General features: G+C 31.2%; 1 protein-coding gene across 5 annotated transcripts; it reads left to right on the top strand.

Moving 5' to 3' along the window:
• Positions 1–15,339: 15,339 nt before the first annotated feature.
• LOC148615734 (sex peptide receptor-like) lies at positions 15,340–69,031 on the top strand. 5 transcript variants are annotated; one of them, XM_088582269.1, is made up of 4 exons: positions 15,340–15,635; positions 36,286–36,395; positions 57,535–57,584; positions 66,459–69,031. In XM_088582269.1, the coding sequence occupies exon 4, from the start codon at positions 66,731–66,733 to the stop codon at positions 67,892–67,894; it is 1,164 nt and encodes a 387-aa protein (XP_088438395.1). In that variant the 5' UTR covers positions 15,340–15,635; positions 36,286–36,395; positions 57,535–57,584; positions 66,459–66,730; the 3' UTR covers positions 67,895–69,031. The 5 variants fall into 5 exon arrangements, with proteins under 5 accessions (XP_088438395.1, XP_088438394.1, XP_088438397.1 ...); XM_088582268.1 differs by lacking the exon at positions 57,535–57,584; XM_088582270.1 differs by lacking the exons at positions 15,340–15,635; positions 57,535–57,584 and adding an exon at positions 15,718–15,808.
• The last annotated feature ends 3,058 nt before the right edge of the window (positions 69,032–72,089 follow it).

Below are 72,089 nucleotides of genomic sequence, written 5' to 3'. Positions count from 1 at the left end.
TTTTGTCTAATTCAAACCAAAAATCGAAGTTATAGACATTTTCTGACTAAGTCAACCAATAAAGTGTTGATATAGCCAAAAAATGTCTACATAAAAATTTTATTTTGTTTTTTTTTGAAAAAAAAAAAATACTGATGCAAAAATTTGTACTTTTGTGGTAGACAAAATGTATTTCTCATAGACAGATAAAGCATTGATTGAGACAATTTGTGTTTGTATCAGCCAATGACGACCGTGGATGGTCATATCAGTCATTATTTTGTCTATTGTAGTATTAATAGTTAGAAACAACTATTAATTGATTGAATGATTCTAATGATGGAGCCCACAAAAGACTCAATGGGGCAAGTTGTAAGTCGACTCCATGTTAGAGTTATTGCCCTTGAAAGATGGAAAATGATGGTCTTGGTAGTTTTATCCAATATGTTGAAAATAAAAGTAGATAGAAAAAAAACTTCCTATTGATGAAATGATCCTTATGATAAGGCCTACAAAAGTCTCTGTCGGATTGAAGTTATTGGATGAATCAATGTTAAAGTTATTGCCTTTGAAGTGCGAAAATTGAACCAGTTGAGCGTTTCAGGCTCATGGGAGCATCAAATTTCCATCAATCAAGTATCTTTTCGTTTACAATTTAAATATACTTAGATAAATACACAATTTTTTAAGAAAACACAAAGTTATTAGTAATTTTGTGATTTTAAGTGTTCATATTACATTAAATATCAAGAATATTGTGTTGAAATTTCATTGATATTTTTTTACACAGAGTCGTGGTCACCGTTTTCAAATTAGATTATCTTAAATTTCAGAAATATGACAATTGTTTTTTTGTTATATTTTAAAGAGTAAACTTTGGTCTTTTTCTTTAAATAAACCATTTTTCTGTCGATGTCTGCGTTCTTATATAAATCTTACTTAACAAAAATCAAATTTTCAGTCTTGCACCCCCATCCCTCCAAATTTCTTTTTTCTAGTATTTTAGAATTTTATATTGCGGAATAGGCCACACTCTTACTCTTGTTTAATCGCACAAAAAGCAAGTACTATGCTAGCTTTCACAAAAACTGTGTTCACTAAATAAATCAACTTATATGTGTTATGGGTTCAGAAGTCTACAACTGGAAAAGTACCACTGAAAAGCAATGAGCTTCCGCGAAAAGTCTAGGTCAACGGTTTCATAGCAACCGAATGAGTGCCAAGAAAATTCATATTATTTTTTTTAATAGAGCCAAATTATGGGCCTATTTACCAAATTTGGTAAAAATCTGACATCTAAGATTTCCCAGCTTTTATTGATTACATTGATGCTTACAGAGAATTCAAATTTCATTTAAATGAATTTTATGTGTTTTTGTACTATGTTATTTTTACGAAGATTGGTCAATCATTTTAGTATAACAATTATTATCACATAAACTTTACCGAATCGCATAACGAGAAGCCAACGAGAATTCAATGCACTTACATTACTAATCTGACTTAGCTCACTTTATTTTTACTTCTTTCCCTAAATGTTTAATAACGGGCAATTGAACATTTTGAAATTATTCATATCGCTTCATTGTGAATAGAAAATAAGCAACATTTCAGTGCTTGTCAAAATTTGCGATCTTAAAAGTACATGTGCTTTTATAAAATGCAATCGATTGTAATTGTAATTAGTTTAAACAATGATGCACGCACTATAAAAACAAAATAAAATAGACAGGCATATGAATAATGCACTTTGCATGGCTCTTAATTACCAGTATATTAGCAAGATGATCTGGCATTTCTATTGAAATTTTAGTTATTCCCGACACTTGGCACAATGGTCGAAAAATGATAGTATGTTATTACTTTTCACATGGCTACGTAATATTTTATAACACATACAATGATTAAGTAAATAACATAATGTTTCATTTCAAACATCATAATTTGTAGCTTCAATGTTGATTAAGGTAAAAACTTGGAAGATTTGGTGCGTTGCAATTTTTGAAACATCATTCCAAAACACAATGACAATATATGCTTTAGAGCGAAAATTGGTAAAATCCAGAGTTAGTGCCTAAAAACAAACTAGAGATTGGAACAACAAAAGTAAACTAAAAAGTTTGTATGTATACAACAAAACTTAATAGTAACAAACCGTTACTTTACTTATTGAATGGATTACAAATTTCATCAGCTGCAGTAGAGTATGATTATCATAATTATTTGTAACATGTTGTATTTTTACTTCTTTTGTCTAATGCCCGTCTTGTCCACAGAAAATTGGATTTAAAGAAAACTTGGCACATAAATAGGACATCATATGCAGATGTGCCCAAACATTTTGAAATTTCAAACATGGCCACCGTTCAAGCTTAAAAAAAATCGTCAAATAAACCACAAATTATCTTAGAAGTTTCATTCTTGGCTTAAAGACAGGTCACCACGAGGGATTCTGATTAACCACACTGAAATTTAAAACATGACTGCCATTTATTTTTTTCGTAATTTAATTATGTGAATGGGATATTCAGCAATCATTAAGAATAAGTAGTAATGTTACCGGTGATGGGAAACTCTTTGACAAGACAACACTACAAAAACAATAGTGAACTTACGAGGAACAAAATTACAAAACACACACACATACAAACCAAATTGAAAATAGTTCACGCATAAAAACGAACAGGTCGCCACAATGACCTGATTGGCCAATAAATAGCACGGCTGGTGTCTTATAAAAAGCAAGAATTATCATCAGAGCATATGAGTTCACCCTAAGTTTTAACTAGAAACACTTTATTGACATTAAATTAAGGATATATAGCAAGTCTGGTCCAAGAAGTATGCTGTTAATCGCAAATACGAGGAAGAATAGAATGTAGGATAAACGTTCTGTGTCAATGATTTGGAGCTTACCAAATCAACTGCCTATTTCAAGATCATACATGTTTAAAATTTTGATTCATATGTCATGATGACGGCCATAAAAAAATTGAAATTATTGCCCGCTCTAAAAAAAAAATAAAACAGAAAATAAAAGTAGAACATTTTTTTCAACATACTTACATCTTTTTAAGAAGCATGATAATCTTATGGTACATACATTACTTTAGGAAAGTAGGAAGTAGAATCTTTGACAGGTTATAAATCTCCTTCAGCAACGAGATTTTTAGCATGGGAAATTAATCGAAAGTTAATGTTTCAATTTTACAAACATTTTATGATTTTTAAAAATCCATACCTGAAGGAGAAAATGAGAAAATGTAAAATGGTGGGCAACCTCTTGCATTATTGCCTGATGTTTAAAAGCCGCGCGCAAGTTTATCCAGGGGCAATCAAAGAGAAACATTTTAAAAAAAAATTGTATTTGTTATCTATTTTATATTTACTTTTTCCAAATTCTTATTCGACGCAAAATTGTTTTGAAAAGACCGATTCACAATGTCACTGCCTGGACACAAAATATAAACGCATCTTCTCTGATAGTGCATAAGTATTTATTCGGAACAGGCCCTTATATCCAGTATAGCTACTCAGTATCGCGTCAGTAGTTCAATTTCAAGTTTAATTTCAAACTAATCTTCATTTCTATTATTTAGTCGCATTTGATATTCAATGATTACCATCATGTTACATAGTGTTCCTAAAATACGCGTGGTACGTGGTACGAGTTACAAAGTTACGTAGTAGTACCGATATCTTCAGGTAAACTTAATATTGAATATCACTTGTTCTGTGTTATTTGTGTAACTTAGATATGCAATTTTAATCGCTTTTAATGTTTAAAGTTGGTATTTTTATAATGTACTGTTATAACATATTTGCCTAAAGTAAGTTGCTCGACATTTAACTGATGCGATGGTGAATTATATTTGAAATCACGGCACTTTGCCTCGTGGGCAATCTTATGATGTAGTTGTTCGATGATTTCTAAACTTTCAACATATAACCTTAACCATAGTTATTACTTGACACTTTAATATCTAGGTTTATTATCATGTTAGATTTGACATTTAATTCAGTCGTATTACAGCTTTGACAGCATTTGCCAAATACTGACCTACCTGATTAAATAAATATACGGACAGAGTAGGGTATATGTATAGCGTTAGATTTATGAAAAAACATGGTTCAAGGTAATATTCCTCTATATACTGCATGCATATTTGAAATTTTAATGCATCATTAATAAAAGGAATCAATTTAAATATCCAGGAAAAGATGCAAGACATCAACATGATTAGTTATTGAAGCTGAAGTAAACATTGATATATGTGATATATATCATACAAGTCTTACAGTAATGAATAAAAGGAAAAGAGGGGTAGCGAACTCAGAACAAGGTATAAAGCTGAAAATCGGAAACAAAATAACATTTACATTGACACGTTAATCCAAATATACACCCATGAAAATTAGTGTGAATAGTAAAACTATTTTATTTGAAATGAAAATTCTGAACACGTTAAATTGTATTAAAACTGCAGAAGTTTTTTTCCCATTATTTTAAATTATCAAGTACATAGATGGAATCCTTTCCATAATCACATCTGCCTTGAGATTAAAGCAAATTTGCTGGAACATGCTGATTTTAATGTTTATTGCTCAAGCAATATTAACCTTACAAGTTAGAGCCTTAATACGACCGTCAATTATCTGTTAAGTCGTAATTTGAAATCCTGTTCTTAAGCAAATAAAAAATTTCATTTTATTTTGAAAAAAAGGACATACCACTTGTAATTGGTTAACTCGTTAAATTGTGTACATAGAATTGTCGCGAACATGAAGATTATCCTGGCAAAACTTGTGCATTTCTGATAATTATCTGTTGACTATTAGTAAAATATTAAAATGTATTCATTCCATCAAACACAAATAAGGCACATGTTTCTATTTGAGTACCATTCTGTGTAAATCAGGCAAAGGATGGCACATCATTTTTCTTATTTGGTCTTTTTGCTTTCAACATATTTTAATACATCTAGAAAACAATGAAAAGCTATTCAAATTTATCCTGAAGCATTGGTGACTTAGATATTTTTTGACTGCTTATATAAGAAAAAAGTTCGGGAAACTTTTCCCGCCATTCTCCATAAATTTCAATTTAAAAAGACGAACTAAACAAACATTTTGACAGTAACTTCTTGAGATTATGAGGTATAAATACCTAGATAATGCAAAAAGATCTCTGTGTATTTTTACTTTATGTGCCACACCTTATACACATTTTGCCTGATTGTTAGACGGAGAACTACTTAAAAATTGAGCTTGGAAAATGACATGTATGTAAACCAATCTATGCATTGTATTTAAAGTGCATGACTATTGATAAAAATATGTAGAAACTATTTAAATATGATACACAGGAAAGTAATTGAAGCCGTTGTTATGTACATTTCACCTTTTTATTTCATTTGATACGATTACAAATCAATCGCTATGAAAAGCAAACAAAATCTAAACCATTCTTTAATGCATTGTGCTGTTTCTGCTATAAACAATGGAACAAGATATTTGTAAAATCTTGCTCCAGAAGTAAACTATGTAGAGTTTGTGTAGCACCTACATCGGCTATTTACTATATGCAGAAAGGTGTGATTCTGTTGTTAACCCTCATTTTGCAACTTCGAAATCTCATAATTATATGAAAAAGAATTCATTCAATCTAACAAAGCTTACAGTTAAAACAAATTGAACGTATTTTTGTATGTATTTGGTATGTAGTGAACATTATCTTGATATTGAAATATGTATTTATTATGTAGAGAGTACTATCTTGATATTGAAGTACATGCATGTATTTAGTAAGCAGAGAATATTATCTTGATATTGAAGTACGTGTATTTAGTAAGCAGAGAATATTATCTTTTATCCTGCAATGAGGTTATTTGTTAAACGAATAAAGGTATACGTTTATTTTTGCTGTATCCGTACATTAGCAGGTTATCGACTTTCTGACCCCTCCCACGTGAACTACTTTTTTTGTGGTATGCGTAAATTAATCATGGCTGCCACCATAGATACGATATAAACAAATTGCGATTGCGTATCCGGTTAATCTTTTTTTCCTGTTTGTTTCGTTTTCACCTGAATGAAATAAAAGATTTTATGTAAACCAAATAATGATTTTGTTTGTATTTTTTTCACTGTCATATATAAGGCAAATTCCAAATCACGTTCAGATTTGATTCATTATCAGTTTGCAGACGACTTCCAATATACCAAACAGAAACAAGTCAGCTTCCACCTTCCTCGAGAAATTCAAAACTTTAATGTTCTTAAAATCGACTTTACAACATTCAAAATATTTGTATTTATTGTTCAGTTTACTTATTTGTCTCTTGGAATTAAATAAATTTCGATACATTGCTTATTTTCTTCAAACAGCTTTGACGGATTATATGGTGCGGATTGAATTTCAATGTTTACTGAGTCCTGCGCCATGCGTATTAATTTTTTTCTTCGGGTTTAACGATCAGTGCTCTTCAGGGGATGTGCATTTTAAAATTTTATTTTAAAAATGTACACACGCACAAAACTATTAATATAACAGGATAAAAACAATATAGGTACATTGTCGAAAATTATTGAAGATATGTGTATTCGGCTTGGAACGGGGGAAATAGCTCGGCGGAGCCTCGCATTTCCTACCCGTTCCGTCGCCTCATCACATATCTTCAATAATTTTCGACAATGTACCTATATTGTATATGATATTGAAGTATGTATTTAGTATATAGAAAATATAATCTTAATATTGAAGTATGTATTTAGTATGTAGAGAATATAATCTTAATATTGAAGTATGTTTTTAATATATAGAAAATATAATCTTAATATTGAAGTATGTATTTAGTATGTAGAAAATATAATCTTAATATTGAAGTATGTATTTAGTATGTAGAGAATATAATCTTAATATTGAAGTATGTATTTAGTATATAGAAAATATAATCTTAATATTGAAGTATGTATTTAGTATATAGAAAATATAATCTTAATATTGAAGTATGTATTTAGTATGTAGAGAATATTATTTCTATCTGAATGTTTTTGTTTGATTGTTGTTGTTTTTGTTCACGTTAAATGAACTATGGTAAAACTATGGCAAAGGATGATGGTTTGGAATTGTAGGGACTTTTTAAGACAATAAAAAATAAAATACACTAGGAAAATATAATAGCGGCAAACATTTAAAAAAATACTATTATAGTTCTATATACTTTATGTTTACATAAGTAGACGTGAAACATATTCAATATTCATTCGCAATTTCAAACCCTAATGTCTGCCCTGAATGAAAGTGGACAATGCTAATCTGGAACCCTCCGTGATAAAGCTAAGTCTATTTAGAGAGACTTCACTTAAAATAGAGTTATCTACGTCAATATTACACTAGTTTTACCAGATAAAATGGTGATCATATGTTGTATTATTAGTTATTGTTGAACTGAGATAGTTCCATACATATAAATCTACAGTGAAATCTTAATAATACAATTGGTAAGCACTGATGAACACGACTTAATTGATATAACATTTTTCATTTTCATATTAGAAAGAATTATAATCTACGATTCATTTATAAACAATAAGAAGATGACAAAGTATATGGAAATAGCGAAAAAAACTTATTCAAATAAGTGAAGAAAAATAAAAATACTAAACAAACAGTATAAAAAGTATGCAAAACAATAGAAGCTAGATGAAACATCTTTCAGCAAACTAAATTTTGAATAGAGAATAATATGATAATTTATTGAAAAAAAAAAGGATTATCAAAAATAGAGGTTATTGAACTTGTACAGTGCATAAAAAGGTAACAATCAATAAACTCAATGAAATTTTGTGAAATATACATATTTAAGTGAATTTGATTACTTTTGATTTCATTTGAAATATAGCGAACTTTATCAAACTGAAGCAATATTTACCAAACTATTGTCGGATTGATAAAAATTAGGCTTGATGTTAGTAACAATTGATAAAATGCAATGCAATTTGGTGAAAAATAGATATTTAAGTGAATTTTCTTACTTTTTAAACCATTTGAAATGTAGCAAATTTACCCAGATTTCGCAAATGTTAGCAAAGTTTAGCAAAATATCGTCAAATTGATAGAAAGAGTAATCAAGGGAACCAAGGTTATAGCGGTAATCAAAAGAATGTAATCCAGTGACAAAGACCAGACATGGAAAACAGACATACACAACAAAGAACACAAAGTAACTAAAACCATACATACAAATTGACAAAAGCAAATGAGCAACTCGGACTCCACTTAAAAAGGGAGCATAGACCATGTGCACCGGTAGGGTAATCGTCGTCTGCTTTTCTATAAACAAACGTGGCCTCTCTTTCAGTGCATTTAATGTTATTTTTTCTATTTTATTTGTATTTAATTCGCTTTTACCTTTTGAATGTGGCTATTGCTCACGTATTTATTGTTCTTTTTTTCGAGAAACACCTGCCAAGTTGGTCATATAATGTCAGGGGTAGACGAAGGAGAAAAGGAAAACTATGACACGATGAACAAATCGGTCCTCGTTGTGCAGATTGGTACACCATAACGATTTACGAGTTCATGATGACAATTATAAAACTATTTTAATGATGATTTTAATCTTGTAGCAACAGAACCCTGTTCCAAGAGCCCAATCGTAAGAAATCTAGCACGAAAACAGATATAAACATATGTTATAATTGTTCAGTGTATATTAAGCACATTCTTCTTTTAATAAGCAAAACGAAAACATGACAAACACCAGTAGGTTACTGTTTTCGACAACTTATACTCGGCGTCACATAAATAACATACTGTTAAAATTTGAATAAAAATATTTTCTTCGACTTTATTGACACCAACCGTCGTTTAAATTGTCTTAAATGACTTGCTCATTCGTTTAGCCAAACAGCTTCTCAAAAACAAGTCGCTTATTAGCTTAAATCATGCGTAACAAATCCTTACGGGAAAATCCCATACTAATATCCGCCATGTTGGTTTTTACGGGACGATTTGTTTACAAACGAAGTGCGTAAGTTCCCGTCGAACTCCGGTGACAATCGTCTGCTTGATCAACTTCTCGGTATTATACGTTGTTCGCGTAAAATAAATCCGAGATATCCGAAATAACGCCGAATTGCATTCTGGGTTCTTCGGTTTTTGGACAAACCATTTAAACGTAAACAACATCTCCTAGCAACCCGATCACTGTAAACATGGCCGACTTTTTACAATGTAAATATTGCCACCTAGAATTAAAATCTGACCGGAATTTAACGATTCAATGTTTAGGGAGAAGCCGTTTGGCTAAACGAATGAGCAAGTCATTTAAGACAATTTAAACGACGGTAGGTGTCAATAAAGTCGTAGAAAATATTTTTATTCAAATTTTAACAGTATGTTATTTATGTGACGCCGACTATAAATCTTAAACGTTATTCCAATTGAAGGACGGAATACGTATTGACATGTCTTCAGCATTTAGCAAATACTTAGTATGGTTTAATAGAATAAAAACAACAAAGTTTCCATTCGGAATATAAGAAATAAAATGGCACAGACACCAGCATAATAATGTTTTTTCCAAAGTACCATTTATATGTATTAATTTAGTTTTCTGTTTTGCGTACTGCATTTTGATATTTCAACTCAGAAACATGCCGAAGTTTCATGGATTTCTTTAACAAAATACCTCTTTAACGCTAAAGTCTTTAATTGGAAATATTACATTATTGAAATAATTAAGTTGACGGTTGATAAGCCATATACAGATGAAACATTCATATATCCCTGTATATCATTGGACAGGATTAAAAAAAATACGATGGATGTAACCAAAAGACACTACAGACTTTCCATCCGGTCCATGCTTTCTTTTTTTTCCGTTTAAAAAACCCCGATTCCTCTTCACAATATGACTTTTTTTCGTGTGGTACTCCAATATACCACACTCAACTGCACATACTATGTGTATACTCACCAATTCTATTGCTCTCATTAATTGCAAATATTAATGATACCAGTATGTTCCTAAAAGGGTCTTCTTAAATACTCACCCAACAAGTTGGCAATATCGTTAAATAAACTAATTGGTAAGGAATATAGTTATGATATTGTTTACAAGAAAGCATTTTTTGGTATTTATATTGGCTCGGTCATAGGGTCTTGACATAGAAAACACCATACTATATTTAAAAGCAGATTACGGCTTGCGACAGGTTGTGTCCTTATTGGATAACGTATGATGTACCATGGTTCTGAACCTTACATGGGAAGGATTGATATAACATACCATGAAAATACAACTTTGGTAGGTTTAAATTGATCTGGAGCTGGTATGTCAGTTAACTGCTAGAAATCCTTTGTTTGCGGATTTACGCATCAGTTCCTTTATTTGTGTTTTAACAAGAGACTTTTTACTTTTAAACTGATTTCTTATGTGTGTAAATGTGTAATATTTTCCCACAGTGGTAAAATTTTAAAAGGAGAGAGTTGTGATCACGCAAAAGTACTTAAACCCCACCGCATTTTATGCGCCCGTCCCAGGTCAAGACTTTCTAGCTTCTGTATGAATTGTTTCGTTTTCAGTTTCAGTTTACTTTATTTTGCTGGATTATATAGGGCAACTATTTCGCTGTACCTGTATGTTTGGTTGTTTTAGGGCCAGCTGCAGACTGCCTTGTGGTTGCTGTATCTTTGACATGTTCACTATTTCCATTCTCGTAATATCATACAAAGTGATTATATCCAAAATTGATCAGAAAAAGAAATTCCATATTGAATATATTAGATATGATATCAGTAATTATGCAATAAACATTTCTCATTTATTTTAGTTTTTCATTCTCTGGTCGCCATGCAGACATGGCAAAATATGTTGTTTATCTAAATACATCTAAATCTTAATCCTTCCCTAGAGGTTTGCAATCATAATATACATTTTTATAGTAGATCCACCAATTACCGTTAGGTATATATTTTCTTGACAACAACTCGATGACATCGCAATCATTTTAAGTGTTCATCAGCCGTCGAATTTCACAAAAAGCCGTAAGAGTAAAGATGATCGTAAGTAATGACGTCATGACAGAAAATAGCATTATGACGTCATATTTACGATCAATTTCACACTTACGACTTTTTTTTAATTCGACGCTAGGTCATGCAAATGAAATAATAGTGCACGAAAAAATAGAAGATGTTTAATTATGCCCGTCCGAATATATTGGCGAGTGAAATCAAAACGTACTCATATGCAAGTCACTGCATCGAGAGAAAACTATGTCTGAACTCTAGCTTTTATTACCGACCAAATACAATAAGATTTAATAACCAAAATCTACAAGATCTTACAACCACATATGCAAATTTATACCTTCATTTAAACGAAACTAGAATTCTCTGGGTAGTCAATAGTACTCTATTTTCTAATGATTTATGTTTCATCTGAAAACAAATGTGAATTAATCTGTCTTTGATTAGTTCCTTTTAGTTTCATGATTAATGTATGAATTATTTCTAAAAAGGGGATGCACGTGCGCGTCAGACTGAAACATCAGTATTTGACATTATTTCTACAGGGCTAATATCTATCGTTAGATCTCAGTTATATCGATATTATGAATTGTATTCTTTTTGAAGTACTAGTATTACATTCAATAATACCAATATTGTCTGACTTGAAAAAAGGAAATATCGAAATTTAATAATATTCTAACAATGTTTGAAATCAAATACACAAGCAAATGACAAACGATAAATATCACTACAAAGCTTTGTATATATCTTAATAATAATAACTGGCGATAAATTAACAGAGACCTCATATTGTTTTATTTTAGTTTATAACGGCGCTTTTATTTCCTAGTATAGTTCGAGATTCGTAGCTATGTATTTTTCAAATGAGAATGAGCAAGTTAGCGCGTTTAGATAATATTGAATCTCGCTCCTTCGCTGAAGTTCTTTCAATTAAACCTTTTTGATATTTCAACATCATGTACTGTATTACATCACGATAACTTGAAAACCTGTCTCAAAGAGATAATTCACAAAGCATTTAATTTCAGGAATAGTAATTCTAACAAATGTGTTATTTTAGACTATAAATAACTCTATATAGTTACCAATACAGACAAATTAGACAAAAGCTGCAATAGCGAGTAACAGGTGATCAGGTGTTTCTACTTGACAAAGTAATTTTTACTTTAGAGGGACACTTTTTCTAAAACAAAATGATCGGCATTTCAATGGGCGCTAATTGTGCCTTTTTTCAAGCGGACCTTTTCATATATTCGTTTGAATCGAAGTTTCAGATAAATCTTGTGAAAGACAAGACGCCAAAAAAACTGGATCCTTTATTTTCACATATCGATATATTATTCCACTTATTTATCCTCCAAAACTAGAAAATAAAGAGGCTACTGACACTACTTTTCTCCACATTATTTTTAGACCTTTACCTCGAATTTGATGACAATAGTCATAATAGTATAAACAATATATGACAAATGAGGCACAAAGCTTAAAAACATAAAGGCATGAAACAAGATGCGCATGCATAACAAAAAACGACCCTTTTCTGCTTTCTTTAAACTAGTAAGTATAAGCCGTCGATTTCGTTATGACTGGGACGCAGATCGTACAGATGCAATATTCCATCATAATTTTAATGGATAATGGCGTCAAAAATAGTTAAAAATCACTTATTACAACACGAAGACTGAATTTCGCTGATTTATTATAATACGAACGCATGTACAGATCACTCTTTACAAATTTTACCAATTTTGGATGCAAATATTTATGGTTGTAAGTTTTCTAGTGGAAATTAAGGTGTTTCAGTACAGGATCAAGTTTTAAAAGATTTGACAAAAGAAGTTTTAAACACTCTTATTATCTTTCACTAACAAATACAATATATTTGGATTAATCTAAGGCTGCAACTAAATAACAGCCGTAGATTAATCCTGAGAGTAGGAATGACCCGGCTAGCGATTTTTGTTATATAGCCTAGCTGGCCGAATGGTCTGTGGCGCTGAATTGCATGCAGGCGGTGTTGCCACAGATGTGACAGCGGTACGAGTTCGAGTCCCGCAGAGGGAATAACAAAAAATTGCTTTTCAAATTTGACAGTTCTCACATCGTTGGGAATTTATCAGACCCATATTAAAATATCTAAAGCCCAATGGATTGCACAACGATACCCGCTTCACTCTTTGTATATCGCTCCTGATCGTGTTTTGTTCCACGATTAGAATTTACACTTTGTTGAAATCATGGAGGCTATAGTTTGGTAATCTGAAGCGTTGACTCACAGGTAGTAAAGGCGTTTTTGTTTTGTCTCTTCTGTGTCCGTTCAAGTGCTTGTGAAAATGCTGTTTAGATTCACCAACATATTGAAGGCCACAGATGGAACAGTGAAGCAAACACGTCTCATTAGCGCTGGCAGTGCACGTTACACATTATTTTGAAGCTTTTCCCCGTGACCGTGCTGGTGAATAATGACGAGTGGTGCATTTATTTTTAACATTTACACCTTTGTGGCACCAGTCACCATAGGAGCGACTCTCGCATGGAGTTGGGCTTCAATATTTCAGCCCTCACAAGCAGACTATGCAATCTGTCTGGCGGTCTGAAAGCAATCATAGGTGGTTCGGGAAAGACTTTGGAGTTTTTCTCGACAGAGGCCCAGTGCTCACGAATGATATTGTGACTATTTTTAAGGCAAAGGCGGTATGTTAGAACACAAGAGTAATCAACGGAACCAAGGATGTAGCGGTAATCAAAAGAATGTAATCAAGGGACAAAGACCAGACATTGAAAACAGACATACACAACAAAGAACATAAAGTAACTAAAATCATATATACAAAGTAATAAAAGGAAATGAGCAACTCGGACTCTACTAAAAACTGGGAGCATGGACCAGGTGCACCGGTAGGGTAAGCGTCCTCCGCTTTTCTAGAAACTTCATAAAAAGTCAAGTCCGGGGTAGACGAAAGAGGAAAGGAAAACTATGACACGTTGAACAAATCAGTTTTCATGGCGCAGATCAACATAACCCTGATCCAGAAGCCTATTTATTAGAATTCTAGCGGGATACAAAAAGTCTTCGTAGTTTCGGCAAGCTCTGGCATATCGTATGAGCTGTGATATGAACATACTCTTTGTCAGGTGACAGGTCTTAGGCATAAGGCATTGATGTGTGTTTGTTGGTTCGGAGAATAGGTCTGTGACAGCTCACCCTGGGAAAATTTTAAAAAGAACTACCTGAAACATTTATAGAAGAACCTCTGTCCTCGTATTTATAGGTTTATTGACGACGTGAACTTAAGTGAACACATGACGAAGCAAAAATAAACAATTTTTTCGCACGCGCCAACAATCAACATCATTTAATTAAGTTCATTAACGAAACATCTGATGCTAACATCTCATTCCTCGATACTTCTAACATCTTTTCAGACGGTGAGATGTCCACAGATCTATACTCCAAACGAACTGACACACATCATTACCTTAAATGTAAGACTTAAAATAGTACACTTCTTAGTGTATGGCGGTGGAATATATGTCAAATTGAACCTCTCAAGTTATTATTTAAACAGATTATAAAATAATAATGACTTTCAAAAACATCCAAAGCGCATGTCTCCACAAATGATCAATTTTTTAAGCTTATAAATATCAAATTTATTGAATATATTATAAATGATATATACAAATATTATCAATTTTGTTTGGTAACTGTAGTTATATACCATGACACCTACGGATTTTATTTAGATATATTATGAAAATTAGAATGTTGTAACAGGATAGATATTTTAAGGACACATTGTTTTCAATTAAAGTCATGTTAATAAATTGAATCTAAAGGAACAAAAACTGAAATGATGAAAATGTTGTTTTTCCCTTTGCATACTTTTATGTCTTAATATAACTATCTAAATACAAAAAATATCAGTAAACGAAATATTCAATACTACAAACTTCATGACTTTATGAGGTGATGCACTTTGAGTGAGATTATCAGCTCAAACTTAAACCATAGACGCATCTTTGAGAAAATCCATCATCAGATTGAGTTCACCTTTACAATTCAAATAAAAAAAAATCGATTACCAGTCAGAAAAACTCGTTAAAAGATTAAACTTATATCGTTGTAGAATAAAACTTTAATGAAAAATCCTAGATTTTCTTCTGCTTTTGTTTGTTAGAAAGTGTTTCAGTTCTAATGTATGCCCAAATCAATATGATAATAAATAAAGAAAGCCTGTATATTTTATGCAAGCTATTTACATGATTAAAGATTAAAATTAGACAAGCTGTGTTCTGGACCTAATCTCTACTAATTACAAGCGTAATACTTATCCACCGCGTAGTAATGACAACCTACGCCGTATAATACACACTGACTTCAAACAGATCCTGCCTTTCTGTTTATTAGTTATGGAAACTTTACACGGGAATCAGAATAAATGATCGATACGGGCTCCTAGTATAGCATTGTATAGAGAGACAGTCACATTGCGGGCTGATCAATGTTAGCTAACATGTTATAATGTGCCTGGATTAGAGTTATCAGCATTTAGTTACTTGTTTAAATGATATAAAGAAAGGAAAAGTGAAGAAAAAGCCTAGTTTTGTACAGGTAAGTTTTTCAACAGCTGTCGTAAGCAATAACGTTATTTCATAACTTATAAAAGTTATCTTAAATATGTTTTTAGATACTAGAGATAATGTGCATACAACTCATCGTGAGACATAAATACAGAGATTTTTCTTTTATATTTAAAGATGTAATATTGAAAAGAACATAAATAGGTAGGTATAAATATAGGTCAAATTTTTATTATGATTTAAAAATATATTTTAAAATATTTTTTTTTACTTCAGTATGAATATTACGCACAAAATTCTTAATCAATATCGGAATGCTCTGTATGATAAAAAGAAATAATAAATTGTTATTTGTTTTCATTAATGAGCATTTTTTTTTGTGTTGCTGTGTTACTTTTAGAAATTCTTTACAAGTTTCGATGATACTTTTTGAATGAGAAAATATTCAAGGACTCACCTGGAATTAAATTGAATGTTATACATGTGTCAATATAAATAAATGCTTTTAGTCTTAGATAACCTAGACATTGTTGATAAATGTTATAAATTTTACAATTATATTGATGATGAAAAATTGATACTGTTTTGTGGCATAACTATTTCATAAACGTTTGTTTAGTTACATTCTCTTTCAAAAAACCTATTTACGCTTTGAACACGGTGTGACTTATGGAATTTAGTACAGTAGTTTGACATGAAATTAACTCTTGTGAAAATCATGGCCAATACTCAACTTCAATCATTTAAAAAACACGAAAGCGAACAATTTCTTTAAAGAAGGCTTTAGATGTAAAATTCCCTTTATTTATGATCAAAATGCAAACACATTATCTTATCGAAATAAAAATGCACGCGTATTAGCGTAAGTGTATAGTGACATACCATATATGTATGAGGTATCTTCTGTTTTGCCTAGTGTAATGGCCCTATCGAGTGGTGATCTATCTAGACAGAAGTTTTTGACAGCTTTTTGCGTGATTTCCGTGACAGAAAATTAATGATGACTGTTTGATTTAATCAATATCCATCGTTATATGACAACGATTACAAACTCAGAAATTGTTGTATGCTACTTAAAAATAAATTAGAGTAATGTAAGGTGTCAAGGGTGATAACTTTGTGTTAAAATCAATGAAACATTCGGTATAACAAACACTTATACTGGAACTGATTTTTAAAGCTTTTTTATACTCAAATTCTGACTCGTTTTGAATGTCTATGAAAATTCAGAAGAAAATGTTTTTAAGTAGGTATTTCATATTGTATTTTTAATGCTAAATCTTTCGTACCGGTTAAGTAAGTTATTCGAATTAAGCGCTCTTGTATATACTGTCCTTTGTGAAAAATATGCAATGTTTGTTGGCAATTTAGAATTTAATAGTCATAATACAAATTGTCAATTGATAACATCCAGAAATTATAACAACATTAAAGAACCGGAAAACCTAAAAGGTTTTACACAATATAAATAAAAGTAGCATGCATTATCTTATTCAAAAGGCCTGCACATTTAAGTGTCAGATTTAAATGAAACTTTATTGGCAATTATTTGCCTGCATCTAAGTGTTGACGACCATGGATTTGGAGCGAAATACAAACATATTGAACATAAGACACAATTGCAATATCTGATTAAACAATGTATCATTAAATGTATAAAACGAACTATTTATAATTTACAATATTCTTGTTTGACGGAAACTAAAGATATAAATTGGCTTTATTATCCGTATTATTGATATGATGAGGTCCGCAAAATCTAAATACCATCAACAACAATGTGTGCAATATGTGTCTCTATACATGTAGCAGCTGTTCAAGGTTATAGGTGACTTTGTTACTAGCCTATTATTGAATATGAGTGAGTTATAAATAAATAATATATTATAACACATATTATCAGCTTCACATAATAAATGAGTAATGTATTCAAACTCATTTGAATTTTATATGCGTTTTAATTTTGTGACTTCATTGGATTAAAGCGGAAGATACATAATCGCACAGACGACCTCTTCTCAACTTTGCAATCAATATCACTTTTTTACTTTTTGGTTCATAAATTTTAATTTACAAGTGAAAGTGAATTGATATTTATACCAGTATGTATAAGTACATGAGCAAATTAAGAATAATTTATATAAAAAAGAATAGATAATTTACGAAAATTTCGCTACCATATCAAAATGCTTCAAGCAACGATAAGATACTTGAATACCAAAGGCAGCGACATTGCTGCAATGATACAAATTATTTTTCTTTATGGCAAATGCCCCCTTCACGAAATGAAATGTACAAGAGATGCGAGTTGTACTATCACGATCAAGGTTTCTACTGTTCAATGTTTTAGACGACAAAATTGCTATGTCAGAAAACGGGTTGTAGATTGAATTGCTATGTTAGAAAACGGGTTTTATATATGATTGCTTTTATCATGTTGTGAGTTTGATCTCTATTTCACAATATTGTATATAACGTATGATTATGAGTAAATAAATCTCGATAACATCTTCATTGCGACTAGTATTGTCTCTTCAAATGTTAGATGTACAGGGAGAAGTTTCAAAGGCTATGCTCATAATAGATAAAAATCCCAGATTGATAGTTATATCTTATATGTTGTGGAATATTTTTTTATATAATATTCTTAAACTTATGTATGTGATGGTATATCGTTAACATGAGGAACAACTATATGGTAACTAAAAGTAACACAATGTTTTTGTAACTTATTGCATTATGGTGACGAGAAAGACCCATCAACATGTATTTCGTATTGAAAGAGTAATCAAGGAAACCAAGGTTATAGCGTAATCAAAAGAATGTAATCCAGGGACAAAGACCAGACATGGAAAACAGACATACACAACAAAGAACATAAAGTAACTATGAAAAGAGGTGCACTTTAGACGATTGCGTTTGTTGAGTACAAATTGTTTCAACATTTCTTTGTAGACGACACCTAATAAATAGCTTTCTATATACATTTAATATCAATACATAATCTGATGTAATTTCGCGCATTTAGATGCCTAAATCAGACGTTTGTCTATTTATTTTCTCATTTTATCGTAAACCAAGGTACACATAATTACTTCCTAAGTCGTAGTCTGTATTCTGGAATAACCTTATTTTATTTTGCTCGTTAATCTCAATAACTATTTAACTAAATTTACATTAAACATTACAATCATGGATGATAGTTTTTTGTCAAGGGACTCATTTATGTTTGAACGAGGAGAAATTATTCAATTAAAGTTGAAACAAGTTCGACTCTCATAAGTGTTTCCGTTTTATCGAAAAATACGTTTCAGACGTACTAAACTTAAAAGTTATAAATTTTATGATACATAAGGTCTAATAATTAATGTTAAGATCAATTTGACGTTTATGAAACCACATTTACATATTTCCAAGTTTTACTGCTCTTGTTAGTTTGTAATAGAAAACAAAGAAATTCCTGAAACTGTATTTTAAATATGATTCAAAGGAGGCACGATGTTAACAATAAAAACTTTTTTTAAAAAATGTCTTTGAGTATACTGTGACACGTTATAGGAATATCCATTTGCAAAATACGGGGTAATCTCCAGAGTTTGCAGTAGAAGTCTATATTTAGAGCATTTATCTTGTAAAGGATAAGTAAGAAGTAGTAAAATATAGACACTGCCTGGAACACTTTCTGTGGGGCGATCCTTTCTTTTAACTGAGAATGCTTGAAAAATGAAACTAATACACTAATCGTTTAAAGGGTCGTATAGTACAAAATGACACAATGGATTACTGTAGTCAATTTGTTGATGATATAAAACCATTGCTCAGTAAAAGGACCAAACAAATTTGGCTATAGTTGTATTGCCAATTGGAACATTAGTTAAAATTGTATATTTTTCTGGAGCAATGTTGAATATAACTTTAGCTACTATGTAATATTATTTGAATATGTTAGTGTTTATCATATATCTGCAGGGGTTTAATTTATAATGTATGTGTATTTTTAATTCTTAGATAAGTGTTTTTTTTAATACTCATTGACCTTCTTCTTTTTCTTGTCCTTTGTACTGACTGCAGCAACGGATTAAATGATTAAATGTAATTATATATAGTGCTGCGCTTAACTATTAAAATGAAAAAGAGAACGTTATTAAAATTCAGACAAGTATGAGTTATTTTGCTAACTATTGAGGACAACGTATTGATGTGTTAGTATTAAAACTTGTCCTCTTAAAAAGCATGAGTATACATCTAACACTTAATACCAGAATTCATTGTTTTTAAAGGCCACAGCCTAAATCACTAGTGATTGTTAGATCTCATCGATTGTAATGATTGTTAGATCCCATCGATTGGAACTGATTGTTAGATCCCATCGATTGGAGCTGATTGTTAGATCCCATCGATTGGAGCTGATTTTATTGGGTTTAATTGGTTGATTTACAACTCTTCGCAAAAAGATTAATTGTACGATTAGTTTTGAGGTATGACATCATGTTGGAGCATCGTATTGTGACATCATTACTTTTGAGAATCTTTATTTTACATACTTTGTACAGAATCCAGTCCTTGCTTATTAATAAAGATTTTCTTAAAAAAAAACATCTTTTTCTCCTAAAATAATGAATTCATCTCCTAATGCCTTCATGATGAACGATATAACCAAGAAGTAGTGAAAAAAAAAGACTAAAAACTTTTCAACTTCTTTCATGTACATGTATAACTGAATTGAAGATGACAGCATCGAGTTTCGGGTTTTCATTTGGGACAAAACTTTTCTAAATTAAAAAAAAAATAGTCAAGCTGACAAGTAGATATAAATATCTTATATCTTCTTGATTATAGAACTTATCCCGTTTATCAAAAGATTTTATTAGTCTAACATTTAATGTAGCATGCAACCACACAGCGCATGTTCAATTTTATTCACATGCATTCAAAATAAATCGCATTAAGCATGGTTTATATTTCTAGATCGGCGCAAAGAAATTTCATTTCGTTTGTCTTTATACCACCGTTTATTAAGTCAGTTCACTGAACCGTGATTTTCGCTATATAATAAGGTTGAGTTTTACCAATTATATCAGACTTAGTGCGTTTATACCGACATGTTCTGCCCAAATTCTAACGCCAGATGTTGTAATACGTTTAATTAAAATGATACGCCAATTAATTAAACTTTCCCAACCAAAAACGAAGCAGATGTTGAAATTTATCCGTATCATTTTCAGTTATGTTAGACTAGGGGACTCGTTTTTGAGAGACTAGTAGAGCTCGTTTGTTCGACGGCTATTAATTGCAGACATCTATTAAAATTTTGATTGAATTCGCTGTGTTTATTCATGATTTCAAAGCTATTCGCTGGACATCTTTTCTTTTATCTAATTCGAAAAATAACTAATTATTGTGATTTTACTTTCAAATCGTAAAGTTTAATTTACATTTCCAAATGTAACAAATAAAATTTTCTTTTAATGAGATAACACTTGATAACACTGATGTGCCCTGTCTCTGACTTCATTTTTTTAATATTGGTACAGTTGTAAAATGCGTTAGTGTTTGTTTTAATTCAATGACGTCCCTTAAACTTCTCGAAAGTCTTAATAATTATATGACGTATAAATATCGTATTTATAAACAATAACAAACAATTAAACCGGTCGGTTACAGTCAGTATTTTGCGTTTGCGCCGATTTCTTTTTTCACTTCCGTCGATTTTTTTTTCATTACAGGTAAATTACAGTTATACCAATTAAACCTTTATTTATTTATTTTTCTTTATTTTTTTTTATCAAGATCAATAAATAGCTCCTTCACTTGTCAGTTATGTACAAGTTGTTAGCAGGATTTCGAACAGAATAAATAAATTTCAACAAAACAACATCCACCAAATTTCTGAACATAGCCATAAAATGTCTTATTAAGGCATTTGAATATCAAATAACACTAAAATCCCTTTAAAAGCACATTAAAAAACCAAATTCCCTTATTAAAAAGAAAAAAAACATATTTCAAATGTGCTCTCGTTCAATATTCATTCGCTACAAATCTTATCTTTGACCTTGTCATGTATTGCCATCAAGAATCAAAGACTTAACTCCCTTGCTACTGTTTCGACAATGAAGTTTCCGCTTAATATGAACAACAAGTTAACTGTACATCGTTCATTTCCAGATAGATCCAGTACAACTTCTACATATAATACATGTATTTATTATATTTTCATGTAATTACCGGTTTTACCTGTAAATCTGTGCTTATAAAAAATAACAAGTTCGGCGCAACTGAAAAAAAATGAACGCCCGTTACACTACTTTATATAGTAATACAATAAAAAAGAACAGAATTTAAAAAATAACTTTTTTCACCATAACTGCAAATAGTCGGCAATTTTTTTAAACATTAGAAAGGGAGTTAATCGGAGCAAAGCATATAGTCTGTTTTGCCATGTTAAAGCATGTGAGTATAGGAAAAGAATACTCAAATCGGAAACACACGCGTATCGTTTTCTGTACATTGTAATTAAATGAATAACAGACGATTAGTATGCTATATTTATTAAATTTCAAAAGCACAAATATTATTAAAAAAAATTTCAAAGTGCAGTTGGTTTAAATATACAAATATATCATATAATATACCTCCTTAAATGGTGGATTGTACTGTAAATAAAATGGAACAAATGTTCGATAAGAAACAAAATACTAATTTTCCAGTCTATTTATTGCAATTTAAGTAGGAGATAAATAAACAAGATTTCACTCAAATCTTATCTTTATGATCACAAGATACCAACATTACACATGGAATAAGTTCCTATTTTGATGTTCCCATAAATCAATGTAGCGGTGTCTAGAGCAATACTCATTATTAAAGCTGTGAGGTTACAAATCAAATCAAAGACATGCTATAGATATTCAAAAAGATATCATTATACTATAGTATTAATTCATCATTTAATTTATTGTGTTTTTCCACAGTTTGATTAATGTTTCCCGAGAGAGTTTACAACAGTTACTAATACCGACTTGGAGATTTGGTTTTCTTTATTGCACAAAAATACATATTTTCTTTAGAACTCTTAGCGTTCTTTGATCTGTGCTGAGAAGAGGTGTTACGTAACAGAACTATTGTAATTAATGGAAATAACTAATCTTATAAAGGATGCAGATACAGATAAATCAAGACCCACAAGGGTGGTTCGATATTTTTTTAAGATGAACAGCCGTAGTAATCTAAAAATATTTTAAGCTATTTGTTTAATTCAAGAGCAGTTTTCACATTGATATTCGGGGAAGTGTGTTACTAATTATCTTATATTGGTTATTCTATATAGATGATTTTGTTTACTAGTTTTGATATCCATTTGACTTTCGATTGATAAAACAAATAACCCTTCATTTAAAAAAGAAATGGATTATGTTTGATCTGATTGAAGAATAAGACAACCCTTATTTTTTTAGAGTAAAGAAATCGGGAGATATAACTGACTAAGTCTTGGGCCGAACGTTTCAATCAGGAGTACCTTATCTTTGCTGGTGTTTTTACTTTTCCAATGTTTGAGTTCTTCTTGACATATACTGTGAAGAACCTGATTATTTCTAGTCCTATCTGGATCCTGGAATATTTCATGTTTGTTGCTTTAATAATTGATTATTTCATTAGTATTTCGTATTGATTTTTAATTTTAGAAAATAAACTTCAGTTACATATATATCTGTTTACGTTGCACTTTCTACATGATAATACGGTGTGTACTAATAACTGGATCGACGTTAATGTAAGAAACGTTAGATCAATTTTAAACTTGCATTAAACTTAACATAGTTCAGTTTTTTAGTTAGAATTGGATAAAGACCTCTTTGGTGATTGGTAGAACAATTCGTTCTGTACCTACGCTTTTAAATGACCAATCCACTTGTATTTACATTTTTCTTATTGAGAAATTGATTCAAAGCTTATAGTGTATTTTATATACATGTTGTTCAAGAATTCTTTCTTGCTTCATTTATCATTTTCATTAAGAGAGAGTATACGCATATACGTATATACGTATATAAATGTTTGAGATCTTGAAACTAAGGTACAACAACGTTTGATGAAACAAGGACGATAAAGGAAACTATTTCTATATTCTGTGACAAACTCTGTTCGGGTACACGTGTACTCTAATTTGTGTACCAGATCAGAGTTGTTACAGAGTTAGAATAACCAACGCCATGAAAACTAGGACAGACCAGTCATATACACAAACAGAAACCGGAATAGATGAGGAATTCAACATGACAGTCAAAAGAGTTTTAACTATCGAAAAGCTATACAGCAATATTGCAAAGAAACAAATTTTGTGGAATAAAGATGGAGAGCTACACAAAGCTATTTATTAAGAAATGAATCGGTACAACATTTGAACTAGAAATGGAATAGGAAACACGTTGCATTACACAAAAATGCTTCAGCTCAGTCAGAGGCTGTTTTGGTAAATTGACCAACCATATATCTGATAAGGGTTTGCAAAAAATATTTTTACATAGAGGCTCAGATCATATATTATTTATTATAATTCAGTCAATACAAATGTGTATTTTTATGGAGAAAATAAACTTCTCATTACTATGCAAAAAAAATCTAAACATCAACAAGAGATTTTGTTTTCCAATTTTAAGCTGGATATTTCAAATTGTTGTCATATTTAGGGGATTTTCTAGAACGCCAATTCCATAGCGTGGTGTAACTCACATAATCCGCTTTTATGTTGTATGTTTTTATTGTAAGTGACATTTCATCATATTTTTATACCATGTTTTTTTCATCATATTTTTATCACATGTTTGAAAAATATCAATTTGATAGCTCTCTGTAGTATATAGAAATAGATGTAAAATATTATTGTGTGATAGTTCCAACATCAAAGAACACAGAATTTCTTTGAAGTTAAGGTGCTAAGCAAAGATGTCACTGTCATGCTAGAACTATAAAATTAAATAGCCTACTTTCATTTCTAGACAAATTGTTTCCTTTGATATTTTAAAGATAAAGACTTTTTACATTATTCAGGGAAATGTTTTCTTAAATAGTGAATTTTAAACTTACCTATTAAAAGGAACGTCTAAAAGATGCGCATATAAGATAAATGAGAATCAACTATCTATTACAAAACACGAAGCATTATAGCAAAGGGTAGTAATATAATTCAGATTGAAAGAACACGTACTGAGTACTTACCGAATTATGATGATCATAAAAAGCATATGTTAACCTATAACCTTGCAAAATTGTTTTCAAACATGTTTTCAAAGTAATTTTCTTCTCAATTTACTACTCAAATTTAATGACATTGTTATATAGATCGAGAGTTTATCGATTTTAACCTTTGATGCAACATTCAGAACTAATTATATATTTAAGGGGTCTGCGTTGTCGTTTTTAAAAAATAAATGAAGTTTTATATTGCACTCAAATCGCTTTTCCCATGACATATAACATAATAAAGTCATATTCCTCTACGGTATACGGGCCTGATAATCTGATTATACTCTAGAACACTGTATTTCTGATAATCAATATTATCAATTGTAAAATAAGTTTTATTTCCGTTTACAAGAAGTTGTGTTTTATCTACTGACATTCTACCTAATGCAGTTAGATTTTTTATTGCAGTATACTTTAATTCGCTTACGACAAAGCATTGAAATATATGATGATAGACAAATAGGCATAATCTCCACCATGATTGTATGGAGTATTTTTTATACACCTGAAAATGTTGAATGTATATATACTTTGAAAAAAAGAGAATTTATTTGGTATTGATTTAAGTCAATGTATTTATTTATGAAGTTCAGGATTATTTCGAATGTTACTAAGATGTTTTACTGCTTATTTCCTAATTAAAGGACAGAGAAACATCGGCAATTTTCTAAGCAATATGGAAAGAGTTCGAGTAACAGAAAAATTTTATGTTTTGGACTATATTCTTTACATAAACATCAAAACAAAATATCACATTTTCATGCAAAGAAACAATTAAATTACAGGCAAAATAGATACCGCATTGAGATCTTTTTATAAGTGAAAATTAGGGCAAATTAATTTTTCATTAATATTATTTTGATAATTGCCCAATTGATACCTGGGCATTAAGTAATATAAGGCGTCACAAACCGGTTCATCTCGTGCAGTACATACGCAAAACCTCTTACCAAATAAATAAGTAAGATATCAAGGGGTCAAGGGGCTTTATTACAATTATGACATAACTATGAATTGTCTCGACAAAACTAGCCGCAAAATACTTTGTTCATATATATATATATATATATATATATATATATATATATATATATATATATATATATATATATATATATCAGGCACTCTTGTTCTTAGGAGATAAAAAATATATAGAATGAACTGTAGAATTCAAAATTAAGGGAGATAAGTTAGTAAATGACATTTAATACAATAGAAACTATTGGACTTTCAATGTCGATTTTTCCTAAGAGCATTCAGATTGAAATGAATGATAATACATTTTATCATATAGACCCACAAAACAACAATAAAAATATGTAGCCTTTTTTTAAGTATACAGCATTTTTCAGACTTTGCATGACTCTTACTAAGACTGCTACTTAAAAACTATCACAGAAAAAAATGCAAGGAAGAAGTGTTGCAATACATTTCGTCGCACGAAAATAACTTGCGCAATAAAATCATCCAGGCAACCTCAATACGATAAGGGAGCGTGACGATCCAGATCGTAATTCTTTCAAAGGAGCATTAATATACCATCAGATATTTTACATCTGTCACTTGGTAAGTGTTTACTACATTAAACCAATATAACCACACAATTTCAACGTTAAATCTTAAATTAGAAATTTCGACCCTTTTAATAATAGTGAAAGAAATACATTACAATTATTGCAAATTATGGTGCTGATAACTGGATGTAAAGAAACACGTGTCAAACCACAATTAGTAAAACAAGATTGGAATAGGGTTTTTCGTTTTATATTGAACTGAAATCCATTATATAAAAAATAATTATATCTAAAGTATTGAAAAAAAACATTGATTTTTATTCAGGCGTCAAAAGCCATTCCAAAAGCTACCAATACATATATGTTATTTATTCGCTTTTAACTGATTCATTTGATTGAATTATTCTAATTAAAGTTGAATATTCCTCCTTCATAAGTTCTTAGTATTAAACCACTGCATCGATTATGTATTGACATTATTTCAAAGTTAAGACGCAAGGTCCATGAATATTTTAATTCAGTATAGTTGATGTAACCCTACATCATGCTTACCATTGAGAAATTTCTATGCATCGATAAAAAATAGAGATCTCAAGCAAAGAGAATAAATGAATAAATCTCTTTGATTAAATTCTATTTCGTCATTAGGAAAGTCAAGGAAAATGTTGAATACATGCAAGTTTGAAACTATTAAAAGGATATACAAATTTTATACTCTTTTTGCTTGATAAAGTTCTGTTTGAAGTTTGGATCAGAAAGATAGCCTGAAACTGCTTGCAGTTTTATATGAAATTAGTCAAGTTTAAATGGGAATGGGAGGTCTGCATATGAAAAAAAAACTACAGGAGATCAAATATTTGATTCATGTTAATCCAGAGCTATGAATTGTTCCAATGGTCTAATCAAGAACACGGTGGGTAAGATTTAGTGTTTGATGAAGCAGTAATGAATTATTGTAATGCACATGAAACGCCATTTTGATTCATTTTGCACTAAACCATTTACCAACTTGAAAAAAAACAACAGAAGATGAAACGCTGTATGTTCTATGCTACTGCATGCTGCCTAATGTATCTGGACTTCAAATCATACTCATAATTGTTTTGGAGATTGTATGAATGCGTTTTTGTGGATGGTATCAATGATTTTTATATTTACGTTTTACATGTGGATTTTCAGATTTTTTGGCGTTACATTCTCATGGATGATACGAAATACCATCAAATCAAATGAAAATGAAATGATGAAGGTGAAAAAAGAAAACGTGCGGAGCATAATTTTTTTTTCGAGGTTTATTGTTGTTTTTGTTGTGCTTTTGGTGAAATTAAATTATAAAGAGTTAAATTTGTATTTGAGTAACTGTTTGATGGTACTTTTGATGCAAACAAAGACGATCGTCGAGTTATTGCTAGAAGAAGACCTCTATAATTTTCTTAGAACTTTTGACCAAGTAAATATGTTAAACTAAACTTATTGCTTTAGTCTATATCTTTTATAAAATCTTTGATAGACAGTAGGAATTCAAGGAATTCATTCTGGCATTCAACGTTTAAAGTTCCGTTTTAACTTCAATTTCGTGATATCTCTATCATACGTATAAAAACCTGAAAATGTTTTTGTTTACTTGTTTTTTTTTTTTTTTTTTGGTTTTTTTTTGGAATTTTGGATTTTTGAATTTAAAAAAAATATGATTTTTGTGATACATAACATTATTATTAAATGAAAGTGTTTGCTAGTTTCGTTTTTACTCGATGTGTTACAAAATCTGTAAAATACACTTTGAAAACTTGATACTTTAAACTATTCTACTAATGATACTTATTGCCTCTCCACTAGACTGGGAAACTAATGATAATACTGATAGATTCTCCATTAGTCATCGTAACAATTCGAAGCTATCACTTGATAAAAATCGACTGAATTTCTACGATTATAGGCGTCCCGAGCTGTCAAATAGTTTCAATTAAAGCTCTCACAATCAATACAAAGCTGACCCCCTTTTAATTGATAGAGGATTTGGTTTAAATAGTTTTATATAATTAACTTCCCTTATTCATTCTACGATGTATGATAAAATAGAGTAGAACACAGATTTGGCATTTCAGTTTGTGGTTAGAAGCAAAGTAGCAATAGTCTATCTGTTTGACTGAATTTGACAATTTTTTGTTGCAGCAAACATCATCCATTAAAACAAATAAATAGTTACTTTGAAACTTAAAACGGAAATATCGAAGGAAGGGTAATCAAGGGAATCAAAGGAATGTAATCCATGCAGGGATAAAGACCAGACATGGAAAACAGACAAACATAACAAAGAACATAAAGTAACTAAAATAATACATATAAAGTAACAAAAGTAACTGGCAAAATCCAGTTTTTGACATTGTATATGGTATAGGTTTAACAAAGTCAGGGATTGCAGAACATATTTAATATCTCAGATTCAGGTTTGATAAGAAAACAAGAAATTCAATTAAACCTCCACTGAATTTATTTGAAAATCATTTCAGAGAACTTGCCTTAGCATTTACAGACTAGTTTATTAAACCTAACCGCGTAAATTAAATATATATAATTATGAACAGAGTATTTTAATATGTCGAGAGTCAGAAGAATATAATGTTGTTAAATGAATGATGGTGATATACAAGAGTTAGAGTCACGTCTGTTTCATGCAAATGTAGTTTGTTTAAAATTAAATTAAGTATCATCAACACCTGTCCAAAATATATGTCAACAATTTTTAGGGGAAGTTAATACCTGAAAATACCTTGATAGCAAATCTTTTCCGGTAAAATAAAGGTGGTCAAAATATAAGTTAAGGAAATCATTTTCTATACATCGTGTAGACTTATTCTTTCTAGTTTTTTTTCTACAACCAGCTGTCTTTTTAACTGGTATCGATATCATGCTGGAGATGATTTCCTGAAGCTTTGCAAGTTCTAACTGTGTTTTATTGATATAGCAATCGAAAATACGGTTTCAACATGCATGCTTAATAGTTGGAACAGAATACATTTTTCTTACTATTTGTAAGAAACTGTTGGATAACCGTAATATAATCATCTTGAACAGCTCATACAAATACAACTAACGAAGAAACAAAACAAATATTTGTCATTCAAACATGATAAACAAATGAAATAAAAATAAAATGTTCTACCAACAGATAGTTTATAAGGTACAGGGCAATTCAACCGGGAACACGTCTAACTAATATTGAAAAGGCCTCACTTCACTTCATATGTTTTATTATATAATGTATAGAATATTGTATCTGTTTCAGCATTTGATAAAACAAAATGGGATATGGTTAAGAAAAATGTAACTGGAAATATTTTTAAAAAACACATTCTTACTTTTTGGACGATTAAAAATGAAGCTACAATGATAAAGTTTAAAAACATAATGGGTATTGAACAAAGTACAAGCAAGGGAAAATCCTTTGACAAAACAACGCCATGAATAATAAAATAACAACATGCAAATGCAACATAGAAGACAAAAACAAAATATAACAGCATGATATTGTTATTGAAACGTCAACAACCAACTGTCTGTAAACCTCACTGCAGAGAATATCTTTTTTCAATTTGAATATATCATTAAAGGGAATCTGGGTTTTGAATTCAAGACACAATTTCAAGCACTTTCCTATCTGTTGTCTCAAAGTATGCTACAGAAACGTATAATTGATGTTACCCTACCGGTGCACCTGGTCCATGCTCCCAGTTTTTAGTGGAGTCCGAGTTGCTCATTTACTTTTGTTACTTTGTATGTATGATTTTAGTTACTTTATGTTCTTTGTTGTGTATGTCTGTTTTCCATGTCTGGTCTTTGTCCCTGGATTACATTCTTTTGATTACCGCTATAACCTTGGTTCCATTGATTACTCTTTCAATCAAAAAAGATAAATAGGTATATGAATCATTATATATAACTTATTTACTAATTGGTTGACTATGATGTTTATTTTCAGAGAGAGAATATTTTTTGTTGATTCTTTGTAGAAGAATGGCTTCATTTTTTAAGAGAAGAAACTTAAGTCCCAAGAATTTTTTTTTACTAGTTATACTCATATTTTCTAGACCGTTGTTTGAATGCTTTCTGTTCAGGACGTGACATTTTATGATGAATTTAGCACGTATTCCTAGAATATTACCGACGCACCTAGCCTATGTTTCTAGTTTTTGGTGGAGTCTGGGTTGCTCAATTACTTTGTTTTCTTTGTACGTGTTATATTGGCTATTTCATGGTCTTTGCTGTGGATCTCTGTTTTCCCAGTCTAGTCTTTATCCTTGAAAAGTGTTCTTTTGATTTCAGCTTAAATCTTGGTTTCCTTGATTACTCTCCCCCCCCCCAAAAAAAAACAAAAAACAAAAAAAAACATACGTCCCTGTCTATCGTTTTCAAAATTATTTTTTGTCAAAAAGACTCGTCCTCTTCGTGATTAGTTAATACTTTTAGTCAGGCATGGGATGTGCCAATAATAGATGAGGAAGGAAAGAAAGAAACAGAACATTATTTTCGCTTGTAATGGTTGCTATTAGTGTAAATATTGATTCAACTGATTTTTTAAAATTTTGTTCAATAAGACTTACAAGAATTAAAAACAAGGAAACATGTTTTAGTCAGTGTATTGAACGATAAAGGTATTCAGCCACACACAGTGATAGAATCCTATATATATGCCACACTCAATCATAGAACCCTTATATAATGCCATGTCATAGTAAGTCACATCTATCATAGAACCCCTACAGATATGCCATGTAATGGTAAGTTACACTCAATCATAGAACCCTTATACAATGCTATGTAATGGTAAGTTACACTCAATCATAGAATCCTTATATAATGCAATGTAATGGTAAGTCACACTCAATCATAGAACCCTTATACAATGTCATGTAATGGAAAGTTACACTCAATCATAGAACCCCTATATCGTTCCATGTAATGGTAAGTCACACACAGATAGGAACCCTATAGACAAGCTACTTTAATGGAAAGTCACACACAATAATAAATCCCCTATTTAAATGCCATGTGATGGTAAGTCACACACACTGATAGAACTCCTATATATACCATGAAAAAACTATAAACACGTGATGTAACGGTAAGTTACGCAAAATAATGGAACACCTATATATATGCCATGTAATGGTAAGTCACACATAATAATAGAATACATATAGACATGCCATGTAATGGTGGGTCACATACAATGATAGAACACCTATATACATGCCATGGAAATGTATACATTTTTATGTTTGTTTTGACAGAATTTCATATAGGAAAACATATTGATGTTAAGTTCGTGGATGGATATCGTCACTTTTGTTAATTAAAATGACTTGGTAACAATGTAATTATTTTTTGGTAATCCGTTGGGACATCATAAAAGGTCCATTATGGTAAATAAGTAATAACAAGTAATGACATTGTAAGTAAATGCCTGAATACACATTTCATATTTTATTCGCCATATCTAAACTGCCTTAGGCATCAAATGGATTTATTTATGCCATAATTTACTTTCTTTGTTCGTTTTGAATTTATTTGTTGTCTGAACATCTTTTTAATACTTGTAAATTGTCAAAACGGAAAAGAAAACTTATCAATTCGCTAGGCTAGAAATGGTCTGTGAAAATAATCCTTCAAATTATACAATCCCTTATTATGGGGATGTCAGGGAGATGACGACAGGAAACCAAACTGGAGATATAAAAGCAGGATGTAAAAACGGTGACATATCTAATTTCTTCTATAACAATGTAATTATTTACCGTAGGAAAAACCCCAGACAATTTGAGTCCCCTTGTCATCAGAATTGGTATTCTGTTTATTTGTGAATGGGGGTAAATACAGTTTAATGTTAAGAATAGTTATTACCGTAGTCGAATAAGTGTACATGTGAACTTTGACATAACGAACAAAAAGCATAGGAAAGCTAATTATAATTATATACCTTTATATTGAATTTCATTAATTCAAACTCTTTTTTCCATCAAGACATCTTTCAAATCCAATACTAAAACAAATTGATTTGCTCCCTGTCTTTTTGTTAATAATGAAATCAGGATGAGAATACATGTCATATGTAATGCCAGAGCTTACCATAACTACATAGACTTTTTGTACCGTGTAAGACTTCTATCAGTTACGCTTCTGGAACAAAGTTATGTTGCTTCAAGATTGAAGTCTTGAAAATTGAAATTTTATTGATATCATGAACTTGTGAATCGTTGTTGTGGTGTATCCATCTGCACGATCCATAGAAATCGATTTGTTCATCGTGGCATGGTTTTCCTCTTCTCTTTTATCTGCCATGGACTTGACATTTCATTAGCAACTCGGCGGGTATTTCTAGAAAGGCAGAGGACGCTTACCCTACCAGTGCACCTGGCCTATACTACTAGTTTTTGGTGGAGTACGGGGTTCTAGTTTACTTTAGTTTCCTTGTACGTGCTATTTTTGTTATTTCATGTTCTTTGTTGTATATGTATGTTTCCCTTTCTAATTTTTATCCATCCATGGAATATATTATTTTGATTTCCGCCCTTGGTTACTCTATTTCAAGTTCTGATTTATTGTTTTAGATAAGACTTATTCGTCACCTTTCTGTCGTATGTCATCCTGTATGTTGTCATATGTAGTACGCTGTTATAAAGTTTGTTTGTATAAAACTGTGCGCTATTGTATATAATACGCTGTTATATAGTATATTCTTATATAGTAAACTGTTATGTAGTATGTTGTTAAATAGTGCTCTGTTATACAGTAAGTTGTTACCATCTTATGATATCATATTAGTAGAGTATGTTATTCTTCGAAATGTGAACATTTAATTAGAAGTTCGTAATTTTAAAACAAAGTACAAAAACTTTGATTATTAACTTGCTTTTAAACGTTTTGACATGAAAAATTGCATAGTGGGTTACTGTTTAACCTTTCTACTGACTTTCATATATAATGAAACTTACACATGAAACACGAATATTCAGGAAGCTGAATAATACTATAGATTATGATTTAATCGTTATTCTTCAAGTGATCATATTTTCATAGACTTAGTCATGCTTATCAGCATCAAAACAAGCTAGCTTGTAGATACAGACGTGATCTCTTGTTTCTAAAGCAGGTTACTGCAAATGCAAAAGGTTTCCAATGCCATCACGTTTTCATTTGTCTCGAATGTGCATTAAGCAAATTATTTATGAGTAAAGTGAGCAGTGAAGCACATCTCTAGGTTAACAACAAGACCGAACTCATTAAATTATACTGTCAGCATCGGAATCTAGACTTTTATTATACTATTAAGGAAAGCGTATTTAAATTGTACGCATCAGATCATTAGAAATCAGACTAACACCACTAAATGCAATAAAACTAATACAATTAAGACTTATTGATATTCTAAGCAGCACAATGTTCAAACATTTACAACCTTATTTTTTTATGTTCAATTTTATTGTCTAGGTGTAAGTCTTTAAAACAGCCATAGATTTCCTTAAAATGTAAAATGCTTTTGCTTAACTTAATAAAACTACAATAAAAGTTTAAAGCTAAGTGGAATAGAAAGTGCAACACTCTTAGTGAAATTCTGGCGTTTTACAGATGTGTAATTAAATTTACAACACATTTCTCTTTTGCTTTTATATGCTGTCATTCATAGTGTTACTTGTATATATTGTTCCCATATGTATTATGATCAACAGTAAAAATAGCACATCGCAAGCTATTAACAAAGTATATAAATGATTGGAAATTGCATTTCCTAAATTTCTTTCATAGGAAATTGAGTAATTTCGACATATTTCTTCGTTTATGTCAGTTCACGAATACAGTATATTTGATTACAATAACACTAACGAAGAGTCAGTATTTTTTTTTCTATAACCGTAAGCGTAATCACTAGATGCTAAAATATAAATGAGAAAGTCTTTTCTGGCACATTATAAACATCATCGAACTGACCGTTTGCATTACACAGAAAAATCGCAACTGATATGGAATTAATAAATAATATATACTTTTTTTTGAAAAAAAACAAGGAAAATAAAGAAAATATTCATATCTGACTACAAAATACGCCATTGTTTAAGATTACAATGAAAAAAAATTAAATTAATTCATTTGAAACTTACAATTAAGTGCTGACAACCAATGATTTTCATGAGACTTTCAATATAAGGAGAAGCATGTTTTTCATATGATTTTGGAAAACTTTTATTTTTATGTTTTTTTTGGGTTTTTTTTTTTTTTGTATATCCATAAAACAACATGAATTTGCTAAAATTCCCTTAAGATGTGTTTCTTATATTTTAAAAATTGAAAATATATGTTCAATTTTGTTTTGTTTTATGTTTATCCTCTATAAGATAAAAAAAAACATTAAGAATTTTTTTTAAGAAATTTATGATCATATTTAAATAGATAACAAAGGACATAAAAGTAAAACAAAAGCGTAAAATAATGAAATTATCAACTTCACTATTAGTAAGGGGCTCTGTCTACAATTATGTTAAGGGCCTGAAAGAACGAAAGTTTCTATTATGCTGTTTGTAACTCATTTGACCGAAACACATTATATTTAAGGAAACACAAATGAACCATCACAAAATATTCGTAAAACGCCCTTAATGATTCTTGCTACAAGATACGCATTTGATCTATTTTCCTTCGTTTCTTAAAACAAAGTACTAATAAAATATATATTTGTTGAATATCACTAGTATAGTGAATAAAGTTAGAAGAGTATATTTTCGGTTATTTTTATTATTAATGATATATCAATATTTGGAACGTTATTTCATATTATTCCCATTTCAAAAAATAAGACAAAATGTTAAAATGCATTGAAATGTCGTGTTATGTATCATTGCTAGGGCTTCAATTTTATTTGAGGAATGACTGTTATATTATTTTTGGTCTATGAAGAAAACCTCAATCTCGTGGTGCACATTAAATAACTTGCATTATTTAGTTTACTTCAACTCAATTTAATATAAGTATCAAAGTTCAACAAGTAAATCATAAAATAAAATTTGATGACGTCACGGTCATTACAAATTTGAAATTAAATAATTCTTTAATATTGTTCTTTATAATACGGCGTGTGTTTGAAGTAAATTGTTGGATGTATTATTACAAATGACACGACTATGGTGCAATACAAAGTGACTAGCATATTGAAAAATCCAAACATTCTATATTTAAACCCCGCCTTGCTCATGATTATGGCGTCTGTTCGTTCGTTCGCACGTTTTTTTTTTTACAATTTTCTAAGTTACAACCAGTTTATATGATGATCAAAGCTTTAAATGTGTATTCAATATTGTGAGACTTTTTTATTTATATTTTGATCATTAGGTTTGAATACAAATTTTCGTTAAGTTTTACCTCTTACAACCTATCAGAAACTCCTGATAATTTGAGAGAAAATGGGATATCGTAGGATCTGGTTTCAGACTTGAACATCATAAATGTCATGTTTTTTTTTTAAATCATTTTCAACATATAATTTCTGGGGTGTGGAGAGCCTTGCAGTGTTGTAAGTTTGTTTGGCATAAATGAAAGCACATGTACTGCAAAAATATTTTCTATTGTCCATAATCATTTACATCTAAGAAGATTATTCTACATAATATATCATTTCAACGTGTTACATTGGACAGCTTTCATTTATTGCGTGGTTGTTTAAGACAAGGTTACAGACACAGACGCAGAAATGCAAAGAAATTTCAGCAATAGTGAGAATATGAAAAATGCAGCCAGACTATTGATGAGTGATATCGTGAAAAAATTCCTATTTTTGATAACCTGTCTTTCTCCCTGAAAACCTTAATTGATAAGTTGTCATCACTTTTCAATATAGACTGTCGACTGATATTTGATTGGCTTATATTACAGATTGGTTCTCCGGCAACGATAAGAAGTCTCAAAACAATTCACCCATCACTGAAATTTTAAGACTCTCCTAGGGTGTTTCAGGGAGGAATTAATTAGCGAATTTTGCGCAGGTAAGAAAAGGTAATTAGTGTGAAATTGTATCGCACTACAGTCGATAAATATAAGAAATCCTATTAGCAAAATTGGGTAAACAAAGAAAATTGAAATATACTCAATGAAAGTAAAAAATGATGTAATAGGAGAAACGGCAATCGTTCTAGGCAAATATACGTGTCAAATTAAGTTAGAAAGTTAGCACGTTTTAGATATTCTTATGGTTACCGGGTTTCTAATTTAGCTGTCATGTTATAAACTTATTACTTCCACAAAATTTGATCAGATATGAGATCGTCTCAGTTGACATAATATTCTGAAATAATTGTACTATCATCTTTTTAAAAAAAAAAACGACTGCGACTTAAATAATTATCAACTGAAAAGCAGCCTTATTGTATTCTTTACATGAAAGAAGAGTGTGTGAATCAGAGCGCTTGTCATATATCCGTATACATTATCATGAGTGTTAAGAAGAATATATAGCAGTTGTTACATGAGTAACATTCAAATTCAAAAATATTTGGAACAAGCAATTTATTTACAAACACATTGAGCCTTATTACAAATACATACTTAAAGAAATTCATGTCTGTAAAGACAGTTTGGCGGCTTACATAGCTTGACTGACTGTTCAAGGTGATGAAAGGATTTAAGATTCGAGCGAGTGATAATCGAAAGAATATATTCCAAGGATAAAGAATGGATAGGAATAATAGACACACAACAAAGAACGTGAAATAACAATAACAGTTACAAAGAAACAAAAGTAATTCAACAACCCGGATTCCAGTATAAATTGGGAGGTATGACCAGGTTCCCCGGCAGTGTAAGCGTTTCTAGAAATACCCGCCGAGTGGCTTATAAAAGGTCTGACAAAATAACATAAACAGATTAAGAAAGTTCTGATACAGATAAATTTCAGCATAAGTGAATGGTTCTACAAAGACACATATATATTTTTATGATTACTTTTTGGATTACTATTGTTTCTTTGTTTTGTTTGTTTTATTATTTGTTTTGTTTTGATTTAACCGAAACTTGATAGACGACATACGTCAAATATGTCATAGTTGATTACAACCGGGCTGGATTCGCCTGATAATATTGTTTTTCCACTAAACTTATATTATCTGTTTTTGTATTAGATGAGGTTTGAGCTAATTGATTATTTTGCATCTATTTACTTATAAAGTTTGGTTTAGTTACACAATAAATAACATGCCATAAACTTGGAACATTATTCACGCATTCAAAGTGTCTAATGTTTGTTTCAGTGTCAGTCTTGTGGTGAACACCATTTAACTGTTAGTTGTAAATTATATATTCAAAAACACCTATGTCCGAGATTTTGAATTTTTACATTAAAATCCGAGAGAACCCTGAGTATGTCAATAGATAATTGTGTTGATAAAATTGACGGTGATTATTAAGTATTTTACATGATGCCTATTGATAACGCCCATTGTAGTTTCATAGATTATTAGGAATAAAATCTTAAAATCATATTGTTTTAGCATCAGCAAATCTTGATCGCACTAGGCTCTGATGGTACTTGACCTTGTTCATTGTAATGGTGATTGATTTATTTTAAGGGTTTCCGGGGAAAATGGTAGGAGGTAATTTACGTATACAACAGTTCTGTATTGAACAACTAAGGGTTCACAAGTGAGAACAATACAGAGTTTTGACAGTCATTTATTTCAGTAATGACTTGCAATATACGAAGCGGTGCTCTTTCAAGTTTGAATTATTAAAAGATTAATTACAAATTCTAATTATTCAATTGCTTGTAATTGGTTGAACTTTCTTATAAGCTAAAATGCGACTTCCAAGGCAAGGGTTCATATCAATCATGTAAGTGAAAGTAAAAAGCGGAAGTATTGCGTTTGTTATAATTCACCCTGGTATTCTTTCCGAAAAACATATCTACTAAAAGTTGACAAATCCTTCGTAGTAACTAGCATTTCGTCTGGAGTCTTCAAACGAAAAAAAAAATCACAAATCGTATCCTTTTTCTTGGGATTGACCAGGATTCATAATTGTGACACCAATTAACCCAAAAGTGGCAATTTGTTGAAAACCATAGTAAAGACATTATTCAGTCACCATGAACAACTGTTAGAGAGTATTGACGTCTTCCCGGAAACGTCAAGCATATCCAAACCTCTATTTCCCGCCATCTGTGGTCGTTACTTCCGCCATCCGCTACGTTCCCGTATCAAGTTCTCAGTCAATAAACATAAATCAGGCTATTGCGTGTAAATTGAAAGTTAAAACACCACCGCAATCGTCAAATAGGATTTACTAGGTCATAAAGTTTCTTAATATTAAGGTTCCGTATTGATTGTGAGTCTTGTGGGTTATGATATTTACTAAGACCAGGTGCGATCAGACTATAAACAAAGATCACGAGACGAGTTAATTGTTCTCCTGGTGGGATTTTCAATTCATCAGTAGATTGTATTGACCTTAAAGGAAATAAATGGCAAAGTCAATCCATCATATTTTACCCACTACGTAACTACAAAATAAATACTGTTGAGTAAAGTGGATATTCATGTTGGTTTCATACGTAGGGTTGTATTACTTTGGAAGCAATGACGCGTATGTTATCAAATAAAATTAAAGTGTATCTTCTCATCCATCACATAACTATTGTGTGGTAGTAAAGGTAACCCGAGAATGTTTTAATTTAAGGATCCGCTGTAATCTCTGTCAAATGAACCACTATTGCTGATTTAATTAGATGTTTTCTGATTTGTGTCGTAAGATAGAATACAATAATTGGACGTGGATTATAAAACTGTGGTATAATTAATGCATGGTCGGTGAGACAGCAGAAAATTCTTACTAAATGAAATGAGAAATTCTACTAATCAAAAACTAATCCCAAAATTTTGATTGTCAATTTATGACTCCCGTGCAGCGAGATTTTACTAAAATTTGCTATTATATTATTTTTATAACACTTCCACTATGTCAATCCCACATTCTTATAATTGCAAAAAATGATATAATGTTATGATAAGCGTTCTGCAGTAGTCTTCATTGTAAAACAAGGCGTCAAGTTTGTTTTACCCTTAAGGTCTCATCTTATCCGTGTTTTCCAGTGTTATACGCTTGTCCATTATAGGACTTATTAGGGTTCACCTGTCTGTGCCATATTTGTTAAAATATAAAACATTTTAAAAATAAAATACAAACCTCTCGTTATTATATAACTTATGGATGTCCGCGTGTGATATTACAAGTTTAGCATTGTAACAAAGCCAGTGTACAATAAACAGTAAAAGATTCTAGTCAATAAGTGGGCTGTTTCTTATCTAGCCTATATCTAACAACTTCATAATCATTGTGCATGTAAGGACAGAAGAATGTAAGATGTAAACATGTTCACATGTCTACCTACGTGAAAAACTTCAGAAGAATTTTCATACCATTAGCTGAACTTGCAATATATTACCTCAATAAAACTTTTGATCACTCCAATTTTATACCACCCTAAGGTCAAAAGGATTTAAGGGCACATTTAGATACCACATTAATGTAGTGATTTTAGTTTGTTCATTATATAATCTTAAATGATTTGATCAGATTATGGTCAATGGTAATGCTTACTTATTGAAACATATGCCGATCGTTTACTTGATAACCTTACTTGTTTCATTTAGTTTTAATCTTTTTTTTTTCTAAAATAAACATCAATTACTACAAAAGATAAAACATCACAGTAAAGGCTTGATACGTTGTAAAACAAAGTTCCAGATGTCACCCCTTATGATGTAAATCTGACAAAATGATTCTATCGATGATTTTAAACACACCTTATAAATATTACGGATTAAATGGTTACAAAATAAAGTAAAATTATCACTGACAGCCCTGTCAGGCTATAAAGAAGTACTGTTTTAAATGTTGTAATCGACAATGAAGTTTTTGTATGTAAAGTTTAACAAGACTATCACAACTTGTTCTTGATAAAATCTTATAGAGAATTACATGTGTAATCAAAGAAAGTAATTTATGGATTTTAAAGACTTTTAACAGATGAGCCTACAATTGACAGAGGTATCGATCGAGTGGAAGACATTGCTAACTTAACGAGTCATTAATAACTAATGCTCATGCATATGATAGGCCCTATTAAACCGTTTCACAGCTGTGCAATACTGGCACACTTTGTATTTAAGAAAAATTGGTTGAATGATAACTTTATAGGATGATTGTATGCAATATATTCTTACATTTTCATTTTAATTTCCCTTTTCCTTTTCTTATTCTTACTTCTTTTTCTTTCTATTCACCTTAGCTTGCCAATAAATCTAACGTTGAGATTTCCCATCGCCCATTCCCCCATGCCCCATTAAATGGGAAGGTTGTCCAATTCAGGTACTACATCACAAATACGTCCGCATTTTCAAGTATCCTTTTCTATGTAGGAACATTCAGCTGTTCCAGAATATGGATGTAAGTACACTGAGCTGTTCCAGGGTATAGAATGAAGGATAATAAAAGAAATACTGAATTGATAAACCCTAATGGAAACCACCGTAATAGTATTGACTTGGCACATGCATTTCTGATGGAAATGGTGTGTTGTACAAGATTTCATCGCGCTAAACCTTCCATTACGGTTAATTAATTCCGAAATATAACAATACAACAAGACAACAAAAAAATTGCCACCTGTCATAATTGACCAAATCTATTGCTGAAACAGTATATAAGATATAAACAATAAATAAGTAGAAATAAAAGAAACTAAATACAATTAAAATTCACCCAATTTTACAATAACTTTGTTGGAAAATAGTTCAAGATAAAAATAATAAGATACAAATAAAAAATAGGGAAATAATATGTTGACACTATGAAATAATTCATCTTTAATATGAGTGTCAGAAACAGAATATTTCTAAATAAGATCTTGATATCGGAAACAACTTTTTTTAACAGCGTATTAGGTGTATTTTTATAACCTTTGTCTTAATGCCTGCTCCTCATTCTTGACAACACAATTTCAACTGCTGATCCGTTGCGTCTTTGTATTTCATTTTGCGTGTTTAGGAGTTTTTTTGTTCTGTGTGACTTGTATTTTCTCAGCTTTGTATTTCTCCCTCAAATTATTCTCGCTTGATTCTTCGGTATATCTTTAAAAGCGTAGGAATCATTTCTCATTTGGAATATTCACAGATATTTTTCAAGTTATATTGTGGAAAGTACATTCTTACTATTTCAGTTCTTTTTAGTTTAGGTTCTTGCTTTTTAAAATATGTTCAACACAGCAAAATGGTCCACTGATACAAAAATACAACCATTTTTAGAGAAATGTGCCAAACGCAATTGTATTGTTTGCATTTCAATAATCAAGTTTTGATGTAGACACTTTTTTGTTTACTTTGCTTTTGAGCCGAACAAGGATACGTAGAGCACAAAGTAGCATGATTGGAATTTGTTTTTAATCCGAAAATACAAAATTGTATAAATTAATACATACATGAATTAATAACATACATGAACATATATTATTAGTCAAATTAGTCAAAATTTTAGTACGTAAGTTTTTGAAATTGAATCTATTTCAGTGTCCTTCTAGTCTAAAAGTAAATAATAAAAGTTCTGCAAAGTAATTTGATCAATTCTATGATATCAGGTCGTCTTTTTATCATTGGAAAACATATTTCTTATCTGTTATTGGATAGAAATTGAATTCTAATTACCTGAAACAGATATGACGCCTCCATTTAAAATTACTGGAGAACTAAAGAAATCACAGAAAACCTGTTTAAACCTTTGCATTAGATAAGTATTAAAATATTAACTTTTGAAATGAAAGAGGCGCCAGAATAATAGAACGAGTAAACGAATTATTCAATCCTTCTATTTATCCTTATTTTTCTGTTGTGATGTGATCTGACGTCAAAATGATGTCTACCATATGTAATTGTGGATAGAGTAATTTTTTTTTCAATTACAAAAGGCTGTTGCAGAACCTCGACATTGAGCACTTCATGGCTAAACCACCTGACTGTTCTTGCAAAAACTCTCCATTCAAATATGGTCCTTTCGGTCACGTCGTTCGGGAGATTTAAGCATCACCGAAAACGAATCTCTCCGTAAGGTCCTCTCTAAAGGTCCAAGTACCGGGCACCACGCTCAATAATTTGGAAATATAACTTTAAGGCTCTTATGGATGCCGTGGAGGACTACGAAAGAAAATGGATAAAACGAGAACAAGAAGACATTGATTCCCTGTCAGCGTGGGTAAAGGCCTTGGGGTCTTTAATTTGGAAACGTATGAAAGTTTTAAGTAGGTCAATGCTACATTAGTTTTCAAAAAATGCCAATGTAGCAAAACATTCTCTTCTATACATGACAAATATGTTGTCGTACCAGCAAATCAAGCCCAAAATAACTTTGTGTCTGTCTGTAAATATTTGTTATCAGAGCTACACGTAGAAAATAATAGCAGTAGTAAGACCTATACTACCACTACACCCTCTAAAAATGAGGTAACGGAAAACCATAAATCTGTACTATCCTGTACGACGGGTTGTGCAGAGGACGCTTACCCTACCGGTTCACCTAGTCCATGCTCCCAGTTTTTAGTGGAGTCCGAGTTGCTCATTTCCCTTTGTAACTTTGTATGAATTTATTTATTATATGTTATTTGTTGTGCCTTTCTTTTTTCACGTCTTGTCTTTGTCTCTGGAGTTCATTGTTTTGAGTTCCGCTAGAATTTTGGTTTTCTTGATACTCCTCTAAATTCTAGTTAAAGAACATAAAGTCAGTCTTTCTTTGAATGTATATAAACTGAACATATAAGTATCAACTGTAGTTATCAAGCACCTTTTAGATTTATGTCTGAACACTAAATCAAAATTTCGATATTATTTTTTACTTTTCAGGTAGATTTAAAATTAGTTTAAAACTACTTCAAATCCAACTATTAATTCCAATGACGTGGCCTTTTGTTTAGTGGGTACATTCAGTACATTCACATTTGGAGTATCCTTATCCTTCCAATTTGAAATCAATTGGTCTTATAAGCTCTACTGAAAGTGATACAATTGTCAGTAATCCTGGCCTGTTGGTGCTAACAATTTTGCAATACTCAAAATCAATCGGTTCACATGACGAAAAAGTCATATGGTGATCGATAATTATTACACGTGTGCTCACCCTAACGTAATAGAAAATGCTTTAAATACTATGTTACTACAGTTGCAATGAACAAACTACAAATGCAGATTGCTAAGATAAACACCATCATAAAATTTCACCATTTATCAAAGCAAATGAAACTTCCTCTTACCGATGTCGTATACAAGTGCCGTAACCTCAGCACGAAATTGCGTGCAATCCTTGTTTTAATTGAAATTACACACAAACTAGTTTTTCAGATCATTAATTTTATAAGGAAGATTCTAAGATGGAAATGTATATAGCTAAAAGGTTTACGGCATATTATGTAAGAAATGGTGATTTTGGAGTCACTGTTATATGTTTTCCTATTTGATTTAAACATAGGGGAGAATCGTGTTCATTTCTAGTTTAATGACTTTCTCTTAAAGGTCTAATAACATTGTATCACAGGTGATATTTTCGCACGTTGGTTGTGATTTTATTAGATAAGGAATCAAACATTCCAAACCAGTAAAAATATTACACATAATTCCAACGACGTCCTAATTTTGCCATTATTAATCTATTGGGGATAAAACATAGAGTAATATACTATGTCATTTGGCAGGTGCTGAAAAGTTCAATTTGTGATAGCATCATCAGAGATATACTATTAATTTAAAACTGCTTAAAAAGTTCGCAGTATAGATGTATTGAGTCCACACCATTTGTTCGGACTCTTACATGTACACTAGAATATCATGTACATAACAAACTCTACCCATACCCACCCATTAAAAGAAGAAATCAGACGACATAACATACTCTACCCATACCCACCCATTAAATGAAATAAAATCAGACGCCATAACATTAGAAACACAGTGGTGTTTTTTACAATATGCAATTACAAAAGGCTTCAATTGGAAACTGAATCACACTTCAATGCTTATTACATTACGTATTTTCAAAGTAGGTTTTATCGTGTGCATTTATATTTGATATTGTATAAGGTTTTTGTTTGGACCAAATAAGAATCTAAGTGCATTTACATGATATAGACGTTAGTCAAAAACGGTTTCCTTTTTAAATAAAAGTTTATAATCACGTCCAAATAAGAAAACGGACTACGAAATGTTTTTCCTTTTCAGATACGCGCCGTTATCTTTAGTGCCTCAGTAAGTAGAGATGTATCCAAGTAATATTTGTATTTTGTTTAGAATTTTTCATTCATCCTTTTTAACTATTTTGGAAATGAATCAAGCTTATTTCATAAATACAAGCACAAGCACGTGAAGAATGGGATTTTTAGCATGTCTTATCAAATTGCTTCTCTGTTATGAAGTACATATGTGTAAAACTTTTTTTAGGATGTATTAATATGTTATAGTGCTATATGCGGTATAAATGAGGGAATTGTCACACCGGCTTAAGACTCAACATCATATTTTATTCTTGTACACCATCGATTTAATCCGTCATAAAATACTAAAAATGTAAGGGCGTGTGTCGCTGTCCCCAAAAAATTCCCAACGATTTTAGATAAGTCAAATTTGCAATGCAAGCCTTTGGTTGTTCCCTCCGCGGGACTCGAACTCGTACCACTGGGACATCTATGGCAACACCGACTTCACAAAGTCAAGCGCCCTAGTCCCCTCGGTCAGATAGGCTATATAAAAATATAGCTTTCGCTGGCCGGGTCATTCCTCCTCGTAGTATTAATCTAGCGCTGTAACTTAGTACACGATGTATGGTATTACGGGACAGTTCATCTGTGTGTTATTATGTAGGATCAAGGATCAAATAAATGAGGAATGTCACAACAAATCAATATTATACAAACGTCTAAACATGTGACGACTGTTTTCGCTACACTGCTCCATCGGATCAATTGATACAGGGAAGATGATGTAAACTTATAGAAGGGTCTGAAAAATTCCTAACGACGTTAGAACTGCCAAATTTGCGAAATATATATATATATATTAACGAAGGCTATATTTTTATATAGCCACATTGACCGAGTGGTCTAGAGCGTTGGACTTTGCGGTGTTGCCATAGATATCAGAGAAAAGAAGGGGTTCGAATCCCGCTGAGGGAGCGACCAAATTTGCATCGCAAATTTGCAACCTCGCTTCGATTCTAGAGTTGGGGTGTAGTTTAGTCTTGATTACATATATTTATATATATACAACAATTTATATGGAGTTTTAAAGCGAATCATAACTATACTGATATAAAGCGCTAAAATAGGAATCAGAAGCAATCCATGTTAATGGTTTACAATTCAGGAAAGTTACCTTTAGAAGGATTGTCAAGATTTTTAACAAAATAATATTTCAGAGGTTTGGCTATACCTTTTTAAATCAATTTCCTCCTTCGGATATAACCATTGACTTTTCTTTTCAACGACTAATATTTTCAAACCATTTAATGAAGTATGCATACATGATTTCGCCTTCTTGTAAAAGTGCAATCAGTTTTAAACCTGCACGAGTGCAACTCTTTATGATATTGCTTCTTTCAGAAATCAATCAAATTCATATTGGAAACGCTATAAAATGTAAATTAAAATTACTAGAAGGATGTCTGTCAGCTTTGATGGTTTCCTAAACTCTAAAGGGATTTAAATCGTAAATTCGAAAAATTATCTTTATAAAACGTTCTTTAATACGGTCTTCTTCTGTTTAAAAGAGGTTTGATATTTATAAATGAAAAAAAGGAAAGAACATCAGTCTTGATAAAGTTTGTGATGTTTTGTGGCACCAGAGATTTGTTTGTTTGGTTTTTTTTTGTTTTGTTTTGTTTTGTTCTTTTTGTTTTTGTTTTTGTTTTTGTTTTTGTTTTTTTTTTTTGTTTTATTTTTGTTTTGTTTTTTGTTTTTGTTTTTGTTTTTGGTTTTGTTAATGAGTCGCTAATATTGATAGCGACTTCTTGCACTCATAATTTCACTTCTTAATATTCGCATAAATATGTAGTTATACGCCACGTAATACTGCAGATCCTCACCGTGTTTACCACCAAAGCGTTATAGTTCTAGCTTCATACGAGATAAAAATGTACCTCTTAAGCATCATACACGTGTGTTCTACGTATATTTCTTTCTTGTACGATAACGGGAAGTTTACCTGAAATGATCGGTTAGCTTCGAACTCAGTTTTCTTGCTACATGGTGCTTTTGTTCACATCTCTGTCTAACCGAGAGATAGAAGGAATGAACTAACAATCAAATCACACTTATGTTTTCTCCTACTTGGTGAAATGTCAGATACATCGTCAAGTATATGAGACGAATATTTTCCGGATTTTTTTCGCCCAAAAACATAGAAAACACATGATAAGCTATAACACAGAAACACAATGCTTAACTATTGTATTTTCTAGACAATTAATAAGAGTGTTCCACTTCATTTACTCTTTTATCTTGTAATGAATATAGCACGCGCCAGAAAGTTCTTATTTGTTTTTGAAGTGGATTACAGACGATGTGCAGAAAAGTTGTTTCGTTAGTGCAAAACGGCTTATCGTTCTGTTGTTTCTTATACAATTCGTATAACTGTTAACTCTATTACTATTGAAATTTAGTGTCAAATAAATGCTAAGTCTAAAGTAATACGATAAAATGAAATTCTAAATGACATAATTCTTGTTATGCCATATTAAAATAAGTGTAACATTGAAGTATATTGCAACCGTACGTAGTTATTATAGTGTGAAATGTGTATACTTACGATACATTAAGGGTTTAAATTGAACATGGAAAATAATGCACCGTATTTAAGGTTAACAGGCAAACGTTTAAATTAGGTTAACTTATATTATATGATTGATATTGAAATTGAAAGGTGATAATGCCGGGTGATATACCACTTCTTTTAATGAAAACCTTATTACTTGCAACGTAATGTGTTTGTAATCAAGGACTATTATTCGCATGTAAAAAAAAACCAATAAAATGCAATCCAAGTTTCAAAATGTCTGAGTAATTGCAAAATTGAAGTTTTTTTAAAGTCTATACAACTTTCCAAACAAAATACAAAATACCAATCATGTAGATACATTGTGTCACGTGTTCCAAGTAGAAACATCTAATTAACAGCATTAGAACCACATACCTAGGAAGTTCAAGAGTTTAAAACAAACTATATACAAGAACCACTTAAAACAAAACAAAGTAGGAAGCCAAATCCAGCACAGATGAATTCTACAAAATATGCCAAATGAGTTTTATTGATAATTAAGTGCATTGAAACCTCATGTTATACAATAAGCTCCTTATTCCGATACAAGGAATGTCACAAAAGTGAAACCGATACATTCTTCATTTCACATGATCTTTTTTGAAATTGTTTGTCTCTATGAAGGTCAATTTAGGGATAAAAAGGCATTTTAAAGGTTAACTTTATACTATCAGAAACTATGAACATTGCACCCATATCATGGAATTTCCAATCAAACTGCAGAAAATTTGAGAACGCTAAAACATGCACAATAGTGATAATTGAAGTAAATTGATTGGTAATGCGATTTGGAAGTGCGTTTTATTGATAATTAAGTGCATTCATTGAAAATGAAAGAAATCGTTCACGTTTAAATGGCTCAATTTTTCGAAATCTCAGAATTTTATGAACATGGATTATTCATTAGGACATTATATCTTACAACAGTATAACCAGATGGAACTTCAAGTTTACAACTTTCAATACTTCTACACTTCATTTCATCTATTTTATCAAAATGATTGTTAAAAAATGCCTTTTAAGGTTCTTTAAATTGATATACACATAAAAAAAACTGTGTGTTTTATGGGTGAAGCACATACGTCTCTAACATAAATATATTTTATGATAAAACATTCCTTTTCTCTGAAGGAAACTTTAAATGGGAAAATATTACAAACCCATATGTAATTTATTTCTATGATTGTCTTATGTTATGGAATTGCTTTCTTGGTTTTGCAAAATGAACATACAATAAAGTTAAACTTTAAAAGATAGTGAGATCAAGTATCACAATTTTTGGGCAAATTTAAATTCATAATAAAATATAACGATATATTTAATGCCAAAAACAACAAAATGAAGTTAAAAAATAAATGCAGATCTTTTACTTACATTATATTACTAATTTTACCATGGTAGTTAATATACATATCGGTACCTTTACACACAAAATGTACTTGCCGCATGTTAATTTATCCAGCAGATATAGGCCAAAGTAACAAGTAATTGTTATTCTTACCTGAAGTAAAACATTGAATCAACAGTAAACAATGCATCTGTATTAATGTTAAAGTCAATACACGTGTTCTAACATTATCACATTGTCTATTTGGCAATTTCATCAAAAAAGGTTGAAATGAAAAAAAAAAACATATAGAAAGAAGATAAACAAAATCAAATATATCTATCAATGATATTTTGTAGGTGATTGTACCTTCATGTACCGTATCGAAAATATGTTTATTGTTTTGGATTGCGTTGTTATACTTGGTCTTTACCGGATCAAAAGTGGTACTTTTGAATATGTCTAGGCTTGCTCTAGGCGAATCAAAATTTACTGGCTAATTTTGTATTCTCCAAGGTTTCTACAAACTTGTTCTGTATCGTCATTATGTTGTTAGTGAGTCTTTCATAAAATGCAATTTACGGAACCAGAATAAGAAATGTCATTACCAGTAGTGAACATGCCATAATGCTTCATGCGTTTGTACTTGCAAATGACAAATAATTTATATTCATAGCAAATCTTATTTCAATGAATTCCAAATGATTTTGTTATTAGCTAATCGTCAAAAGAAGAACACTTAAGCCGGTATATACCATTTAATTGCAAAGGATAATTATAAGGGTTTTAGGATTGTCGGTGCATTGAGTTTGACTTGTATAAGAAGGATTCAGGTTGATGAACGTTTGTATAAAGACGTGAAGGTAAAAAGAATTCAAATACTAGTAAACAAAAAAGGAAAAAACAAACAGGTACTCTAATTTTCGACATACTTTTTTTAAAAATCGGGGATCGAAACAGTGTCTCTTTGACGTAAGTTTTGGACAAATGAATGCAAAGTTTCTGCTGAATGTTTTGTAATAAAACCAGAGAATAATTGAATTATATGTAAATACATTAGCTATGTCATAAACATAATTCAAAAAGAAATATATATTGATACAAATAAACAAGTCGAGTCCATATTAACAGCAATTTAGGTTCGTTTTCAGTGCAACAATGTCTAATGCTCGGCCAAGTTATTATGTTTAGTTATTTGTAGAATCATCAACACAGTATGGCTTCAGGGTCTCGAGTTTCAACACAGTGGGCAATTATTTTGATTTCAAAGTATAATAGATTTGTTTATGACTGTGTCAATTAAAAGGAGCATTCCTTGTCAAATATACTACGAACATTCAAGACTTCTGACAAAACAGGACTAAGAGTTCAAATGATTATGAAACGGCAATAATATTTTAAGGACAACATCAACATTACATCAAATGCTACATTTATACCGGAACTATTATTTACAGATTATTTGTACCAGCAGTACTTTTCAAACAATAGACATAATAAAGGAAATAATACAACTGAAAAGGATGCAACAATGCATAATTTAAAATAATGGAAATATCATATATAATGTCAATAACGATCGAAGATATTTGAATGTCTTACGGAAGCGGGAGGTTGAGCCAGCCTGGTTTCTTTGCTTATATCAAGTCAGGTAATGGCTGAGTACATATTACCGGTTTATTCTTTGCTTTGCCTGGTATGATTTAATATTTCCTTCTGATTTATTATCATGAGTTCGGTTATTTAGGTATATTACCTTTATTATAACTTGATCATTGTCTGTATTTAAAAAAAGGAACAAAGAGCTATCTATGGAAGAATATAAAATGAAAACATTTGAAGAGCGACGTATAGAAAATCAAAAGTATAAAAACAACAAAACAAAACAAACTGAAGCTAGCTAAGAATATTTATTATAGATAATTATCAATCAAGCTTAACCTAAGAAAGAAAAGTAGAGAAACAAAACGATTTCTTTATCAAGAATTTGTTCCGACGTGCACATTTTCATTTTTATCATAAACTGAATGACACCTTAATGGTATTTAAGAGTAATCAAGTGAACCAAGATTCTAATGGAAATCAAAAGAATGTAATCCTGGGACAAAGACCAGACATGGAAAACAGACAAACACAACAAAGAATATAAAGTAACTAAGTAATACATACAAAGAAACAAAAGTAAATGAGCAACTCGGACTCCACTAAAAACTGGGAGCATGGACCAGGTGAACCGGTAGGGTTAACGTTAACAACCCGCCGAGTTGCTCATAAAAAGTCAAGTCCGGGGTAGACGAAAGAGGAAAGGAAAACTATGACACGTTGAACAAATCAGTTTTCATGGTGCAGATGGATACACCGTAACGATCTACGAGTTCATGATGACGACCATAAAACTTCTGTAGTGATGACTTCAATCTTGTAGCAATATAACCCTGTTCAAGAAGCCTAATTGTAAGAAGTCTAGCGCGATACAAAAAGTCTGCGCGACTACGACGAGCTCTGGCATAACGTATGAGTTGTGATATGAACACTCCATACGCAGGCTCTGAAGGGATGTTGTCACTGATGAAAAGACAGTTGACAATTCTGAATGAAAAATCATCACGTTTGTCTCAAAGTTTGGTAAATAGTTTTCCTTTTACATCGATTTCTAAGTGTATGACAAGATATGAGGCTAACTTCACAGTGTCTTGTAGTATGCTTTATCTCAAGTTCTTTGGGGTAGATGCGATCTATCAAATTCCCGAAACTATGATTGTTTAATGATCACACGTCATCTATATAGCGGATACTGAGATTAAAGGAGCTGACTAAACGATGTTGATGTTCTTTTTGTGGATCAGATCAGATATAAAGTCAGACTCATAAGAGTGAAGGAATTGGTCAGCAAGTAGGGGAGCAGAATTTGTTGCCGTTGGACTGCCGACCATTTGTTGTAAACGCGTCCACAACATTGGACAAATATGTTTTCGATAAAACATTACAGCATTTTGAAAACATCTTCTGTATATTTGGAAGATGATTGGTATTATATTTACAAAGTATGAGGAATCTCTACCAGGAACTATATATTTGTATCTAGGTGTGCGTGCCATCTTTTATTGGAGAAACAACGATGTATAATGTTTTTGAGTTCGGATTTTAACTGAGTTTGGGGAATAGAAGTATACAGTATTGAAAAATCGTAGGTTTTAATGCTGTTATATTCTGTTGCTAACCTTGAATTGAGGGTCTCCAAAAGATCTTTCGAAGTTTTCAGGATCAACATTTAATTAATACCACTACGGGATTAACAAGTGTTATGGTAAGAGTTGAGAAGCAATTCCTTTGATATATATCAATAATGAACGATACCCACAGTCAAAAGGAAACGATAAACAAACTTAAAATGTAGACAAACTAAGTTTCCATTCCGAGCTGTAAATTTATGTTTTCCTAATTATTTTCTGAAGTTAAACTAAAAATTCTCTCTGATGACTTCTTTTTCTGTTGTACTGGCTGGGATGACGAAATACATGTATGTTTATCAAATGCTTTATCTTTTTTTGCAGCTTAGAATGTGTTGTGCATGTTTTATAGTTGTTTTAATACTGTGACAGTTGCTCATAATCTATTCTCCATACTGTTTCATAACACATTTCAAACAGCTTTGTTTGAAAATCCAGTAAACTTAAATAATCGTTAACTTAAACACAATATAAAAAGATAAAGTACATAAAATAGAACTAAAACATAACGACCGCGTTATGCATTTTCATAAAGTTTTTAATGAGGATACTCCTGTCATGATCATCATATTGCTATTGGTTAGGTAAACATGTTCACACCATGAGCAATGTTGGAATAGACAATATATCTTTCTTATCATGATTAAATGTATATAACACTAATATATCATTTATAGCACCTTTAGATGTTGCTGTGTTGAAATCAATGTTATTATTTTTCCGGGTGTGTCATATCGACCATGGAACAGAAATTCTAATTAACTTGTCGCTCTCTCTGTGATGCGGACTATGTTATGTATATTAGGTAATGTCAAAGGGTTAAATCTGATAAGAATGTTATACGATTTATTCGGTTATTGCTTCCATTTAGCCCCGAGACTAGACATAATCTTATTATGCAACTCACGGTTTTAGTCATTTATTCAAGTGATGACTATTTATGTTCTGATACTTTCTACTGTTTTGAATTCTTTTAATGTATTGAGGTTTTATCTGCTCTGAACACTTGGTGTTAAAGGATGTGACGCTCGTTTTATGGCTATTGGCTACTGATAAAATTTTGCGATTGTTGTACATGACAACTTGAAGTTGTTTATAGTTGTTACTTCAAATAAGGATATGTTTTACGGTACCACTTGAGAATGGATATTAAATGGTTCTATTGATTCTATCAATATGTCACCTTTATAATGAAAACCCTGATTAGAATACAGATTGTTAATTCTGACAACCAGCAAAATATCTATTAGCACCAATAGCATACAAGTCAATGGAATGATTCAGTTTGATATTAAACTCATAAATGTATACAACCCCCTGAGCAAATGATAATGAATGAATGAGTAAAAGAGAAAGTGAAATACATAATGATGATTTTTTAAATTTAACATGAAAGGTTACATAAGAATAGTTGTTTGAAAATCAATGCAAAAGGCCGTAGACGCAAACTGAAAGATCAGACTCGACTAACCGTTCGCATCTAACGTTATACTTTTAGAATTGCTTTTATATACACTCAGCAGAGAAACTAACACCTATCGTTGAAAATTAACCGCAAATCAAACAGCTCGACACATAATGAAAATATAAGGACACCCAATTACATTAATTTATGGAATTAATATAAAGTGTCTCTAAAGTGGAAATTTATGTTGTGGCCATCGGATGGTAATTTGTACATCACGGAACATCAAAGCGAGGTCACTGCTTCTATTTCGTAACTGTGGGTTGTCTATCTATATTGAGATAAATCATTCCATATCATTCTAACAACTTGAAGATATTTATTAAGCTGTTTTTGGTACTGTAAATCGGGTCTGTAATGGCAGGTACTTTTGAGCTGTCTCAAAGCTATCATTTGGAGAAAAAAAATATGAAATTTATTTTCAATGAACACATATTTCGTGTTACTGGTGTTTCTGTGTATATTGCGATTATATAAAATGAAATGAATACATTAACAATCATTTTACCATCTTCAGATTTGTTTTATATTTGTGTATGGTAACACTTCGTAGCCTACATTTTGGTTGCTCAGATTACTATTAGTTTTTCCTGCTTTTTTGTGAACTTCATTTAGTATAATCTGCACAAAAAATAAACTCACATCGGTTGGATATACAATAATTTGAAAACTTTTATGTAGCGTGCAATTTTTCTATCACCTTTAAACTTTCGTTCTTCATGTGCCCTGAATTTTATTGTAGGTACGGTAAAGTAACACCACCAATTATCTTCAGTGTAGTCAACATTTACTTATAGAGTGTTTATCTTCAGTGTAGTCAACATTTACTTATAGAGTGTTTATCTTCAGTGTAGTCAACATTTACTTATAGAGTGTTTATCTTCAGTGTAGTCAACATTTACTTATAGAGTGTTTATCTTCAGTGTAGTCAACATTTACTTATAGAGTGTTTATCTTCGTTTTAATAGTTTTTTTTAATCAGTGTAAGTCTTGCCTACGTATGTTCCTTTTCGTCGTTACCTGTGTGTGGTATTATGTGTGTATAATTATCCTCAGGTTATTAGTATAAAGGTGTAGATCAGGTATGAGGTGTGTTCAATTATCCTCAGATAATTAGTATATTGATGAGGGCATGGTGTACTTTGTGTTCAATAATCCTCAGGTAAGTAGTGTAATGGCGAGTGCCAGGTATGATGCGTGTTCAATTATCCTCAGGTAATTGGTATACTAGTGTAGGACGATTATGATGAGTGTTCAATTATCCTCAAATATTTAGTAAATTGTGTGGGTCAGGTGTGATGTGTGTTAAAATATCCTCAGATATTTAGTATAATATTGTGGGTCAGGTATGGTGTGTGGTCAATTATCCTCGGGTATTTAGTATAATAGAATAGACACAAGTGAAGACAGTGTATCTAGACCTTACGTGACAGTGGGTTCGAAGAGGATAGGTGAGGTGGGGTGATTAAGTATAATGGTTAGGGTCAAGTGTGAAGTATATCCAGTTTAAGGTTGAGTGTCCGGTATGATGAGTGTTCAATTATCCTCAGGTATTTAGTAAAAAGTGTTGGACAGGTATGATGTATGAACTTCGTGTCCATTCAACTGTTTAAATTCGTATAATGGCACTGCCATAAGCTGACACAGGACGGGAAATAACTTTTGTAAATAATTGCAACGAATAAGTTGTCCTATACTTATTTAATGTAATGAACTAGCCATCGTAATCCAATAGGCTTTCAGACCATTTCCGTTACGATATCATTAAGATTTCAATGCTTTAGATTCAGTATACAATAATTCTACGATACTATCAAGTCTATACTAATTTACCCGATGACAGGAAAGCAATTTCCGGAGAAAGCCGTATTTGTACAGCTCATCTGCTTCCACTTTCTTTTCCGTCTAAAACTAATTCATCAACTGATGCTAATCAATTCAATTCTTTGATAATAATTTCTATTGGTTGATGACAGTCGTGATGACTTCCTGAACAATAGGATTTTACCTATTTTTGTTGTAAATGATATTCATAGGAAAAAACTTTAACTCGCAAGGTCTGGCTTAGAACCTTGAAGATGTATCTCATTTTAAGGCACATTATGGTATATTTATTTTCACTCGAGTCATTAATTGTAATTATGCATTTTAAGATGTAAGGAATGGTTTTGAGAGATTTATTGTCTAACAAGTGTATCCTTCCTTCCGAAGTCACAAAGTTATATAACAAGCTCTTTGTCCTGCTGTGCATGTGAAATTTACATAACTGTCACTTTAGGGCTAATGATTACTTCTCAGATTATAAATTATAGCCTTCCGATTGCGTATGAACGTTACTGAACAGTAAACTGGGTAATGGCGTACTATATTTTACATTATGAACATGAGAGGAAATTCAATACTATTTCAATGTTCTCCGTCCAAGATCCAAATGTAGTAGATGTAAAATTTATATAACGCGTTTATTTTGAATTTGCATTCTGGTTTAATAAGAAAACACACTTTATTTGATTAGTGAGTGTGTTTGTATGCTTTTTCATGTATTTATATTCCTCGAAATTCATTCTTGCTATTGTCTATACATTTAGCCATTATAATAAAGTTATAATCATTTCATCCCCTACGAATTCATTAACTTAAAGTGACAACGACTTGGTTGTTCAACTAAACACGATACATGTACTATCTATGCAGTGTAAAAGTGTTAACCCCAGGTTAATAGGTTTAATTTATCCAGGCTCACTCGATTCACGAAAGATCTGATATATTAATCTTATAATGTTATAGTTCTACTATAAATATATTGAGAAGGGATTTCTTGTTAACATTATGCGTTTCTAGCATGCTGAGTCAGGCAGAAATAATGGAATCCTAATTTATCATCTATTTCTGCTTTATTAGATGCATTTACATCGCTCCATGCACCGATTTTTTTTTCAAATGTCAACAGTTTACTCATTCATGATAAAGGCTTTTATGCTAAAACTCGTCCTACACAAATGTTCTCTTCTTAATAATATGAAACTGATAATTTCTAAACTACCGTGTAGCATAAAGGTGTTGGACTAATATACTAAGCATGTGCTAGATGTCGAGGAATTAGTTAAAGGGATTCTATTTAGGATTCAGTCTTTGACAAGAATAAAAAAAAAGGTCTCGAAAAATCTCGTAGATACTATTCTAATCTGAACTGGACTTTGTAAAAAAAAATCTGAGATACTAAGCTTGCCTTAAACTTTGTTTTTCAAATTGACAGAAAAAAAGTGTTACGATCGAACACACGAACAAGGGTTAAATAGTATAGCTTCCTCTCCTTCGGACCGGGGGTATCTTTAAACATGTCTAGAGTATTGCACAACGAAACTGATAAAAATTTACGCTATAAGAAAATATAAATATGCAACTGTTCAGTCAACTAATAACAATCTTCGGTGACTTAAATATAAATTTTGTATGAAGGATGATAAATGGAATGAACACAACTCACTACATAATTAGGTGAGTACATGTGACGTGTCAATTGTTTTTATCAGTAGCGAAATATTGTAATTGAAACACAAGTTTTGAGATGATCTTGAACTTTGTGTAAAATATAACTCTAATCAATAAGAACACTGTGCCTAGCCTGCTATCCAATCCTATTCATAATTTATGAATAAAATAGGTTTAAAACATCACTGTGAAGAAAAAACTATACAAAGAATACAAAAAAAATAATGTTTTTTTTAATTATGGATGTAAGACACTGAGTCCTTTTCCCCCAAATCCATCCCGCAGACCGGGACATTCCTCCTCGTAGAATATATCGTTAATTTTATCATCTTTCCTCCTTAACAACACCTAGATGAGCTATCCCGTACTACCATACATCGTGTACTAAGTCAAAACCCTAAAGGAGGAATGACCCGGCTAACGAAAGCTATATTTTGTATTGTAATATATATATATATATAAGGATTGTACAACATGCCTAGCCCTGAAGACGGCCATAAATTGACTGAACATTTTGCTCGTTTACAATCTCTTATAAAATCTTTATCGGTAGCGTTGTACAATCCATTAGACACACACACACATATATATGTTGCTGTGTTAACCTTCTAAAATCTATCACATAACCAAACTGCCAAATGTCATATATGAAAATGTTAGCAAAACAAACTGTTAATATTGTTCATCACACATGTTCGTTTGCATGATATACGTCAGGATACAAGAACCAAGTTAGTCATCAATAAGTATAAGTAGATTTGTTTCTTTTGAAAGGTGAAATTTGTGAAATGAAAAGGAGTCGTGAATTCTAAGATGGAAAGAAAGTAAGTTACATCTTTTGTTTTCTCTAAAAATGTGTTTATATTATCAAATAGATTCTATTTGTCTGGGATTCATTTTGAAATTTCGTGGTAGTTCTTAAGCATCCCTTTTAGTATTTACTTTTTTATAAATGTTTTTATAGTTTTCATATCAAATTTCTATTTCATATTGATATATAAATTTCTTCCAAATATGTTATATACATTTTTTCTATGATTTAGTCGTTTTACCTGCTTCTTGAACGGCTAGATATTTTGTGATATCACATCATGGCGCTGTGATGTGATACGACCAAGTTATATGAAATATGCGCCGATGTGATTGCTTGTGTAATTGTAACCAACATTCGATAAAATTTGTTTGGTCAAAAGAAAAGTTATGACGGTTCTTACGTTTTTCTACGATGAAAAGAGGTGACATCATAAATGGACGATCTCAAAAATGTCCCCCATGGTAGATGTCGAATGTTCCTAGAGGAATTATACAAGGTTTTATACTCATGAAATTTTACTATTGCAAAATATCAACTCGCTTTATTTAATTTTAATAACATAACAAACTCGCCGAGGCTCATTTGTTATGATGTTCAAATGAAATAACTTGAACTAATATTTTGAGAAGTTCAAGTTTCAGTAATAACTTATTATTGCAAGTCAGTGTTGAATCTTATTTCTTTTTTTTTATTTTTCATTTTATTCAAAATAAAAATGAAACGGTAACTGTGTAACAATGAATTTTTACATCTCTTATATAAATATTTGTTGCAGTAAAATAATAATTTTAAAAGTCAATAAACAAAAGTAAGAACCTTATAAGTATTAAAACTTATAAGAACATTACAACCTTTTCCTTATCAACAACACTTGGGGAGAAGAGACGAATAATAGTCGCAGTGAAGAATAAATTGTGCCGTCATATGATATATTTCATTTCCATATTTGGTCGTATCATCTATGAAACCATAAATAATCATATGTAGACTATAAAATAGGAAGAATATCAAATAAAGTTTGTTTGAGGTTGAAAACAATTTATTTATAGCTGAAAGAAATGAAGATGTTATATTCTCCGCAATGGCAAGTGCCAATCATACGACTGATTCACAGATCAATATTTTACTCTACCCATGTGGTTTAAAATACGAATGATGTAAAAATGCCACTACATGCCAGCATTTTTTGTAATTTGAATTATAGCTAAATATGGTTCTAGTTTTTCAACCCGTGTCTTTAATAAAACTTAACTGTTGAAGTCGGGGTTGTTTTACATCCATATTTCCTGCATCAGACCTTACATGGCGGACATTTTTTTAAAATCCTGAAAATCTTGATGTTTGTGGAGTTCTGACTCAGAGTGGGATCTAAAGCGATATTGTTGAACTCGACTATTCATTGGCACATATCATTTTTTATCGAGGGAGCTGGAACAAGTCATTTGAAAATTAGTCGTTATGATTGGTTGTTATATGACGCAAAAACGATAGTCAAAATGGTAAAAACTTAGAGATGATTCTAACGCTGTTCTCTCGTCGTGCCGAAATTTCAGTGTAATCATAGAGAAAAGGGTTTTTAACTCGTGAAATTTAATTTGTTGCACAATACCAACTCGTGTTAATCAAATTCAACACCAAATAAAAAGTTTGTTTGTAACGATGTTGAAACTGAATAACTTATGTTCATATTTGGCGATATTCAACTTTTACTCAATGTGAAAGAATAATCAAGGGAACCAAGGCAATCAAAAGAATGTAATCCAGGGACAAAGACCAGACATACACAACAAAGAACATAAAATAACTAAAATCATACATACAAAGTAACAAAAGCATGATTGAGTAACTCGAACTCCACTAAAAACTGGGACCAGGTGCACCGGTAGGGTAAGCGTCCTCTGCTTTTGTAGAAACACTGGCCGAGTGATCATAAAAAGTCAAGTCCGGGGTAGGCGAAAGAGGAAAGGAAAACTACGACGCGTCGAACAAATCAGTTTTCATGGCGCAGATGGTTACACCGTAACGATCCACGAGTTCATGATGACCATAAAACTTCTGTAGTGATGACTTCATTCTTGTAGCAACATAACCCTGTTGCAGAAGCCTTTTTGTTAGAATTCTAGCACGATGCAAAAGGTCTGCGTAGTTTCAGCAAGCTCTGGCATAACGTATGAGTTGTGATATGAACACTCCATACGCAGGTGCTAAAGGGATGTTGCCACAGATGAAAGGAAAGTTGACAAGTCTGAATGAAAAGTCATCACGTTTGTCGTAAAGTTAGGTCAATATTTTTCCTTTACTATCGAGTGTAGGTCATGAAACCTATAAATATAACACGATCATCATGTACACATATTGATATTGATTGTGTTTATCAAACTCGAGAATTAAGTGATAATTTGATTCATACATGTAACTTAGTTAATTTATACTGACACTGACTTCCCATCATATGTCAATGGTGTATTTACAAATAACACAAAATTATATTTTCAATGTTCTTTCAGATATACACTTGCTTTATTATTGAAAAAAATATATAAATCCGCGTGTGTATTTATGAATTTATACAACCATGCAAGATAACGTTATTCTTAATTTCAAAAGTAAAATAATTCCGAACTTAAACTCATTTTATGTGTATAACAACACAAAATTTACTATCAAACCTTAGAGTTACAGGTTATAGACTGTATATAATGGTATTTGCTTTCTAATATTATAGTTGTCTTCTACTTATACTTCCTACGAAACATTGATTGTCTCCTAACAGTTCTTCGGTTGACTTTTATGAGCTTTTTAATAAATTATCTGTCTATATTTACGGAGGCAAAATGATTGAACTCTAATTACTTAACGTAATGACAATCATGAATGTCTTTTGTTGTGGATTTTGCTTTCGGTGGCGATATATTTCGATACTAACAATAGTTGGATTTCTGCGAAAAAATGTATGTTTAAAGGTTTGAAGAACACCTTATCTGGATGTGGTTAATGAGAACACCTTATCTGGAAGGGGTTAATGATTGAGTTAGTTCAGTTAGAGATATTTATTTATTTTTTTTAAATTTTCTTCTCTCTGTTTTTATGTTGTTTTATAAAGGATATAGAATAGAAAAAAATCCAAAAGATTGGTATATATAACACATTAGTCAAAAAAGGTACATAGTCAAAATCAGATCGTATGGAAAAAATGTATATGGTTGTTGATTTTATAAGACGATTGGATAATATCTGTATTTAAGCCTTGTTGATAATCTATAAACGTATATAGCGGCTAACAAGTTGACACAATAGTGAGCGCATCAAAGTCAAGGCAGTAGAGACTTTGACATTTTCAAAAGTTGTCTTGTACAGTGGCTGAAATATTTGTGGTATTCAAACGCTGATGTTTTATTGTCAGTTACTATGATTTATAAAGATTGATAGATGGAAGTTAAACATCTATTGGCATTCATTATAGCCTATATATTTTTATGCATGCATGTTTTATACAATATTATAAAGTGGTCTATGAAAACTAAACCATTATAAATGTTTACCTGATTAGTTCCGATACCACTTTTCCCGGTCTACATTCCCAATCTCAAGACCCAATCGCAAAATACCTCGCTGGATGGGACGTTTACCTCATTCAGATACCGAACTCTGTTCGAAATAAATCACCAGTAGTTCTGTATTTAAATGTATATTTCATACATTAAATTTCTTGCACAGGTACGGCCTATAGAATTTTTGCATAAAAATAGTATGCCACACGTGTGTACTTCATATAATACTGTTTCAAAACCATGCTTATTTGGCAGAGGATTTTTAAGGCAATAATGTGATAAAGGCAAACAAAGTCAAAATGTATTAAAGAATTTTTCTCCTTGCATTGTCCTTTATATTAAGTCTGACACTTCAGTGCTGTCTATATCGACTGATCTGACCAGTTCATGCGAACAATTTCATTAAGAGGAAGATTCAGTATTTAATCTCTGTAGTCATCACCCATATTATAGGTATTGAACGATTTAGTTGGCCATATCAACTGAAATAATAACTTATGTCAAATGTTCCATTAAACGTAGAAAAGAAGCAGAGTACAACAATTAATATAAACAATTGCTCATAACCACTTGATGTTAACCAATCATGTAGAAACTTAGTTAGTTTTAAAACGCACGTCGACCATTTGCAGGGAGCAATTATCATCTAGTGTTTACAGAGCTGATGTGTAAAACTAACTAATTGACCAATAATTCCTGTCTTACCTTTCCGAATTCGTGTTTTTATTTATAGCTTGATTCTAAGTCTTGCCATCAACACGTGTTAAATCTGTGGAGTTTTTTTTTATAATCCTGATTTAACAGGTAGGCTTAATTTAACTGTTTTTATACCTTGTTTAACAGCATGACTAAAATGACTAAATATTTTACATGAAATCGAGAAAAGTTTGATTAGGTCGTTTTACTGTAAGATTTTATGGACAACAAGAAAGCGAATGTAATATTGAGAGGAATATGAATTATGCCGAAAGGGCGAAACAAGTATGATTCTCTTTTTCCACAAAAATCGATTGATAAAAGCGATGAATGATGAAAGAATATACATTTCTAATGATATAAACACACAAGTAATTAGTAAGTTTTGCTGAAATGGCAAAGAATATTAGGTGGTACCATTTATACCAAGAAGTGTATATTTGAATGTCTTCAACAACGTTACTAACATACATAGAATTTTCTTTCTGAATTTATTTAATTGAATTTTGTTATATCATTGTATTATTTGATTGATAGTATATGCAGCCCTTTTCATATTATAATGATAGAATGCACAGTTAGTATTGAATAGTAATTTAAACTACATGTAGATTTACATGTGTTTATCTAATTTATTTATTTTGACAAAAGAAATATTAAAACTTGATTTTTGTTCACCATCCTGACGAAAGTAAACGGTAAAAATATTTCATTTTAAAGGATGCGTAAATCCGTTATATGAAACAACCTAGCATTGTGCTAATAAAATAGAACAAAAAATAAGAGCGTTTTGGTACCAAACTCTATTGTGAACAGCATTGATTAAAATATGATTCTACTCCTCAAAGTACTTTTAAAGACGTTTATAATTACAGTGCAGACCTTAAAAACATTACACAAGGAACCACATAATTCTAAGGCTAAAAATATTTGAAAAAATACATTTAAAATTGAAGTAGTTTCTCCTTATGTGAAAGTAGACTGGTTTAATGAAAAATATGCAAATATTGATGGTGATTGTAACGAATGTTTCCCAAATAACCATTTTGTACACCAAGAGAAGAAAACACAATGCATGTCACATGTCCTTAAACGAAATTATCATAAGTTTTTTTCTTAAATGACATTTTGCTGCAGCATTTCATATAAAAATACAAACTGTTCTTTAATGCCAAAAAAATACAATTGGTTATAGTATTTGTCTTAATTCAGCCACCATTAAACGAGGTTTATATAAGTAGTTGACTGACAATAACCAGGGAGTGTTTATAATGTCATCAGTGCAGAAATCGTGTGAACATTTGTCTTCATAGTGTGAATATCGTGAGCAGGTGCTTGTTTCTGTCATATAATATAGAAAGTGAAAATTATGTTGTGAAGAGGTTATGCTGATTTTACATCATTTGGTGTATGACAGTTCTCCGTTATTGATTCACAGAGACAATTATTTGTTAAAATATTTAGGAGCTCAAAATTAATTCAAATATTTTACTGATAGCAACCGTGTTGGCAGTGTAATTTTTTTAAAGAAATGACAACTTTTATTGGCATTATACAGGGGTATTATAGTATGGGGAGAGAAACCCATTACAAAAGGTGTGGAAGATTTTAGCGGGTATTTAGTTATACTATTTCTGTAACAGACCTTTTTACTTGACTTTGACTAAAGTACTTTATCATTACTATCTGACAAGGTAGTATAGAGAAAAAATTCGCCCTTCTAAAAGCCTGTGACATAGACCGGTTATAAATATACATTTCATGCTTCTCTGCATGAATAAGGATTTTATTTTAATCAATACATATGACAAATGTTTCTAAAAGATAGCTGTCAATATTCCTATTTTTCATGCCTGGTCGTTCAAATATTTGATTTTTTGTATATTCTTCGCAAAGTGGTTTTGTTCTTTCAGTTGCTACAGTCTGGCATTGAATTAAAAATTTGACGATTGTATACGTAAACTAAATGAATGGAATGTGTTCGGATGCAGGGGTTCTGAAACGCCCCTGCATCACAATACATTTCATTCATTTATTTTGTTCATATAAACATCCAATTAATTCAGCATCAAGTTTTTTAAAAAAGAATTTGATCACTTTTACACTAATTTTGGAACTCAATTGCATGTTTAACCCAATAAGACATGAACTTTATATTCCTAATAGTAAGTATTATATAGTCTCTGAATAAATCTATATCTAACCTCTGAATTCCACTGAATCCATTATTGAGGTATTTCGGCTTTAACGGGACCAATATGGGTAAAAATCAATGACATCTTTATTGAGAAGTTGTGAAAGATATGATAACAGTTTTAGGTGTACATTTTGAAGACTACTATATTTTTCAATTTTTTGTGAGTACATTTTGTTTTTGATCCGGTTAATGTAGTATAAGCAGGCTCTTTTTCTTTGTTATTCATTTGTGTCTCTATTTCCTCATTAAGATACAATGCCAATACCTTAAACAATCAAATACAAACTAAAGATACAATCAGAAAGTCAACATGAAAAAAACATTGAAGAGTACACAGGTTAAATGATGCATATATATACATATATGCATGCATATACATAGTATATATGTAAGTTTTATTAGGTGTTTTCTGAATTAGCGTTTGTCCCGGAGTAAATTACACTTTCCAAGGCATTGCATAACATGAACCTGTTATTGTCTCATGAAATTGTATGCATCGACTTCGATTGGTGTCAGTGGTTTTCATAAAAGTACTTCAACAACTGGAGATTTTTAAAATAAAACATAAAGTCGGCTTGATTATTTTGCTTTTAAAATAAACTCTTGTAGTTTTTAAGAACAATTTTTATGTTTGCTTTAAAATAAGTCTCATGATTACACCAAGATTTATATCACAGGGTCTGTCAATTAATACTTGTCATATCTAATATAGTCATTGACCGGGCTAAAATTAATTCATAAAAATATATTTAATTTCTATATTTATTCAGATCTAAAACTTTTTTACAAATATGTCCACAGGATGGCGAATCTACTCCAAAATTTATCTTCCTCCACGTTTCTGAAACGCAGAAAATAAGTTTAAGCAATAGTGAATCAGAAAAACATTAAAATGTAAAGAAATAATTTAATGACCAGATACGTAAATGGTATCAGCCTGCATCATGTATTTAGTCCAAATGAATTATTGATTTCAACCATAATTCATTGTAAATTTATTTTGGGATTTATTCACAATACCTTTAAATTCAATGTGAACACATCAAATGGTATTATGCAGTATTTTGACATGCAAAATTATCAGTAGTACTACATGATTTGACACTTATAACATTTTACTGAAAATCAAAAAAATATATCATCCATATAAATGTAAATTATATAATTATAACATTATGATTTTTGCATTATTTGTTCAAAGTAATTCAATAATGACCACTAAGATAGACAACTCTGTCCGAACTGAACCCATTAATTGCCATATAAACAAAGGGGGACAATTTGTAAAAAACACAAAATATATTGATCTTTACTGATGGTTTTAAAACGACCAAATTTAGTAGTAATACAGTTCTATACAGTTGAGAAACCATAGATATTGTCACGAAAGTGAAATTATACGAAGATATTCAATGTTATTCCGAAATTTCTTTTCCGACAAAATTTGTCGTTGGAACTGTCCGTTACTCCCCAATTTCAACTGTTGATTTCGGTAATATACTTCATTGTACAAATATAAAAAATAAATAGTCAGTCAAAATCTGTAGGCACATATTAATTTCAATTCCCAAAACCAGCCTGATATATGCATGGAATTAAGAGAAATCACACTTTTACCTCGCAATTCTACACCTACTTAGTGGATCCGCCATCTTGGTTACCTGGGTTGCATATCCATGCATTATAATTCTGATACATTTGTTTTGCTTTTATCAATTTTATTCTTAAAAAAATAATTCAACAATAGATCAGGTTATGCACCCTGAATTGCTTGACGATATTGACTGAATATGGTTAGATTCGCTTCAATCCAGGTGCTTTACATCCCTTTATTCTTACCTAGAATGCGTCTACAATTGTATTATATCAGTTCGAGCAATTTTACAGTGATGTAATTACTTTTGATTTTTGTTTTTTGTTGTGTTTGGTTGTCTTTTTGTTTTGTTTTGTTTTGTTTGGTTTTTTTTGTTTGTTTTTTTTTTTGGGGGGGGGGTTGCTTTTGTTTTTTCTTTAAGATTTTTTTGTATTCATGTCCTGTTATTTAAATTACGATATGAAGACTAATATTTCGGAGTGAAGAAGCTGAGCATAAAATGTTTTTTAGCTTTTCGCAGCTTTTTGTATTGTATTTGTTCCCCTTTCAATTGCATAAAGAACAGCTACGTACAAACATGGCTGCGGAGTACGTACAAACATGGCTTCGGAATACGTACAAACATGGCTGCGGAATACATGTTGGCTTTACGGGAGACAAACGACCGTGAATAATTATGATATCTTTAGATTTCGACTGCCCTTCAGATAAAGTTATTAGATGAAAACTTTGGATGTATTTCCCTTTTGGTAAAATATATTGATTGAACTATATGAAGACAAGATGATGAGAAGCAATTCTAATTACCGTCTATTCCACAATCATCTATTCTTCTTGTATTTACAGGGCAAAGAGTTAGCTACATAGAATCTGACTATTTCCTGAGGCTTATAATGAGGATGATTACTGCAATAGTGTGAGACCTGGAGCAACGGCAGTCTACAATACCAAACATCCGTAGATTTCAATGGTTATAAATAATGCTATTTCATTAATTTGTGGTGGTGTTTCCTTAATATCTTCTATTTTTGTAACAAAGAACGTCACTGATTCAATCAAAATATTATATTTAAACTGACAAAGACAGACGGGTTGACGTAAATATTGAGAAAATCAAAATGGACAGAAATTACTCCGATTATGAAAACGGCTCTTGGCCTCCGTACATGAATGACATGATCATTGACCTTAACTATATAATGCCTATTCAGTATGCCGTACCTATAAACGGTTATATCTCACCCATATTGATATGCTTTACTGTAATAACAAATATATTAGTGGTCGTTGTTCTTCTTAAAAAGCACATGCGTACACCTACGAATGCAATTTTGGCCGGTATGGCAGTGTCCGACATGTTCACGGGGTTATTCCCCCTACCGGTGTTTATCTATTTATTCTCGCTTGAACATTATAAAGAAAAGTTATCCCTTGACTGGTGCGTGATCTATTTCTTTTTTGGTGAATTTATACCGACAATATTCCATACAGCTTCAATTTGGCTTACTATGGCACTAGCAATTCAACGCTATATTTACATCTGTCATTCTTTCCAAGCACGTAAATGGTGTACAATGCAAAATGTTCTAACCGGAACAGCAATTATTTATGCGATTTCAACTCTTGCACAAGTGTCCAGGTTTGTGGAATATGACTACGGAGAAATGGAAGTCCCTTCGAATGTAAATCCGAATACAACAGTAAAAGCATGCGTAAGACATCCAAAAGCTTGGATGGCCGAACATTTGGACCTGTATTATAATGTTTACTTTTGGTTCCGTGTGATATGTATACATCTGATACCATGTACGTTTTTAGTGGTTTTAAATGCTTTACTTATTTTAACAATGCGCCAGGCACAGATTAGGCGAATGCAGTTATTAAAACAAAATAAAAAGACTGAGTCAAGAAAACTTAAAGACAGTAATTGTACGACTCTTATGTTAGTAGCAGTGGTTGGATTGTTTCTTTTGGTCGAGTTTCCAATGGGAATTATAATGATTCTTAACATTGTACAAAACACATTCGAACATATTAGGATTTTTGATGAGGATACATTTTCAATCATGTCACTCATGTCAAATCTATTTATATTGCTTAGCTACCCATCAAATTTCTTCATTTACTGTGGAATGAGTCGACAGTTTCGAGAAACATTCAAACGAATGTTTACCGGCCAGAATATGCCAATTGATCGAGAATGTTCCCAATACATGACACTTCCAATTGAAAATGGAAATAACAAGACTCAAATGACGGGTGATGGGGAAACGGTTTTGTAAAGTAGACTTTGTACATACTTGGTGCGGTAGTAAATGTATCATGGTTAAAAATGCCTTTCGTTGTTATCTACTTAACACTATTGTACAGGCCTTGTATTTATGTACTGCTAATAATATATATATACATATATATACCGTTCATCTGCAGATGCTTTCAAATAAATCAATTTATCTGGTAGGTCCAGATGATGATAAACTATACTGTCAGTAATCAACTGTTATCAATTAAAAAGTTTAATCAATTAACCAAGTATATTGAGTAAACCAGGTAGGTCATACAGTGAGTATGTTCGACATTAGCTCTTATGCTCTAAGTACACCAATTTCTACATTTGTCACTTAATAATGTGCCGGATAATGTAGGATTTAACTGTCCTGTAGATAAATGACCGTCAATTCGGAGAGACTTAAGAATACAAGGTACTAGGAGATTATTTGCATGCATAAGCTTTACAATCACTAAATATATTATGAAGTGGGGTTGATGGTGTGTGTCTGCTCTCGACCACTAGTAATTGAAAGATACGTGCCATGTAAAGGGCACAATAAAAAAAACGGAATTATCACAGTAACTTCACTCTTTATATTAATCTAACCTTTCATCTACATTACAATGGATAAACCTTCTTTTAGCACTGCTTCTGACTGTATGAAGTGGCTCTCTCTAGACAAAATCTGTAGAAGTGCTATCAGAGAATTGCATGCTATAGATAAAAGTGAGCGTTTTCCCCACAAATAAGTTAAATAGAAGGACATGTAAAGAAAAACTTAACTTAGTTTGAAATCTAACCTTTTTTTTTCTTTCATAATAACCTTGCAATACTGTATTGCTTAACAACGAGTCATCTTATGAAACCAATAATGATAAACTAAACATTGGTGCCTTGCTTCTGCGCCAAATGCGCAAATTTCATTTATTTGATTTATTTGTTACAGAGACAAATAATTGGACTAATAATTTATTATAGGAATTGCTGTTATATTTTTTTCTGAATAAGAAAAATAATTTCAATCAAGTGGTGCACACTAAATAATCTGAGAAGCATTGAGTTCGAGCATTGAGGGTATTTCCAATAGTCAGAAAAAAACACAACAGTCCCCCATTATATTTTATCAAAATTTATATACATATCATTCAAAAGTGTGTTGATGGCGTCACAGTCAACGCAAAGTTTGGTCTATGAGATGATAAATAAAATGATTTGTCGAATTGGAAAGTGTATTACTTCTGGAATTACATTAGTATTGAGATCACATATATAAAACAAATACAAAACATAATCTGCGTATAACTTCCAAAACATATACATTGAAAACTAAATAACAATTTTAAGCTATTTCAAGTCTCCAATCTGTGCCTCTACTTTATGCCGGTCTGGATTTTACGGTTTAACGACCAAACAATGCTTTACTTTCTGTGGCAGTTTTTACCCCAAAAAAAACATTTGGTAGAAAAGTTTAATGAAATCTTCAGATATTTGGACGATATTTTGGCTCTAAACGACAACTTCAATATTTTTAACTGAAGATTTATATCCTGCTTAACTTCCTTTGATTAAAGTAAATATTGATAATAAAGAATATTCGATGATTGATATGAGTATTCATATCAATAATGGTAAACTTAATTCTAAAATTTAAGATAAATGATTTTCCATTCCCTATTGTTAACTGTATCCGTTTATAGATGGTGGCGTCCCTTTGTCACCATCCTATGGTGTTTACATATCACAACTGGTTCGATTTGCTGGTATTTGTAGTAATGTTTTGGATTTTAAAAAAAAGATATCTTCATATAACCGAGGAAGTTCGTAAAACATTCACAAAATTTTCAACCGATACAAGGAACTTATTCTCTGATACAAATGTACTTCTAAATATAATCATGATCTTCTTTTCAAATCATTAACGATAGCAATTTTAGGTATTTACAATGATTTGTTCAAAGGATCTTTACATAGAAATTAGCAAATTACATTTACAAACAATTTTGTCATGACACGGGTTGCGTCTCTATTGTATGACTTATGATATACCGCGGTTCTCAACGCAGCAGCGTAAGAATTGGGATTGATACTATATATGGTTAGGTCGTTATTTTTTGTAGGTTTTGTAAGTCTGGAACTGGAATGGAGCGGTATGTCAGTTAACTGATAACCATTGTTTTGATTATGTAATTTTTTTTCCACAATGGCAAAATTTAAACTATTTCGCTATACCTGTGTATAATTTTTTGGCCAACTGCAGTGAGGGTTTCCTCGTCCTTCATTGCAAACTATGGGGTTGCTTTGAGCTGACATTTTTCATCCCTGGGGGTTGTTGTTCCTTGACAAATTAACCATATCCATTCCGGTTTTATTTAATACGTAAACCGGGCTGTCATACATATTATTCTCTGACACGAAAATACTGATAAGAAAAATGGAAACTAGATAGACGTAGATTTGATGTATATATTATTTTCGTTACTTAGTTCTGTTATGACCATAGCATTGGTCATAAACACATACAACGGGAGACTAATAACAAAAGAAAAAAGTGTGGTTCTTAATGATAGTAAGAGACGTAGTCCTCATATCGTTATCAAAACTTATTTAATCTCTGACCTCAGATGCTTCAGTCTGACAGGAAACGCACCTGTTACACCAGGTAAGGATCTTTTACAAAAAAGGAAACAAAGTGCTGATCAGTTTATGGCTCAAATCTTACAGGTGTGTACAATTATGAAGAAATATAATTCCTAGTCGATGTCAAACTTAAAATGACCAATATTTTCCTCCCTCTTACAGATTACTGCTTCATATTATAAATATACCTCATTAGTCTTAGCTTACATCTTATGTTCAGTGATATAACAAAACATGCATGTACACTCATATTTTACGCCTATTCAAAAACAATCACCCCTCTAAAATTTTATCAAAATATTTTCTTTTGATTTTCAAAAATATTTTCTTTTGATTTTCGAAAAATATTTTCTTTTGATTTTCAAAAATATTTTCTTTAGAAAATTTATCTCTTCATTTTCCGAAAATAATATTGCTAAACCAAAGACCATACACAAACGCGTAATGTCTTACATTATATATGTTGAGAACATCAATTACTGGTAATTGATTTTCTTCATAAACATGAAACGATATTCTCACACATAAATATTATTTATAACATCGACTTGTGATTTAGCAGATAAATGGGTAAACCATTTACAATCACTTAAGATGGAATTACAGATCTAATTCGCATTCTCACCTGGCGCTAATCGTGAACAACTAAGAATATTATACAGATAAAACATGCTTGTTAGTTTTATTGATATTGAGTTTCAGATTATTTATGTATTCTACGTATAAAAACAAGCTCCAAGTATTAGTTGTAGGTACTAGCTGTCAGTATCGCAAACACTCGACAAAACCATCTACTTAATCCGCTTTAACAATAAACTTCTCTGAAAATGTACTTAATATAACAATTTGATTCACTTGATAACTACTTTTATACAACCGGAAAGAACCGTTGTTTTTTATTTGGTTGCTTATATTTATTTGTTTTTGTTTGTTTTGGTTTTATTTTTTATTTTTTTGGTGGGAGGGGGTGATTTGTTTTGATTTTTATTTCTATGAGACTTTCATTACTTTCTTCGAATAGTTTAGAAGTTAAGCCGGGATACCAAGTAGAAAATTAAAATGGTTCTCTTCATGGATTTTTAATTCTACAGGATGGGAAGTTGTTTTAAAATATGAAAAAAATTACAAAAGGTAATAAAAAAAGGATACATGGTACTCTTCAAATATTATACTCATATTTTTTTTTGAATTTGATTAAAAAAATTTTAATTAGTAACTCTAATGCAACCTTTGAATGCGGGTCACATTCAGAATATTCCGACCATTTTGCTATTTGAAGGAGAAGTAAACTTGCTCTGTCTCGAAATAGTGTACCCATATTGCATTGTGTGAAAAAGCAATGCAATGAATTGCTAAATTTTTGCCGTTCAGATTGCATATATTCTAAGTTTTATTTAACATTTAAACCTTGTTGATTTCATTTTTTATTGTCGTTTGTTTTCAAAAGATGCACATCGGATAACGATAATAAAACATTGATACGACTCTGAGTTGATTATAAAATTCTAGTATTGTGACTGAATAAAACAGAAATGAAGGATAAACGTCTGAAAAAATTTCATTTTCAA

Source organism: Perna viridis, chromosome 5 (assembly GCF_037379345.1).
Source record: "Perna viridis isolate PV_CMFRI_1.1 ecotype Kerala chromosome 5, ASM3737934v1, whole genome shotgun sequence".
Lineage (NCBI taxonomy): Eukaryota > Metazoa > Mollusca > Bivalvia > Mytilida > Mytilidae > Perna > Perna viridis.
The sequence above is the reverse complement of the archived record's forward strand: the minus strand, read 5'-3'. Positions and strand labels throughout refer to the sequence as shown.

Bases quoted from the DNA above. Each gene is read 5' to 3' on its own strand.
- LOC148615734 (XM_088582271.1), top strand. From the start codon at position 66,731: ATGGACAGAAATTACTCCGATTATGAAAACGGCTCTTGGCCTCCGTAC.